Genomic DNA, 60,948 nt, shown 5'->3' on the forward strand with positions numbered 1-60,948 from the left:
ACCAGCACCAGAACAAGAGGACACAGCCTCAAGCTGAGCCAGGGGAAGTTTAGGCTTGATTTTAGAAGGAAGTTCTTCACAGACAGAGAGATTGCCCATTGGGATGGGCTGCCCAGGGAGGTGGTGGGGTCAGCAGCCCTGGAGGTGTTTAGGAAAGGTCTGGATGAGGCACTCAGTGCCATGGTCTGGTTGATCAGTTAAGGTTGGGTGAGTGGTTGGACTTGATCTTGGAGTCTCTTCCAACCTGGCTGATTCTGTGATCCTATGAGCTGGACACGATGATCTTGAGGGTCTCTTCCACCCTGGTTTATTCTATTCTATTCTATTCTATTCTATTCTATTCTATTCTATTCCTATTCCTATTCCTATTCCTATTCCTATTTCTATTCAATTTCTATTGCTGCAGCCCCCAACCCAACTCCCCATCCTCAGCTCCCACCCTCCCTCTGAGTGATGGGCATCTCCTTCATCAGTGGGAAAGGGAGATGGTTCCTAGGCCTTGTGCTCCAAACTGCTGCTGGTAGGGAAGGAACTGCTGCTCCAGGTGTTTGTAACTCAGTGTGTGGTAGAAAGCTGGGTTTGGGTTTATCCATCTGTGGTGAGTCCTCTTCAAAGCCACCCCTGTGAGAGGGCCAGAGGAGGCTGAGAGAGGTGCAGGGTGAGCACCAGGCATGGGAGAGGTCCCCAGAAAGAAAATCATTGATATCTGATTTTAACCCACTCATCAGGGAGTCTCTTCCTAGACTGGACTGCAAGTCCAGCTCCCAACAAGTCTCTGGTCACATTCAGCAGGTCCCACAGCCCAGCAGGTGCCATCAGCATCCCCAAGGATCTGTGAGGGTCAGAGCTCCTGTGTCTCTGTGTCCTCTCAGCTCTTTCTCTGTCCAAGAAATGGTTTGAGATGTCAATATTTGGTCTCTTTTCAGCTGGCTCCATTGAGGCTCCTGCTCTGCTGCCCCTGAGGTGTTGGTGTTTGTGCTGCAAGCAGAGCCAGAGGAAGGGATCTGAAGGGATCTGGTGGATGCCAGCCTCTGCCCTTCATAGAATCATTAAGGCTGAAAAAGATCTCTAAGACCATCAAGTCCAACCTTCTACCAACACCACCATGACCACTAAACCCTGTTCCCAGGTGCCACATCTACAAGGGATGGTGACTCCACCACCTCCCTGGGCAGCCTGTTCCAATGCCTGACCACTCCTGCAGGAAAGAAATTCTTCCTAATCTCCAACCTAAACCTCCCCTGGTGCAGCCTGAAGTCATTCCCTCTTGTCCTGTTGTTATGACTTGGGAGAAGAGACCAACACTTGGCCTCACTCCAGCTTCCTTCCAGGTAGTTGCAGAGGGCAATGAGGGCTCCCCTCAGCCTAAACAGCCCCAGCTCCCTCAGCTGCTCCTTCCCAGCCCTATTCTCCAGTCCCCTTCCCAGTTCTGTTGCCCTTTCCTGTACCCTTTCCAGCACCTCAATGTCCTCCTTGGAGTGAGATGCCCAAAAGTGGACAGAGGACTCGAGGGGTGGGCTCACCAGTGCTGAGCACAGGGGCACCATGCTTTTGCTTTGCACCTGCAGCAGTTTCTCTGCCTGTGCAGCCCAGCAGAGGTTAGCAGGCAGCCCAGGCTCCGATAAGGCAGGTGCCAAGGGACCTGACCCAGCTGGGCGCAGACTCCTTGGCACCAAGGGGGCCGAGAGCTCGGCCTCAGTGCTGCGGCAGCCTTGCAATTAGAACTTGCAGGTGCAGTCTTCTTGCCCTGGCCAGCAGCCTCGGTGGGGAGGGTAAAAATTGTTTCCAGGAGTCATTTGAGCTTCATTAGAAGGTTGAATTCCCTGAGGCTGTGCCGCTTAGGGGTTTTCTCTGCTTGCTTTGGGAATCACCAACCGAAGACGCTCGGAGCAGGGAAAGAAGTCGTCCGATGGGGGCAGTCCTCTGCCAGCTCTCATCCTTGTTGGGGTCCTGCTCCTGGGATGTTCTGTTGGCCTTCAGCTGGAGGTTTGTGTCTCTGGGAATCCCTTGGCTCTGATGCTGTACCTCACTTTTCCAACTCGCTGGGGTGCAAAGGGGATCAAGGGGACAAACCCAGCAGGAAGCCTTCGTGCCGGCTGCGGGGATGGAGAATAAACGGTGACTGTGTGGTGTGTAGCCATGACCACCAAGAGGAGAGCGGTATGCTCCTGCCTGCAGGCCCTTGGGCTCCCTGGGGGGAGCACAGGGAGATGGGCTGTGCCCTGGAGACTCAAGATCAGGCTCCAGCAAGTGTAGTTGCAAAGCCAGCTCAGTCTGAAGGCTGGGGAGCTCCTGGCCCCCAGCCCCATGGCCTGTAGCCCCCAGCGAGTTATCGATGGCTGGGGCCAGCTCCAGGCTGCCTGCCCGTGGCTGTGGAGGGATGGGCATCCCAAGGGCCCACTCAGGTCCTTGGCACCAGGCATGCTGACAGCAAAGGAAGCCAGAAAATCCCACCCCCAGCATCCTCCCTTCCTCCAGCATTCTCCTTCCCTCCCTCCAGCGTGGCTGGCGCGGCAGGTGAGCATGCCTGGACAGGCTGCCTGCTGCCTCTTCTTCTCCCTCCTGAAACAGAGAGAATTCATGGCCTTGGGGGGGAGGGAGGTGTGGGGAGGCACAGCCATAAAAGGGATTTAAAGAAGGTGTTTTTGGGTTTTGGTTTTCTTTTTGGCATGGCTCCTTGCCGTGCGAGGAAAGGCTTTCCCCAGGGGAGCTGCACCCAGGTGGAGCAGTCCAAGCCTCCCTGCCTGGCTCTGCCTCCTAGTGTCACTTGATCTACGTGGGTCACTTGGGTGATTTATAGCTTGGGAGAAGTATGATTCATGAAGTGGAGTGTGATAAGGATGGGGGGGAAGAAAGCAAAGCCACGTCAAGCCCAAGGAATGCAGCTGGTGCAGAGCCCAGCCTGGGGCTGGCAGAAGCCCTGGGAGGGTGGATCAGGCCTGAAAAGGGGCAACCTGTGCCTGAAGAAGCAGCTGGAAACTGCCATCCATGCTGTGGGAAAGCTTTGCCCGGGCTCTCCCCGACTTCTGAAGCCCTGAGCCATGGGATGGCTCCAGGCAAACTCCAGGTCAGCTGAGCTCTGTAACTGGAAATCATGTTGACAAGGGCTGGGAGTGCCAGGACGAGGGGCAATGGCTTTGAGCTGGAAGAGGGGAGATTGAGACTGGAGATGAGGAAGAAATTCTTGACAGTGAGGGTGGGGAGACACTGGCACAGGGTGCCCAGGGAGGTTGTGGATGCCCCCTCCCTGGAGGTGTTCAAGGCTAGACTGGATGAGGCCTTGAGTAACCAGGGCTAGTGTGAGGTGTCCCTGCTCGTGGCAGGGGGCTTGGAACTGGCTGATCTTTAAGGTCCCTTCCAACCCAACCCATTCTGTGATTTACAACCCAAAGAGTTGTGTTTGCCCAGTGCTGACTGTACTCCACAGACCCTTCTGGGGCTGTAACCATTCCCCAGACCACCACACCACTTGCCCAAGGAGAAAGAGCTGGCGTGGGCCTGGGAGCAATCCCAGCCCGTGGGGGGAGCAGCCCCCAGTGGATGCCACATCTTGCATGAGTGGTGAGCGAGGGAAGCACCATCCCTTTGTCCCCTCGCTCTGCCAGGCAGTGCCATGTGCCTGCTGGGTGTGTGGATGGAGAAAGCTGATGCTGTGCCAGGGCTTCATTAGGCACTGAGGCCGGTGGGGAAAGCCCTGACCCAGCAGCTGCCCTCGCATCCATTGACCCCTGCACAAACACAGCTCGACCTGGCAAACCTGGCCCCTCTATAAAGGCAGCAAAATGCAGTTATGAGGCCCCTGGGCTTGCAGAGTGACCTTTGGCTCCAGGAGGGGGGTGCTGGGTGCAAGCAGAGCTCTGCCCCTTGCTCTGCTCAGGGATAACCTCCTGCCAATAGTCAAACTCCTGTCTGGCAGCATGCCTGGGGAGCCCCTGTGTCCTGCACACCCCCAGGGCAAGTTCAGCTGCCAGGTGCCCTCAGAGGGTGTTACTCACAGCATTTTGCATTGGTAGGAAATTGCTCTGAGCTGGAAGGATTTCAAGAGGGGATTGGATGTGGCACTTGGTGCTGTGGTTTAGTCATGAGGTCTGTGGTGACAGGTTGGACTTGATGATCTTTGAGGTCTCTTCCAACCTTGGTGATTGATTCTGTGATTTTCACCCTGTCCTGTGTGGGCAGCATATGGGCAGAGTGCTGGCAGGGTGCAGGCAGGATTTGGGCACTGTGCTGTGAGAATACAGGCAGGGTGCAGGCAGAGTATGTGCAGGGCAAGGCAAGGAGTGGGCAGGCTCTGGGCAGGGTGTGGGCAAGGTGCAGGCAGAATACAGACAGGGAATGAGCAGTGTGCTGGCAAGGTGTAAGCAGAGTAGGGGCAGGGTGTGGGCAACATACAGGCAGGGTATAGGCTCATAGAATCAGCAAGGTTGGAAAAGACCTCAAAGATCATCAAGTCCAACCTGTCACCCAACACCTCATGACTACTAAACCATGGCTCCAAGTGCCACATCCAGTCCCATCTCCAGGGATGGGGACTCCACCACCTCCCTGGGCAGCACATCCCAATGGCTAACAACTCTCTCTGTGAAGAACTTTCTCCTCACCTCCAGCCTAAACCTCCCCTGGCACAGCTTGAGACTGTGGCCTCTTGTTCTGGTGCTGCTTGCCTGGGAGAAGAGACCAACCCCCTCCTGGCTACAACCTCCCTTCAGGGAGCTGGAGAGAGCAAGAAGGTCTCCCTTGAGCCTCCTCTTCTCCAGGCTAAGCAACCCCAGCTCCCTCAGCCTCTCCTCACAGGGCTGTGCTCCAGACCCCTCCCCAGCCTTGTTGCCCTTCTCTGGACACCTTCAAGTCTCTCAATGTCCTTCTTAAACTGAGGGGCCCAGAACTGGACACAGGACTCAAAGCGTGGCCTAACCAGTGCCGAGTGCAGGGACACAGTGACTTCCCTGCTCCTGCTGGCCACACTGTTCCTGATGCAGGCCAGAATGGACAGGTTATGGGCAGGATGCAGGCAGGGTATGGTGCAGGATATGGACAGGGTGCACACAGGGTATGGGGCAGGGCACAGGCAGGGTATGGACAGGCACCCAGGGTATGGGCAGGGCACACACAGGGTAGAGGCAGGCACATGGGTCGGGTGTGGCCTGCAGGGGGCTGGCAGGGCTGGGGCTCCCTCAGGTCTGCAGTCAATGAAGCCTGGCAGTGGCTCCAGCAGAGTCAATATTGACCGCTGGCAGCCTGGCGGGCAAGGGCACCAAGGACACAGAAAGCAGAACCAGCCCCACGCTCCCCTCCAGCACCAGCCTCAGCCACACCTTCCTTAACCCCAAATCAGAACCAAAGAGCTGTATTTATTGGGGCTTTTCTGGAGGACAAAGAGCTGGGAAAAGTCAGGGAGAAAGCAAGCTCCACCTTCTGCTCTGCTTCTTGTTTCTGACCCTTCTCTTCCTCCCCTCACCTGGCATCCGTTCATGCCCATCAGCATCTGTTGGCACACAGCATCATCCTCCATGCCCACTGCCTCTCCCCAGGCTCTCTGCAGGGGAGCATGGCTCGGGAGCTGGGCAGCGAGCAGCGTGGACATGGGAACCAGCAGCACTCCTGTGGTTCAGAAACTGGAAATAAAAGCTGAAGTGGTTTGAAGGCTCAGCCTCGAAAGGGGGAAGGTGGCTGAGGAGCCAAGGGGAACTAAAACCCACCAGGGGCGGAACAGGCGGAGGGGAGAAGGAGAAGTGAAAGCAGCTGCGATTACTGAGAGCCCTGCTGAGGAGCAGTGGGAGCTCTGTCTTGGGGGCTCTCACTTCCCTGTCTGGGCAGGTTTGCTGGCCTTGGGGCTGGTTCTCCTCCTCCTTTGTCTCTGCTCATACATTCTCCCCTGGACTGGGTGGGGTTAGTACCACCAGGGATGGGTGTGCTTGGAGTGGCTGTCAAAGCTGGGGACCACCAAACATCCCTCCAGTGGTGGGGTTGGTGCCACCAGAGGTGGGTGTCCCATCTGCCATGGGAGCTTGGAGTGGACTAAATCTGGGGACCACCAAACATCCCTCCAGTGGTGGGGTTGGTGCCACCAGAGGTGGGTGTCCCATCTGCCATGGGAGCTTGGAGTGGACTAAATCTGGGGACCACCAAACATCCCTCCAGTGATGGGGTTGGTGCCACCAGAGGTGGGTGTCCCATCTGCCATGGGAGCTTGGAGTGGACTAAATCTGGGGACCACCAAACATCCCTCCAGTGGAGGACTTTAAGGGTTATCCACTCCCTGCCAGAGATGCAGATGTGCCATCACTGAGGGGTGGGAGAGCTTCCAGCCTGGTGTCAAGCAGGAGTTCTCTTTCTCCCCCAATAAAAGGAGGTGAGGCATGGCCAAGCCCTGACCTGCTGGTGCTGTGGAGATGCTCTGGCATCGTGCTGGATGTGTGGAAAGTAAGCATTCAGCCAGGACAAGGAGCAATGTCCCCAGCTCCCCCTTAGCTGTCCTCGCTGCAGCCCTCACTCTTCAGTTTGGGCAAGGAAAGCCCACGGGTGGTTGGATTCGAGCCCATTTAGCAACCCTAATCAAAACAGTTGCATTCCCCTCCTCCACCAGCCCTGGAAAGCGTTGGGGCACCTCGGCTCTGACCTCATCTCGGGTGTCTGACTGCTTTCTGCCCCGCTGTCCTCTGCGGGACCCAAACCCGGGCTTAAAGTTAAGCCTGGGATTAGAGGCTGTGCTGAAGCCAGCTGAGGAGAGCCCTGAATCAGCAGAGCTGCTGCGTGGGGACGAGTGAGAGCGAACCAGGGGTCTGGCAGCTCATGGGGAGCTCAGTGGTGGCTACTGAAAGGAGGGAGCTGGCTGGAGGGGGTCAGTGCCCAGCTTTGTCCATCAGCTGAGCTGGAAGAGGCAGAAACTGGGGGGAAAACCTGCAGGGTGAACCTTCAGGATGGTGTCACCTCTCCCAGGGGGCTGAACTGAGTCCTCAGTGATGAGGATGCAGCCCTCCAGATGACTGGGGTTGTTTTCTCTCCTGGCTGCTGCATATTGCTGATTAAATACCCTCAGGGGCACCAGGACAAGCACTCTGGTGTGGATCAGAAGCCCTGAGCCTGGACCCTACCCCCCCATCTCCACCACGTGGCTACTGAGTATCACCTTTGGGTACCAGCTGGATAAATGGGGAGAGGGAGAGGGATGGGGAGAGGGAGAGGGATGGGGAGAGGGAGAGGGAGGGGGAGAGGGAGAGGGAGGGGGAGAGGGAGAGGGAGGGGGAGGGGGAGAGGGAGGGGGAGGGGGAGAGGGAGGGGGAGGGGGAGAGGGAGGGGGAGAGGGAGGGGGAGAGGGAGAGGGAGAGGGAGAGGGAGAGGGAGAGGGAGAGGGAGAGGGAGAGGGAGAGGGAGAGGGAGAGGGAGAGGGAGAGGGAGAGGGAGAGGGAGAGGGAGAGGGAGAGGGAGAGGGAGAGGGAGAGGGAGAGGTGATGGGGAGAGATAGTCCAGGATGGCTGAGCTGTGAAGCTGTGTGCCCACCTTGCCCTGCCTATAGGTGAGATTTGCCAAATGCCAACCTTTTCCTTGATGCCTCTCCTGACTCCTGTGCTACACAAGGGCTTCTGGCTCGCACTGTCCTGCCAGTGTGGGGCATGAAGGCCAAGCCGCCCTCAATCTGCAAGGCAGCGATAAGCATTCCCAAAACACAGGGCTTGGGAACAAACCAGCAACATTCTTCCCACACCCCCACTGGTTTTAGCCTGCTACAGGATTTCTGAAGGCCTGGATCTTGTCCTGCCATGGATGGATCCTCCCTGGGGATGTCTGCCCCTCGTTTCCAGCTTTGCTTTTCTCTTCCCGCTCCTCCTGGGTTCCTTTTGCTCCCTACAGTTCCCACTTCCCAGCCTTAGATCCCACAATTAACAGGTCAACACAGTCAGTCCCATTCCAGAGGCTGAGGATCTGAGACAAGGAGGGAGGCAGCAATTTGCTAGGCCCTGTTCCCTGAGGAGAAAAGGATGGAGGAGGGAAGGGGCTGGGGGCTTTCCCTCTGAGTTAAACCAAGACAAGAAATAGAGAAATATAACTCAGGGGGTGTGGGGAGTGGGGGAAAAGCCAGAAGAGTGAAAGCCACTCCCTGAACCTCAGCCACTTTCAGCCTGCGGGAGCTGGGCAGATAGATCCGTGGCATCGCTGGGTCAGTAGCTCTGGAGCTCTTCCAGGCCTGGCTAGTGTTTAAATAGAAAGGTTTATGTACCTGGGAAATTTATTTCATCTCTTAATTGGTTGGTTGTTGACACGACTCGGGAGCTCTTTGCTAATGTTTGCCCTGCTGGCTCACTCAGGTGCTGGCAATCCCAGCCTGGCCGGCGTGCTGGGGACAGCTGCCGGCGGGCTCCAGCTCCCCGCCTTCACCCCCTGCTTCCCCACCACACCTGCCCAGCCCTGCTCTGCAGGCATCACCAAAGCCTCCCACAGCCAGCATCCCACCAGACACTCACAGCTGGGATGGTCTGGATGAAGGTCCACCCCTCCAACCATCTCCCTTTCCTTCCCTCACAGGTGGGATGGTCTGGATGACAGTCCAGCCCTCCAACCGTCTCCCCTTCCTTCACAGGCAGGCTGATGGAAAACAGGAGCAGGGTGGTGGTGGAGATGGATGCCCCCTTAGCTGGGCTTTGGGGCTTCCCCTCTCCCCATCAGCCTGCCAGGCCCAGCAGGGGAGGAGGTGCAGAGCTCATGGTTATGGGTTTGGTTTCTCCCAAGAGCGTGGTGTGGTCTCAGCTCTCCGCTGCTTTCAATCTGCACCAAGCTTTGGAGGAAAATCATTTTTCTTCTTCTGCAGCTCTGGAGAAAAGGGCTTTGAAACCACCTGGGCTTCTCCTGCACCTCCTCCCCTGGTTTTATCTCACTGTTAATTTCTGCCTTCCCACTGGCTCCTGCCTTCCCGGGCATGCCCAGCCAGCAGGCGCCTGACAGCCGCGTAGGAGGAGGGCTGCGGTGTGAGCTGTCCTCGGGCTGCTTGGCACAGTGGCCGTCCCAAGGCTGCTGCTGTCCTCCACCTCGGCCTTGAGGGGCACTCACATGATGCAGGGGGAGCCTCTCTTCTTCCCCACCCCCGTGCTGGAGCCAGTGGATCCTTATCTCAGCCTGGCACATCTCCCTGGAGGGGCGAAGGGAAGCGATGTTCCCTGCCCGTGCCGATAAGGAGCAGCCACCCAGCCAGAGCGCTGGGGAGAGCTGGGAAGCAGCAGCCTGGGGGCGATGGGGAAGCCACAGATAAAGTGGAGAGGATCACACCCAAGATCACCTGGCTTTGGCAGGGGCTCCTTGAATTCAGGAAGGCCAAGGAGGGTGTTCCCAAGGCAGGCTTACCCCAAAGAACCTCCCAGCTCCTGTGGCTGATGGCCATCTCCCAGCGGGTGACTTGTCCTCCCCTCTGCTAGCCCGAGCCCACGCTCCCTGAACCCGTGTCACATGTGGCTGGCGCCACCACCTCCCTGGGCAGCACATCCCAATGACAAATGACTCTCTCTGGGAAGAACTTTCTCCTCACCTCCAGCCTAAACTTCCCCTGGTGCAGCTTGAGACTGTGTCCTCTTGTTCTGGTGCTGGTTACTAGAGAGAAGAGACCAACCCCCTCCTGGCTACAACCTCCCTTCAGGGAGTTGTAGAGAGCAATGAGGTCTCCCCTGAGCCTCCTCTTCTCCAGGCTAAGCAACCCCAGCTCCCTCAGCCTCTCCTCACAGGGCTGTGCTCAAGGCCTCTCCCCAGCCTTGTTGCCCTTCTCTGGACACCTTCAAGTCTCTCAATGTCCTTCTTAAACTGAGGGGCCTAGAACTGGACACAGCACTCAAGGTGTGACCTAATCAGTGCAGAGTCCAGGGGCACAATGACCTCCCTGCTCCTGCTGGCCACACTATTCCTGATGCAGGCCAGGATGCCCTTGGCCTTCTTGGCCACCTGGGCACACTGCTGGCTCATGTTTAGGTGGCTGTCAATCAGCTCCCCCAGGTCCCTCTCTGTTTGGCAGCTCTCAGCCACTCTGGCCACAGCAACTCCAGGCAGAGCTACAGGCTGGGGTCAAAGTGCAGCCCCTGGCCCTTGGACTTGTTGAATGCCATCCTGTTGGCCTCTGCCCATCTGTCCAGCCAGTCGAGGTCCCTCTGCAGAGCCCTTCTGCCCTCTGACTGACCAACCTCTGCTCCCAGCTTGGTGCCATCTGCAAATTTGCTGATGATGGACTCAATCCCCTCATCCAGATCATCAATGAAGATATTAAAGAGGCTGGGGCCCAGCACTGATCCCTGGGGGATGCAACTGGTGCCTGGCCTCCAGCTGGGTGTGGCACCATTCACCACCACTCCTGATATGACTCAACAAAGATAAAATCACCTGCTGCTTGTCCAGACAATAGCTGATGTGTGTTGGGCAGAGCCACTGGAAGGACTCTTGGAAGGTGCAAAGATAACATTGCTCACTGGGCCACAGCTGGCCTGACAACAATGGACAGAGGCCACCTTTGGGAGCATGCATAAGACAAGATAATCTCCACCCATCAAGTACCCCGGAAAGGGAGGATGGTGAGACAATGGATTCACCACCTGGCCCCTGATTGCCTGAGGGACAATACTTAGACACATACCTAAGGGCTAAAAACTGTATAAAAGACTTGAGCAACTACTGGCTCAGCAGAAGAAAAACAGAGAACCAAAACAGAGAAGGACAATGCTGCTGAGAAGGAAAACAGAGAGAATACCAGGAGAGGAAAAATGACAGAGACATCACCATGGAGCCTGGAAGAAGCAGACTGAACCGTCTCTCCGTGTCCTAAGATCCTCCTGCTGCAACTCATGGAGCTGAAGGGGATGCCCAGAGGACCACATCCATCCATCCGTCCATCCATTCATCCATCCTTCTTTCCATCCATCCATCCATCCATCCATCCATCCATCCATCCTTCCTTCCTTCCTTCCATCCATCCGTCCATCCATTCATCCATCCTTCTTTCCATCCATCCATCCATCCATCCATCCATCCATCCATCCATCCTTCCTTCCTTCCTTCCATCCATCCATCCTCCCATCCTTCCTTCTATCCATCTTTCCATCCTTCCTTCCTTCCTTCCTTCCTTCCTTCCTTCCTTCCTTCCTTCCTTCCATCTATGCATCCATCCTTCCTTCCTTCCTTCCTTCCTTCCTTCCTTCCTTCCTTCCTTCCTTCCTTCCTTCCTTCCTTCCTCCCATCCATCTTTCCATCCTTCCATCCATCCATCCATCCATCCATCCATCCATCCATCCATCCATCCATTCATCCATCCATCCCTTGGCTTATCTTCTTCTTTGTGTCATTTCTCTGTTTGGCAGCTCTCAGCCACTCTGACCCCAGCCTGTAGCTCTGCCTGGGGTTGCTGTGGCCAAAGTGCAGCCCCTGGCCCTTGGACTTGTTGAATGCCATCCTGTTGGCCTCTGCCCATCTGTCCAGTCGGTCGAGGTCCCTCTGCAGAGCCCTTCCATCCTCTAACTGACCAACATCTGCTCCCAACTTGGTGTCATCTCTTCTCCAGCCAAAGCCTCAGCACCCTTTCTCTACAGACCCAACATCTCCTGCAGCACCTTTCCTCCACAGACTCAAACTGTCTTGGGGTGGGGGGTGGTGTGAGGGGTGTGGTAATATAATTCCTTTCCTCTTCTCCCTCTCTTTTCTCTCTCACTCTCTATTTTCTCTCTCTCCCTTTCTGATCCATCCCCTTTATTTATGTAATCAAGAGTCTAGCTGTTGATGTTTTGGCCTGGTTTGTGCCTCTCAGTTCACAACATGGGAATATTCCAAAGAACTGAGGCTCTTTCCCTCTCCAGACTGAGACAAACCCCCCTGCCAAAAGCAGGATCACCTAGGGGAGTCTGCACAGGAATGCATCCAGATGGGGTTTGAAAGTCTCCAGAGAAGGAGACTTTCATCATTGCTTGGGGCTGAAAGATCCTGCTGGGGCTGTAAGGTCCCATGGAGCCCAAGGTGGGCTCCTGAGAGGGAAATCACCATCTGGAGAGCAGATGGGACCATGCCCTGACCACAGCTCTTCTGCTAGTGCTGAGCTTTGAAGGGGCAGTGCTGGGTTTTGTGACTGTGGAGAACAGGGAGAGCTCACCCAGCATTTCTCTGGGCTGGGATTTACCTGCTCCAGTGGCCAACTGATGAAGGTTCTGGAAAACCTAGGACCTGCTGTGTCTGGCACCAGGCTTCTCCAAGTGGCATAAACAAAGCCCAGCCCACTAACTGCCTGCCTGAGGACCAAACCTGGGCATTTGGGTTTGTTAACATCTGCTCCATGCAGGTTCCCCAAGTGGGTTTGCAGCATAAAAAGGATCAAAGGATTTGTGCAGGTGATGCACAATGGCACAGAGAGACAATAGAATCACAGAACTGTTAGGGACCCCAAGGATCATCCAGTTGCAACCCTCCTGCCATGGGCAGGGACATCTCATACTAGATCAAGCTGCTCACAGCCACATCCAGCCTGGCCTTCAAAACCTCCAGGCATGAGGCTTCCATCACCTCCCTGGGCAACCTGTGCCAGTGTCTCACCACCCTCATGGGGAAGAACCTCCTAACATGCAATCTGAATCTCCCCATTTCTAGCTTGGCTCCATCCCCCCCCAGTCCTATCACTCCCTGACACCCTCAAAAGTTCCTCCCCAGCTTTCCTGTAGCCCCCTTCAGATCCTGGAAGGCCACAGGAAGGTCTCCTTGGAGCCTTCTCTTCTCCAGACTGAACAGCCCCAACTCCCTCAGTCTGTCCTCACAGCAGAGCAGCTCCAGCCCTCTGCTCATCCTCCTGGCCCTTCTCTGGACACCTTCCAGCACCTCCAGAGCCTTTCTGTACTAGAAGCTCCAGAAGTGGACACAGTACTCCAGGTGGGGTCTCACCAGAGTGGAGCAGAGGGGCAGAATCACCTCCTTGCCCTGCTGGCCACACTTCTCTTGATGCAGGGGAAGAGATCCAGGGTCCTTGAGTGCTTTGAACTTGTGAAGCTCCCCTTGGTGATGGGAACACCACAGCAGGTTCCAGCTCTTACAGGTGCAATCACCTCGCTTGTCCTGCTGCAGGGCTGACTTAGCTGCCTCTCTGAGGACCCTGTGGGATGGTCTCCATGCTTCTGGCTGCTGGATGTGGCTGGGGAGAACAGGCAAAGCAGGAACAGCTCATAAGGAAACAAGAGGAGGAAGAGGAGATAATTGGGTGTCATCATGGGAGCTTCTCCAAGCCTCTGTGGCCCTGGTGAGGTTGGGTGCAGCCAGGCTAGCTTCCTGGGAAGTCCCTGGGGACTGTGGTGGCATGGAGGTCAGCTGCCAGCCCGGGCTGGGGAGTCCCTCAGCCCAGGGGCAGGTGTGGGGCCAGGGCCAAGCTGTGATTCCCTGAAGGCATCAGGTGGGAAGGGCTGATCCAGCTGCTGGAGATCAGATGGTAGCAGCCATCCCCAAGGAAGGGCTCAGCCAGCAGTAAGCCTCCTTGTAGCAGGCGTCCATGATCTGTAAGATGATGAGGACATGGAAACTGGAAGGGGGAGATGCAGGGCAGAGGGTCATAGCATCCCTAAGCCCTGAGCAGCCCTCTCTCTCTTCCCAGGCTGGTAAAAGCCACCCTGGCAGCAGCAGTGTGGCATATCCCAGCACCACCTCCTTTCTAGCCATCTTCACTGAGGGTCTTCTCACAGAAGCTCTGCTGGGAGAGACTGGAGACCAGCAGGTGAGCCCCAGAGACCCCATCCCAGTAACAGAGGGGTGCAAAAGTAGAGCTTGAACTTCAAAACAGTTGGCTGGAGCAACCTCCTCTCATGTAGCAGGGTAGAGAAGGTCTCCCAGCTTCAGCTTCAGGCCTGCATCCAGAAAGACCATGATGGGCACAGCCAAGAGCTTCACTCATTCATTAATCTTTCTTTTTGTTATCTTTCCAGGCACTTGGAATTGCTGTGAGGGAAGATTTGGAGGTGGTGCAGGGCTTGGCTGTGGTCTGCCAAAGAGATGCTCTCTTTTTATGGGCACCAAACACCTTGGCCTTGTCCTTCCTGCCTGGAAGAGCAAACTTCCCCCAGACTGTCCACCAGCCCTGGCAAAAGTGGTAATTTCATCACAAAACTAGGAAGGCTGGAGATGCAGAGCCCTGAGAGTGGAGGGCAGAGGCCAAGCTTGGCCTTCCCAGGTGTGTGATGTCCCTGTGCAGCTCCATCCCCAGCCAAGGGGGTTTTCCAGTGACCTGGATACTAGCAGGACATGCTCCATCCCTCCCACTGGTCCTGGCTCAGCCACCCTGGAGCCCTGTGGCACAGGAACCAGGTCAAGAGAGCATCCCTATGCCTGGAGGCATCTTCTCAGCCCTCACAAGAGCCTAAGGGGGTTCCCCACCTTCCTCTAATGAAGGAAATGCCCAGAGAGAAGCTTTGGGAAGCATCAAAGGACATGGGTACAAGTCCAGTGGGGAACTGGAATGGGTGATCCGAGGTGGTGGAGATGCTGCACCAAGCTGAGAGCAGCACCCAGGTCTTGGCTTCCTGATCTGCATGTGGAAATTAGGGGTTTCCCATAGCAGGAAGATAGGAATGCTCCTCTCTGTGAGGAGCAGCATCTCAGCTGGCTGGCCTTGTGCTCTCTGAATCACACTCTGGTTACCAGAAGGATCTTCAGGGCTTCATGCCTGGTCCTCTAAACCAACCATCTAACCACCCACCCATCCTTCCTTCCTTCCATCCATCCATTCATCCATCCTTTTATCCATCCATCCATCCTTCTATCCATCCATCCATCCTCCCATCCATCCTCCCATCCATCCATCCATCCATCCATCCATCCATCCATCCATCCATCCATCCATCCATCCATCCTCACATCCTTCCTTCCTTCCTTCCATCCACCCATCCATCCCTCCCTCCCTCCCTTGGCTTATCTGCTTCTTTGTGTCATTTGGGATGTATTACACATGCATTTGGGATGTATGGAGTAGGGCAGATTGACACTGGAGGTTAGGAAGATGTTCTTTGCAGTGAGGGTGGGGAGACACTGGAGCAGGTTGCCCAGGAGGGCTGTGGATGCCGTCTCCCTGGAGGTGTTCAAGGCTGGATGAGACCAGTGGGAGGTAGGAGACTAGTGGGAGGTGTCACTGCCCATGACAGAGGGGTTGGAACTGGATGATCTTTAAGGTCCCTTCCCACCCAACCCATTCTGTGGCTCTGTCATTTCTTGTTTCTCATGACACTTCTGAGGAGCAAAGCTCAGGCACTGCCCTCTCTCATGGGCTGTGCCCTACAGACCTCTCCAGAGAAGCCATTCTGGGCCACAGATGGATATAGTTGGGCTTTAATCGCTTTCTATGTCTTTTCTTGGATGGTCTGAGCTGCTCCTTCCAGGCTTCCCAGCCCTGGCAGCCTCCCCTGGTGAGGAGGTGCCCAGCCGAAGGCGCAGCCTCCGCTCGCCTCAGCCTGGGGGCAGGCAGGGACCTGGCGCTGGAGCATCAGCAGTAATTTTCCACCCGACTCCCTGCTGTGGAAATAGCATCCAAGCACGGAAAAAGCCTGGAAGGGAAGAAAGAAGACACTTAGCCAATACATCTTGGCCAGCTCCCAAGTCCAGGAACGGCTTCAGGTTCATCTCCAGCTCCCCAGCAGCTTGGCAGCTGCCTTGGCTCGGCGTGGGCTGTAGGCTCCCCGGGGCCGGCTCCCGCGGCACCCCCCTCCCTCTATCTGGGACGAGGCAGCTGGGCTTTGCAGAGCAGCTGTGGTGCCAAGCCCCCGAGGGCTGCTGCTCCAGCAGCCCCCTGTGGCCCACGGGTTCAGGAGATGAAAAGCAGGGCGGGGGGGTGGGGGTGGAAATGGCCTTTTAGTGGTGTTTGGGTGGCTTTGCTCTTCCTTCTCGCTGCAGAGCAAATGGCTTGGGGAGGAGGAGAAACGTGGCTCTGCTCACAGCCAAGGCCACGGGGAGGGCAAAGGGCCTGGGGACAGTGGGGATGTGGTGGTGGGAGGGAGGGAGTGAGTCCCTTTATGAGCCTCTAATTGCCCCAGCCCCCCCAAAAACCCCAACCCATCAGTACAGTGAGTGAAAGGAGGGGTTTATGAGGGTAATTGAGGCTCCAGCACACCAGGGTGGTAATTGTCCACCCAGGGCTCTGATGCTCCTGCTGCAATGTGGTCCCAGCCCAGGCAATAATTATAGAATCAATGAATTGCTTCAGTTGGAAGGGATCTTTAAGGTCATTGAGTCCAACCAACCAACAACCTAACACCACCATGGCCATTAGAGCATGTCCCAAAGTGCCATGTCCCCGTGTTTCTTGATCACCTTCAGGGGTGGTGACTCCCTCACCTCCCTGGGCAACCTGTTCCATGCCTGAAGAGGGTTCAGACCATTTCCCAGCCTCTGGTCACTAATCCAGCTTACCTTGCTCCATCAGGAGCCATCCCCACCTCCCATTGCCAGCAGCTGGAGATCATGAGATGTTCCCAGACAAGCATCCCCACACCCTGCATAGTCTGGGCAAACAAGAGAGGCTTCTCCAGCCCCCTGAACATCCCTTCCCCAGCAAACACCCTTGGAGAGCTGATGTCCTCTTCCCAGCCCTATGAAATGTTGGGCTGCCCTGCAGGGGGAGATGAAATAGGCTGGGAAGGAGGCCCCTCAGTTTAGGAAGGATATTGAGAGACTGGAAGGTGTCCAGAGAAGGGCAACAAGGCTGGGGAGAGGCCTTGAGCACAGCCCTGTGAGGAGAGGCTGAAGGAGCTGGGGTTGCTGGGGTTGCTTAGCCTGGAGAAGAGGAGGCTCAGGGGAGACCTTCTTGCTGTCTAGAACTCCCTGAAGGGAGGTTGTAGCCAGCTAGGGGTTGGTCTCTTCTCCCAGGCAAGCAGCACCATAATAAGAGGACACAGTCTCAAGCTGTGCCAGGGGAAGTTCAGGCTGGAGGTGAGGAGAAAGTTCTTCCCAGAGAGAGTCATTTGTCATTGGAATGTGCTGCCCAGGGAGGTGGTGGAGTCCCCATCCCTGGAGGTGTTCAAGAGGGGATTGGATGTGGCACTTGGAGCCATGGTTTAGTAGTCATGAGGTCTGTGGTGACAGGTTGGACTTGATGATCTTTGAGGCCTCTTCCAACCTTGGTGATTTGGTGATTCTGGGTGATTCTGTGATTCTCCATGTGATTAAGCTGCAGAGCCCTTTGCCATAGGACAGGGTGACACAGAGGGCTGAGGGTGGCTTCAAAAAGCACTTCCTGGAAGAGAAAGCCACCCATGACACAAGGAGCATCACCAGTTCACTCTGCTTGTGCTACAAGGAGTGCAGAAGTGACTTCACATCTGGAACACTGTGTCCAGTTCTGGGCCCCTCACTTCAAGAAGGACCTCAGGGAACTGCTTGAAAGAGTCCAGCACAGATGATGAAAGGAGTGGAACATCTCCCTTGTGGGGAGAGACTGAGGGAGTTTGGGCTCTTTAGATTGGAGAGGAGGAGCCTGAGGGGTGACCTCATTCCTGTTGATAAAGCTGTGCAGGGTGAGTGCCCAGAGGCTGGAGCCAGGCTCTGCTGGGTGATGCCCAATGCCAGCACAAGGGGAAGTGGTGGCAGTGAGGCAGAGGAAGTTCCATGGAAACAGGAGGGGTGACAGAACCCTGGAACAGGCTGCCCAGGGCGGGTTGTGGATATCTCCCTCTCTGGAGATAGTCAAGACCCAGCTGGGTGTGTTCCTGTGTGATCTGGTATAGGTGATCCTCCTCTGGCAGGGGGCAGGGACTGGATGAGCTTTTGAGGTCCCTTCCAGCCCCTAACATTCTGTGAGTCTGTGACTTCTGCTTGCTGAGCTCTGAGGTTTTCCCTTGTCATCTGCTCTGGCTGATGGTTGGGGAGCAAGAAAAGCCACTGGTGAGGTGGGTGGCACAGCTGCCCACTCATGCTTATCCCAGTTAGTCCCTGAGGACACACTGGCCAAGACTGGGCTAAGCTCTGGGTCAGGCCTTGCAGCCCTGAGCAGGGATGGGTCATGTTCTGCTGATGGAGATGAGGGAAAGAGGCTCTGCCCATTCCCAAGGTGGCCAGAGGGAGCTGGAGCCACCAGGACTTCACCTTGGTGGAGGAATGACTCAGTCACAGGAGCAACCACAAGGATCAGTTATCAGTGGAGAATATGTCTTGTGAGGGCATCAAAGCAGCTCCTTGTGTGCCAGAATGGAGCGGGAGGAGAAGACAAAGAGCTGCTGTGCTGGGCAAGGAGGGGTTTGTGGCCACCAGCCCCTAGCTGGGATGGTGCAGAAGGGAGTTGAAAGCCTCATATCCTTCCAGTGAAGAGCTTCTGCTCACCCTGTCAACCCAAGGGCTGGGTGAGCCAGGAGGGGAAGGTCTCACTTGCTGACAGCCCCACCAAAGTCAAGGCAGGGCCAGGCTACCTCTGCATTATTCACCTTGAAACTATGTGAGCAAACAGAGAAGGCTTCTCTTCCTGCTCCCACTTCTGCAGTTAAGCTGCAGGCTGGAGGAGACCAGCCCTAATCCATCCCAGCAGAGAAAGGGGATGGCCTTGCTCTCTCCTCTGGTGAGACCTGGAGCCAAACCACCCAGGAGAGGAGAAACTTGCAGCTCCAGGTAGTCTCCTGTGATATACCCCCCTGCCTGGAGCAACTTGAGGGGGTCCCACTGGAAAGGCAGCCCTCTCCCCCCACTTCTGATGGGTTTATCACCTCTGTGACACTCAGTTCTGGTCACTCAATGGCACCAATGCTCTGTGGCATGGAGGGGAGCAGAGCCCAGCTGAGATACTCAGCACCAGCCAGGAAGAAGAAGAGATGATCTCCGTGATAAAGAGACCTTTCTGCTAGGACAGCAAAAGCCTTTGTGCCCTGGGGATTTGGTGGACACCATCACAGCCATGGGTCCTGCTGGATGCTGCACCTTGACACTTTCCATCCTGGTCTTCAGGGCTTTCACAGCAGGTCTCAGGATGCCTCCAGACCTGTGGCTTGATGCTGCTAGCAGCAGCCAGGCTTGGCTCTTCTCTAGGAAACCTTCATCCATCTTGGTGTGCTGCCTTCCCCGAGGAGCTATCACCATCCCCAGTGCCCTGAAGGCAGCTAGGGAGATGAAGAACCTCCATGCTGGCCAGCAGAGGCCACCTCAGTTGTGCAGAGTCTTAGGAGCCCATGGAGAGAGCGATCAGGTGCCTGTTGTGGAGCTTGGTGATCTCCTTTCTCTTTGTGCCAGGCCTGGGACAACAGAGCCTTGCTTCCTGGTGAGGACATTTTGTGCCACTGCCTCAGGCTCTGGTCCAGGTAAAGGGCAGAGGCTCAGTTCCAACAGCTCCACGGAGAGGCCAGGCCCTTGGCCCACCCATCCCCTCCCAGCTCCTTTGAGAGCCCAGAAAGCCCAAGGGCCATGCAAGGCAGAGCTGTCCCCTTAGTCATGGCATCCAGCTGAGCTGTGGCACTTCCCAGGCAGCCAAACCACAAGTTTAGCAAGAACTGCAACCCCCAGATGCTCTTCAGAGGCCAACAGTTTCTCTTTGGGAGGGAGCCAGGCAGGCACACCACAGCCATGGGTGGAGGAGGAGAGTAGGAAGGTCCACGTGCTGCTGAGATTCAAACAGCAGTGACCTCAACCAGGGTGGAAAAAGAGAGGGGGGTGGAAAAAAAACAACATCAAACAACAAAAACCAAAGCAGAGATAAACAAAAGCTGAGAAAGAAACTGCAGCTTCCTCAGGCTGCACTCCTGCAAGGCTTGCCCAGAGTTACATCATGGTGCTCATTAGGCAGCAGGAGCTCCCAGCCCAGCCCAGGAGACAGCTGGCTCCAGCAGCACCCCCCCGGGACCCTTCCACCCCAGCCCCTGCCCAGGGGGCTACAGCCCAGCCAGCTCATGCAGGGCATGCCATGGGCACTGATCCTCACCTGATCCCTGGCACCTTTGTATGCACAGCACCCCATAGATCCTTCACAGCAACCCTACAGACCCCACAGCACCCCACAGATCCTCCACAGCACCCTACAGACTCCACAGCACCCCACAGATCCTCCACAGAACCCTACAGACCCCACAGCACCCCACAGATCCTCCACAGCACCCTACAGACTCCACAGCACCCCACAGATCCTCCACAGCACCCTACAGACTCCACAGCACCCCACAGATCCTCCACAGCACCCTACAGACCCCACAGACCCCACAGATCCTCCACAGCACCCTACACACCCCACAGCACCCCACAGATCCTCCACAGCACCCTACACACTCCACAGCACCCTACACACTCCACAGCACCCCATAGATCCTCCACAGCACCCCACAGATCTTCCACAGCACTTCATAGACCCCACAGCACCCCACAGATCCTCCACAGCACCCCACAGATCTTTCACAGCACTTCATAGACCCCACAGCACCCCACAGATCCTCCACAGCACCCCACAGATCCTCCACAGCACCTCATAGACCCCACAGCACCCCACAGATCCTCCACAGCAGTTGTCTCCTTCCCAAAGGCAGGGAGGTGGGCACCCAGTGCCCACGTCCTGCCCACCCGAAGGACAGGGAGTATGTCTGGAGCATCCCCGAGGCTGCCCCAGCCGCGGGACTTCCCGTGCTGGGAGCATCCAGACATACCGGGACTGTGTGAGTCCAGCTGCTGGCTTTCAGCACCACAGCCACAGCTTTTCAAGCCCACAGCATGATGCAAGAGCGGTTTTCCCTGCCTCGGGTTGGGTTTCATCAGCCCATGAGCCATTCCAAGAGGTGAGTGGTGGCTCAGCTGCTCCAGCCACCTCCCGGGACTCGCCTGGGAACATCCCAGTGGGACAGCTTGGGGCATGGCCTCAAATCAGGGCACTTGGCACCCTCAGCCTCTCACGGATGCAGCTGGGTTCCTGCCAGCCCTGCTCCGGGACGCCTCCCCTCCACCGAGAGCGCAGGGAGCTGTCAAGAGCCCTAACTCACAGCCTCCCCAACTGCCAAACGGTGGCTTTGGTTTTGCACTCGGGAAAGAAAAGAGTAAAGAAAGGCAGGGGTTGTCTTTCGCAGGATCCTAAACCAACCCCACTGCAAACTCCATCACCCAGGGAAAAGTGGCAGCAGCAGGACTGGGAGCCCTGGGAGCCGCTTGGCTTTGCCCTCCCCCTGCCCTCCCCGAGGGTTTTGCAGGGCAAAGCCTCCTGCAGGAGTTGCCTTCCTGGGAAACAAAAGAGAAAAGGAACACCAAGGCTTTCCCCCCCCCCTCCTTTCCCTAAGTGGAGGAACAGTGTGTGAGTGCAGAAGCAATAATTCAAGCAGGAACATGGAGAGCTTTCAGCTCCCAGACGCTAGCCGAGCCTCGGCCACTGGCTTTGTGCTGCTCATTCATCCACGGGCTCAGGGAGAACAGGATCTGTTTGCTTTTCAATGTCCCTTTGAGAGCAGCCTCCTGAGGAGCTGGTTCAGCAGAGAAGAAAGTCTCTTGGCCACCCTGTGTGGGGCAGAGGAGAAAAGGCACTTCCACGCTGCCATCGCCTAGGTGCTGCCCGTGGTTGGGGTGGGAAGGTGAGGTTTGATCTCCCTTGGGAAGGCAACTCTGCTGGTGCTGAGGGTTGGGTATCTCATTATCTCCAGGTAATTATCTGGAGCTAATGAGATATCTCATCCCTGGTTTGCTGGCTCTCATCTTTATTGCTTTCCTGGGGCAGTGAGTTGTGCAGGTTGGGGGGGTTTATGTGTTTGCTAATAACTGCAGGCCCTGCTGTGGTGTGAATCGAAGATGAAGCTGATGTGGTGTTGGGTGAGCAACCAGACCTGCCTGTTGCCTTATTTTCTACTAACTCATCCTAAAAAGGTCATCTGAGAAGAAGCAGCTCCAGAGCAAGGAGGGCTGGGAGAAGCCGTAAAGCTGTCCCCTGCCACCAACCAACCCTCACCCCAAGGTATTTCCTGACAAACCTCAGCCCTCTAACTTCCAGGACTGGGATGGACTCAGGACTGGGTGCCTCAGAGGATGCTCCTGTCGCCTCCCTGCACTGCCAGGGGCTTGGAGGGAGCTGGCAGCTCTCAAACCTTCAGCTTCATCTTGGCACTGAAAGAAATGTGCAGGAGGAGGAGGAGGAATCCTTGACCTCTCTCTCATCTCAGTGAATGTATTTTAATCTCAAATCCTCTGGAAGCTCTTGGGAGCCCTCCCTCATGGCCCTTCACCCTCCTCCCTCTGGCTCTCCTCTGTCCCTTCATCCCTGCTTTCTGTTGCTCACCAGTGTCATGTGAGACTCAGCCCCCTCTCCTCCAGCTGGGCCCAGCGCGGGGACCAGCCAAAGAGGAAATTAAGAAGGTCTATACAGCTCTCTTATTCCAATTACCTCAATAATTAGAGCCTGATCAAGGACATTCCTGCCCCCAAGGATGTCTCCAAGGCAAGAGCTGATAACGAGGCTGGGAAGTCCCAGGGTGTGGTGGGATGGGCTTAAAGCCACCTCTTGTCCTCATGGACAAAGTGATGGGTGCCAGCGTCCCAGATTCCCTGCAGTACCCAGGGGACTGACCCTCATCCCATGCAGGATGTTCTGCAGATGCAGAAGAGGATCCCATCCTCATCCATCCCCCCCAAAAATGTAGAATCATAGAATGCTTTGGGTTGGAAGGGACCTCCAAAGGTCACCCAGCCCAAGCCCCTCTGCAGTCAGCAGGGACATCCTCAACTAGATCAGGTTGCCCAGAGCCCTGTTGAGCCTCACCTTGAATATCTCCAGGGATGGGGCCTCAACCACCTCCCTGGGCAACCTGTTCCAGTGCTCCACCACCCTCATGGTAAGACCCCAAAGTGGGAGAGGCTGTGCAGCTGCACAGCCCCAAATATCCCCATCACCATCTGCTCCTGATAGGAAGGAAAGCTGTCCCTGGGCAACGGCGAGCTGCTGGGGGCAGAGACCCCAGCTGGGTGCAAACCACCTTCTCACACTTGCTTCTGTTGACACCAGGTAGAAATCAAAGAAACTTCCAGGAAACCTCCTCGAGCTCTTGAAGAAACCAGGGACAAGGGCTGCTGAGGCCCTAAAAGGGTGGAGAGCTCCTCTGCAGCCCCCACCACAGCTGCTTCCTGGCGTTGGAGGCACAAAACAGTGGAAAAGCACAGAGCTCCAGATTGCTGATAAGCACCTGGTGACCAGAGCAGGCACGGAGGCTGGGTGGAGGTCCAGTGGTCTGTGTTGCCATGGCGCTGGTGAGGAATGGGGGTCGAGGTGGAGGCTGTGAGGTGCTGTTCTTCCACTTATCACCCCCAAGACTGCTGACCAGAGGAGCTGCACCAAGGTTAAGAAATGTGCTGTGCAAGTGATAAAAGGAGGAACGGTTTGACCACAGGGAAGCAGGGCTTGACCACAGCCCCACCCACACGCTCTGCACAGCAGGAGATAAGGAGGCATGAATAGTGCCCTGATTTTGTTCCTCACTGAGGAGGGGGGATGAGAATTCCACGCCACACAGCGGGGACAGAGCAGGGGGTTTGTACTCCTCACCACCCCCTTGAAAAAGGGACACCTTTTGGTAAGATCTGAGACCTCAGCTACCCGGAGAGCCTCCCCAGGAGATGGAGCTGGTGCTTGCAGCTGGATTTTAGGGCTTTATCGTGCCCCTCATGAAGGCACCTGCGAAGACATTGATCCAGCAGGAATCTCTTCTTCTCCTTTTGAGCTTGGTTTGGAGAATATGGGGGTTGTTAGACGATTTGAGGGGGTGGGAGGGATTTTCTCATCACCACATAAGCATCTGATCCCACTCCAAAGCCTGCCCAGGTACAAGGAGCAAGCCTGAGGCCTTCTCAGAAGGATGATGGATTTAGAAACTCGGGAGCTGTGGCCTTTGTGGGTGGTGGCTGACCTTTAAATCTCACCTCTCCTTGTCACCAAGAGCTCTCCACATACCAGAGCGCAACTTTCTGGGAGACAAAAAAAGAAGAGGGAAAAGGAAGATGCCCCTGGACCACTTTGCCATGGGAAGAGGAGGCAGGCAGGGATCTGGTCCCATGCTGCATCAGGGATCTGGGTACCCCCCAGCCAGCCCCCAGCCACCCTTCCCCATCCCTTGGCCTGCATTATTTTGGATCCTGCACTCCTAAAGTGACTTCACTCTTCCTGAGGGGCACAGATAGCACCAAGACAAATTGGGGAGCTCAGGCTGAAACAAGAAGTGACCCTTTTGGGAGAGCAGCAGTGACCTGAACTCCAAACACTGCCTGGAGGAGGGAGTCTTGATGGCCAGGCTCCCACCCTGAGCACCCTCATCCCTGCACCTGCAAGAAGTGAACCCCAGAAGTGGGAGACCCATGGGCATCTGGGGACGTGTCTGGGCTGGAGGCAGCAGCAATCTGAAGGCAGCAGGTTTCCTGAGTGCGGGGAGGGAGCCCAAGCCTGGCAAACCACAGATTGAATCGTCCAGGCGATAAACCCAAAGATAGACCCCGGCGCTGCCGAGGCTGAGAAGCCTCAGCAGAGAATGGAAAACCACAGGGACAAAATATGACTGATTCAAACCATCACCTACCCTGGGCTCACATCAGCCCCATAAGGCTGCAGGGGCTGCTCCCTATCAGCCAGGTCCTTGGCTTCCCACCAGGTGCTTGCCCACCACGGAGGGTGCAGATGGTTGGGGGGACAAAGAGCTTCATCCATGCCCGGGGTGCATGTTATAGTTTCTGAATTTATTGGCCGGAAATATGATAAAATATTAATATTATTTATTAAATATATATTAAAAAATGTTTTCCCGCGCCAATTCATCCAGGTTCGTTTGCCCAGTGGATAACAAGTTAATTACACACGGTAGCAGGCTAATAAACAGTAGATTAACAGTCTAGAGCAATCAGAACTTGGAATACAGAGGAACAAACTGCAATCTCCCTGCGCACGCCGGGAGCTAAACAGCGCTGCTGCCTCGGGGGGGCACAGACGAACCACCGTCGGGTTCACAACGGAGCAAGCTAAGAAAGAGGTAACAAGCCATAAACCTCAGAAATGACCAGGTAAAACGGCGAATTTGACTCACGAACCGCCGGGCAGTATCCACAGATTTAGACGAAACGAGAGGGCAGGCTGCTGCGGGGAAGGCCCAACTTTACACCGCGAAACAAAGAAGCTAATTGCTCTGAAGATAGGATCGAGTAGGGTGCTTGTCGCCTCCTTGAATCCCATTAACGAACGGGGGAGAGAGGGGACAGAGTTGCAAGCTCTGAGCACAGCGAGCGAGCGAGGTACGAGCGAGCGAGCATAGGAGGCATCACAGTATCACCAAGGTTGGAAGAGACCTCAAAAATCATCAAGTCACCACAGACCTCATGACTAGACCATGGCACCAAGTGCCACGTCCAATCCCCTCTTGAACCCCTCCAGGGACGGTGACGCCACCACCTCTCTGGGCAGCACATCCCAATGACGAACGACTCTCTCGGTGAAGAACTTTCTCCTAACCTCGAGCCTAAACCTCCCCTGGTGCAGCTTGAGACTGTGAGGTCTTGCTCTACAAGTTCCCTTTCCCAAAACGGAAGGGCCCAACGGCACATCGGCCATTCAAACCCCGCCAATCGATTGGCGAGTGACCTGCAGACGCCTGCTCTCATGGCAGCTGACACCTGCGGTCGCCGCTCTGAAACGTGCGGCTCGGCCTCCGGCTTCCACTCCCCTCCAGGCAGCCTTAGCGGCGCCTGCCCATTAGGCTCCTCGACCTCAATCCGGACCCTGTAACAGAGAGGGAGGAGAAACGGGCAGTGGCTCAAAACAGATCTGACTGACTTGCTAATGCCTAATCCAGGACAGTGCATTGGAGCTGGCAATCACAGAATAGTCAGGGTTGGAAGGGACCTCAAGGATCAACCAGTTCCAACCCCTCTGACATGGGCAGGGACACCTCACACTAGATCAAGTTGCTCAGAGCCACATCCAGCCTGGCCTTCAAAAGCTCCAGGGTTGAGGCTTCCACCACCTCCCTGGGCAACCTGTGCCAGGCTCTCACCACCCTCATGGGAAAGAACTTCCTAACCTCTAATCTAACTCTCCCCTCCTCTACCTTGGATCCATTCCCCCAGTCCTTTCACTCCCTGACACCCTAAAGAAGTCCCTCCCCAGCTTTCCTGTAGCTCCCTTCAGATATTGGAAAGCCACAAGAAGGTCTCCTTGGAGCCTTTTCTTCTCCAGACTGAAGAACTCAAACTCCCTCAGTCTGTCTCCATAGCAGAGCAGCTCTAGCCTTCTGCTCATCCTCCTGGCTCTTCTCCGGACACCTTCCAGCACCTCCAGATCTTTCCTGTAATAGGGGCTCCAGAACTGGATGCAGTACTCTAGGTGGGGTCTCACCAGAGTGGAGTAGAGGGGGAGAATCACTTCCTTGACCCTGCTGGCCACACTTCTCTTGATGCAGCCCGGGACACCATTGGCTTTCTTGGCTGCCTTTCCCCAGAAGCCATTTTCTCAAGTGCTTCTGTCTAAGAAAATGTTTAAAAGTTCAAAATAATAATAATAAACAAAAATAAGGCAAAGCAGAAGAGTGATGCCTTTTGAGGCTGCTGTCTACTGTGCTCATGGTGCTGGCAGGTTTGGTGCCTCAGCAAGGAGCAGGTTTGTTGTGGTTCGGCTGATTTTAGTTGCTAATGAAGAGATGAATCACGCAGGAAGTCAAGAGAGAGAGAAGGAAACTCACAGCAAACAAGAGAAGAGAGCAGGTGTTTGAGAAGGGGACAGGTAGAAGCTCCCCCTCCTCTCTGCTCTAGACTCTGAGCTATTTCAAGAAGAGAATATGTGGGAAATAATAATGTCCCTTGTTTGGGAACAAGTCATGGCAAAAGCCAGAAACATGCCCTAGAAATTAGAGGAGGCTGCTGTGAAACCCTTGTGCCCCCATGTCACAGCATGGAGCGGTCTTTTGAGGAGGAAAAGGCCATCACAAACTTGATCATAGGGAGTTAGTGACTTTGAAGGGTGATGGAGCCCTAGAGCAGGCTGCCCAGAGAGGTGGTGGAGTCTCCATCTCTGGAGCCATTCAAAACTCAGCTGGATGCCTTTCTGTGCAACCTGTTCTAGGTGCTTTAGCGGTGGGGTTGGACTAGATGATCTCCAGAGGTCCTTTCCAAACCCCACCTTGCTGAGATTCTGTGATTACAGAAATCACAGACTAAAAACAGATAAAACTGGGGGAAAAAGCCCCAAAACTCCATCAGACCAAAAACTGTGGAGAAGCTTTGGGTGAGGTTTTTATTTTCTTGTAAGAGTTGAGCTGAATAACTGTCAGCATGTCCAGAGAATGGCCACGAGGATGAGCAGAGGGTTTGGAGCACCTCTCCTATGAGGGCATGCTGAGAGAGTTGGGGCTGTTCAGTCTGGAGAAGAGAAGGCTCTGAAAAGGCCTTCTTGTGGCCTTCCAGGATCTGAAGGGGGCTACAAGAAAGCTGGGGAGGGACTTTTGAAGGTGTCAGGGAGTGATAGGACTGGGGGGAATGGAACAAAACTAGAAATGGGGAGATTCAGATTGGATGTTAAGAAGAAGTTCTTCCCCATGCAAGTGGTGAGAGCCTGGCACAGGTTGCCCAGGGAAGTGGTGGAAGCCTCATCCCTGGAGGTGTTGAAGGCCAGGCTGGATGTGGCTCTGCCCATGCCAGGGTGTTTGGAACTGAATGATCCTTGAGGTCCCTTCCAGCCCTGGCAATTCTATGATTCTGTGAGAACTGGCAGTGGAGAAGTCTCCAAGAAGGGATGAGGAAGAAGGACTCTGGCATGGAGTTAAGCTAATGTTGAGCTTAACCATCTTGAGCTTCAAGGGCTTCTCCACCAAGTGGAGCAAATTGCAGCTCGATGCAGTGAGGGAAAAAACCGAACGCTGGTGTTTTTATTGTGACCATAACTCCACCTAATGAGCTTTCCCATCCTCCCATGTGCTGGTTTTAATCCATAATCACTCATAGATATTGCCCATTAATATATAACCGCTAATAATTGGGTGTAATTGTTACATAATGGTGTTACAATCAGACCAAAGAACACCCATCACGGCGGCGCGTGATCGATGAGCTCCAGACAAAGCAATCAGTGTGTAAACACCAGAGCTAAGGGACTGGAAACCCACAGCTGGCTCCTCCCAGCTCCTTATTTTCTTGGCTGCTGCCACCAAACTGCTATAAAGTAAACCAAGCTCGAAGGGGGAAATAATGGTTGGGAGGAGAATTCAAACGTTGGCTTCTTGGGCTTTGTTCAGTAAGGACCTTAATCACCTCTATCAATAATCAGGCACATTCCTAAACCCTGCACTGAACTGGGGCCAAAAGGAGTGTGAGCAGCTTTGGACACCTTGGTGACCTGAAATCATGGACTCATTAAGGTTGGAAAAGATCTCCAAGATCATCAAGCCCAACCATTAATAACCCACAGAGCCCAATCCCCGTCAACAACCACTGTGTTGAGTTTACCTCTAGTAAATGTAAAGCTCATTCCCTTGGGGAAGCTCCAAGGGAACGGTTTTCCTCCCCTGTCTCCTGCCACCTGCCATCTGATGAAGCTTGGAGGTTTGGGTTTCCAGTAAATCCAGGCTCAGATGACAGTGTTTGAGGCACCTGCATGCTGCCCAACTTGGGCTGTGCTGTGAGAAAAGACTATTTGAAAAGTAGAAATCTTTGTTTCTCCTTTAGAAATCGTAGAATCATGGAAAGGGTTGGGTTGGAAGGGACCTTAGAGATCATCTAGTTCCAATCCCGCTGCCATGGGTAGGGACACCTCCCTCTAGAGCAGGTTGCTCAAAGCCTCCATCCATCCTGGTCTTAAATACTTCCAGGGATGAGGCTTCCACAATTTCTCTGGGCAACCTGTTCCAGTGTCTCCCCACCCTCACTGGAAAGAATTTCTTCCTAATTTCCAGTCTCAATCTTCTCTCTTCCAGCTCAAAGCCATTTCCCCTCATCCTGTCACTACAAGGCCTTGTCAAAAGTCCCTCCTCAGATTTCTTGTAGGCCCCCTTCAGATACTGGAAGGCCACAATAAGGTTTCCCTGGAGCCTTCTCTTCTCCAGGCTGAACAGCCCCAACTCACAGTCTGTCCCCACAGGGGAGGTTCTCCAGCCCACTGATTGTCTTTGAAGCCTCCTCTGGACCCACTCCAACAGTTCAATGTCCTTCTGTTGGGTGCTCCAGAACTGGATGCAGTAATACAGGTGAGGTTTTGCAAGAGCAGAGTAGAAAGGCAGAATCGTCCAGTTCCAACCCCCTGCCATGAGCAGGGACACCTCCCACTAGACCAGGTTGCTCAAAGCCCCATCCAGCCTGGTCTTCAATACTTCCAGGGATGAGGCTTCCACAACTTCTCTGGGCAACCTGTTCCAGTGTCTCCCCACCCTCATCATAAAGAACTTCCTACTAATGTTCAACTTAAATCTCCCCTACTCTAGGTCAAGCCATTGCCCCTTGTCCTACCACCACAGGCCCTTATAAAAAATCCTTCTTTCCCTCTCCCAGTGGGAGCCAAGCCTATGCCAAAGCTTCACTCCGTGGCCTTGGGCAAAGCAATTAATCTGGACACAGCATCTATGTCACTGGGTTAATGGCAGAGAAAGGCCTTTGAAGAGGGTTAATGATTAGTTGGGAATGTTTGCATGGCCCTCTTCAGACAGGGCTCCTCCGATAAACTCCACACAGCAATGCCAGCAGAGATACTCTGGGCTTGACCCTTAGTGCTGCTGGGGGCTCTCCTGGCCAGGGCAGGGGAATCCCTAGAGCTGCTTTTCTTTGGGGTGGGGAGAAACCATCCCCAGCCTACCCAGACTGTCAGTGGTCCCTCAGCTTGCCTCTGTGCCTGCGTAGAAGATGGGAAATCCATGGTGTGAGCATGGACAGACTCAAGCCTGGGCAAGTCCTGGCCACTAAACCCAGCAGGCTCAGTGTTGGGGGGACATCCCTTGGCCAAGGGTCCTCTTAAACAAGGGCTACCCACAATGCAAGGGACTGCCCGCTGTGGGGCTCCCCTTAATGGGGGGCTCTCCTTAATGGGGGTTCTCTGTAATGGGAGCTGCTCCCTAATGGGGACTGCCTGCAATGGAGGCTGCCCTTAATGGGAGTTCCTTCATAATGGGGACTACCTGCAACAGGGGTTCCCCTTAATGGGGGTTCCTCCCTAACGGGGACTGTCTGTAATGGAGGCTCCCCTTAATGGGGACTCCCCGCAGCACAGGCTCCCCATACAGTGCCTCCTCCATAACGGAGAGCTTTCTGCAACGGGGATCTTTCTCCAGCGAGGACTCCCCTCTGGGGAGTTTCCCGTAACAGGGAGGGTCCCGCTCCGAGCACGCCGGGCAGAGCCCCGACCAGCTCAGAGCACATGTGGCGGAGCTAGGCTGTTCCACCCCGTCCCATCCCGTCCCGTCCCATCCCGTCCCCTCCTCCGGCCGGCCCACACGCACACCCAGCTCTTCCTCCTCCTCCTCCTCCTCCCTCCTCCTCCCACTTCCTCCGCACAATGCGGGCTGCCGGCCGAGTGGGGCAGCGGCTGCGGCACCCCCCTCGCCGCCGAGACCCGTAGAGATGCTCCGGGGAAGGCTTCGCGCAGCCGCCGCAGGTGAGTGCGGGGCTGGATGCGGCCCCGGTGGGCTGGGGTGGCAGGGGACACGGGGACACGGAGACGCATCGGAGCCGGGGGAATGCGGAGCGGCAGCAGGGGCTCCCGTGGCGGCAGCGTGGGGCGGGGGACGGGACGGGACACCCTTTTGCCGCGCCGTCCCCTTGCTTTTGAGCTTCCCTGGAGGGGTTAAGATGCCTGAGGGTTTCCCACCATCCCCCCAAACTTTCCTGGACCCTCTGTCAGGGCTCTCCGCAGATCGTCTGTTTCTGGTTGGAATAGCTGGGCTGCAGGCTGCGTGTCCAGGGATTTTCCCCATTTATGGACACCCGGGCTGCGCAACGTGTGCGCCGGCAGCCGGAGCCCGCCCCGGGCTGCCTTGTGATCGCGATCGCGATAGTACCGCCGACACCAGGGCTGTGCGGTCGGGACAGGAGGACAAGCCCGTGGCCAGGTCCGTGCCTCGTGGTCGGCCAGGAGTGGTGGGTCGTGCCCTGGAGCACCCCCGTGGCCCTGCCTGGGCTTGGCCAACCTGGGTGGGACATGAGCTGGGTGGCTGCGGGCTGGCTCGGTGCCTTCGTAGCTGGGTGTCCGGAGGGAGGGCGAGGGAGGGTGGTGTCGAGCCCCTAAATACTGCGATGTGGCTCTGGAGGCAGCGGTTCTGCCCTTTTGGTGGCTGCTGGCTGCTTCATGCCGGTTCTTTGCTAGCAGTGGGCATTGCTGGGGGTGTTTGAGGAGTAGCAACCTGATTTACAAGACGAGCAGTGGCTTGTGTAGGTGTTCCGTCAGGGTACTATACTGAAAAGAAGCTGGCTAGGGCTGAGGGAAAGATCCAGGTGGGATTTTGCCCACCTGGGAAAAGCTTGGGAGTTGCAAACTTCTGTAAAAAGGGGTAAAGTGTGAAAAGAGGGGAGCTGAGACTGCCGAGACTGCTTGTTTGCTCCCCAGAATGATCTTGGCGGGGAGGGAAAACCTGGCTAGCGATCACGTCCAAACCCACTGAGAAGAGGGGGATCCAAACCCACCGAGGAGATGGGGAAGGTGACCTCGGCAGGCACCCAAAGTCTCCGTGATTGTGAAACCAGTATTGCAGCCGGACAGGAAACCGCTTTCTTACTGGGAGACAAGTCCACCGTGGCTTTTGGGGTGACGTGGAGAAAGGCCCCCTCCCTTACCAGCACCCCTGGGAGGGTGGCTGGAGATGGCCAATGCCAGCGGGCTTAGGAGATGAAGGGTTCTATTTCTTGATTCCTGGGGGCTGGCTGGGAGTTGGCGGATGGCTCTTGGCATCACGTGGCGACGGAAGGAGGCGGGAGGGCCACGGTGAGAAGCTTCTGCTCCTTCCCGCCGCCCGCCCGCCTTAGGGCATGGCAGCCCCGGGCAGGAAATGCCAGGGAGCCCTGCGCCGTGCCCGACCCTGCCGGTGACAGCGGACACGGCCGCGCTTGTTCGAAGCCGGTGGAGGGGAAAAAACAAAAATATCAAAAAAGAGAAGAAAGAGCCATCCCTGGCAGCCTCCCCAGGCCGGGGAGGTGGCGCAAGGGCCCTTCCCCGTGACCTTTCGACACGCCGAGCGCGGCGGATAGATAAAGCCGAGCGCGGCCCGGGAGCGCTTATCGAGCAGGTTTCGCTGCACGCAGCGGGCTGGCACGTGCTCCTTCCCACTCGGTTTGACTTTTGCCCCCTTCCTTCCCCCGCCAAACAGCCCTCTCCCAAACCAAAACAACCACCCGGGAGGAAGATAGCCAAGTTCCCCAGAACGGGAACGAAAGAGGGCTTGTGTTTAACACGCGCATGCACGCACACCCCGGCTGTGAGGTTTGGGTATGGCAAACGCTGGCCACACGTCTTAGTGTTGTGTCCCCCCCCAACACACCCCGATTCCCGAATGGTCCTCTCCTCCCTGCAGCCCCCAGCTCCAGCAGCTCTCCTGGGGCTGGGGAAAAGGATGGTGGGTGTCACTGTTCCAACCGCAAGGGGATAGCCCCAGAGGGAAGGGGGAGGTGGTGACAGCAGAGCTGTTTTCTTGGTGCAGGTGTGGGGATGGTACCAGCCAGGGTTTATTTCAGAGAAAGAGGGAGCCCATTAGTGCCCTCACCCTAATGAGCCTAATGAGCTCACCCCCTATCAGACAGCAGAGAATCCACGTGTCTGGCTCTGGCACCTGCTATGCGATGCCTTGCCCTGTTCTGCAGGCTGGAAATTGGAGCTGGCCACCTGCTGCCCCCTGAGTCAGTTGGGTTTTCCCAAGAGGAAGGGTCTCCTCCTAACAGAATCTGAGGGTTTTCCTGCCTCCATTGCCCAAGAGGGGTCTGCACTGCTGGGGTTCAGGTGACGTGGCAAGGAGAGGGTTGCGTTGGCACTGCCGACGTGCCCAGCAGTGTGACCGGGTCATGGGGTGACAGCAGGGCCACTTGCACAACATCCCTGCCACTGTGGGTTTTGTAAATCAGTGCCTTTCAGGGAAAGAGAAAAAAGCAGCAGGGAAATCTCAGAAGTCACAAGATCCTGGGTTTCTGTCCCAGCTTGTCCACCCTGAGCACTGCCACTGCTTGGAAGGGAACCCATGATGACATCTCCCTCCCACGCAACATCTCCTGGGGAGACACATTTAAACACCACCCTCCTGAGAGATCACTCTGGGGCCACTGGGAAGGAAAATAACCCAGTTTGAGCCTCCCCCACCATGGCTTCACACCCTCCCAGTCAGGGTGCAAGGAACCCCATGCAGCGCTACAGGCTGGGGTCGGAGTGGCTGGAGAACTGTCAAACAGAAAGGGATCTGGGGGTACTGATTGACAGCTGGCTGAACATGAGCCAGCAGTGTGCCCAGGGGGCCAAGAAAGCAAATGCCATCCTGGCCTGCATCAAGAATAGTGTGGCCAGCACGAGCAGGGAAGTCATTCTGCCTGTGTACTCAGCACTGATTGGGCCACACCTTGAGTCTTGTGTCCAGTTTTGGGGCCCTCAATTTAAGAAGGACATTGAGAGACTTGAAGGTGTCCAGAGAAGGGCAACGAGGCTGGGGAGGGGTCTGGAGCACAGCCCTGTGAGGAGAGGCTGAGGGAGCTGGAGTTGCTTAAGCTGGAGAAAAGGAAGCTCAGGGAAGACCTTCTTCTTCTCTACAACTACCTGAAAAGTGGCTGTAGCCAGGAGGGGGTTGGTCTCTTTTCCCAGGCAGGAATACAGCACCAGAACAAGAGGACACAGGCTCAAGCTGTGCCAGGGGAAGTTTAGACTGGAGGTGAGGAGAAAGTTCTTCCCTGAGAGAGTTGTTAGCCATTGGGATGTGCTGCCCAGGGAGGTGGTGGAGTCACCATCCCTGGAAATGTTGAAGGAGGGGATTGGATGTGGCACTTGGTGCCATGGTCTAGTAGTCATGAGGTCTTGGGTGACAGGTTGGACTTGATGATCTTTAAGGTCTCTTCCAACCTAATTGATTCTATGATTCTAAAGCTCAAGGCTCATTTTGGAGGGGCCATGTGGCAACATGTAGCTGACTTCTCCTGGGCATGGTCCCCCAGAAGATCTCAGCCAGCATGTGGTGGTGGAGGAGCCTGCAGCTTCTGAGGGTGCCAGCAGGGAGCTGAGCTTCCTTCTTAACCAGAGTGAGACAGTGACCCTCCAGAGAGGTTTTCAGAGGAGTCCAGGGAAGCTGGTGGCCCTGTGACCTCTCTCCCTGTCCATCAGTGGTCTGGCAGGGAGAGCTGGCAGGGTGCAGCATGTAGTGTGCCAGGGTAGACTGTGTGTGGCTCAGCTGGCAGACTCCAGCCGTGCTGCAGAGCAGAGCCATCACACTCGGGTCCCTGAGCTACCCTTGCCAAGTCTCCCCAGATATCTGCTCCATTTCCCCTTCTGTGGACAAGGCTTTTATCTTATCTCTGCACTCTTCCTCCATTTCCTTCTTTGCTTCTCTGCTAACTCTTGCCACAGAAAAAAAAAGCATGGGTGTGTGAAGAACAGACAGAAGATCCTACTGCAGGAAGCCCATCCATGATCCTGGGGGATACCAGAGCATACTTGGGACATGCTGGATGACATGTGGCCATGCTAGGAGGGTGCTGGGTGATGTTTGGCCATGCTAAGGAGATGCTGGGTGGTGTCTAGCTGTGCTTGGGACATGCTGGGTGAGGTTTGGCCATGCTAGGGAGGGGCTGGATGAGATTTGGCTGTGTTAGGGAGATGCTGGGTGATGATAGGCCATAGTCCAATGATACTGAGGTGGGTCTTGGGGCTTGCTTGGGTGATGTGCATGATGATAAGGTGACGCCAGACGATGCTGGGGGGATACTGCATGAAGGTCCAGTGATGCTCTTGACACTCTAGCAAGGCTCAGGTTTCTCAGTGGGATGGTCAGGAGATGCTGAGCAATACTGGGAGGCTGCTGGGTGATGACAGGAGACACTGGGGGATCCAGTGATGCTCAGGGGATGCAGGGTGATTCCCGGGAAGGCTGGGTGATGCTGGGACGGTGGTATGCCAGCTCCACCTGCTGGCGTGCACTGCCTGACACCGGAGGCCACCACCCGGGGCCTCAGTCAAGCAGCAGCAGCCACCCAAAATCAGAAGATCCAATAATGGAGAGGGTCTCCCTGATCTGCAGGCTGCTGTGTTGGAGGGAAAAGCTTCAAATCAGCCTGAAAGGTGAAACTGGGAGGATTTTGGGGCCTCACCATTCTGTGCTGGCTCTTCACCTGAGCTGACCCTGCTGCCTGCTACAGATGCCCATTGAGGCTTGGAATCCAAAGTGGCCAGCGTTTTTCAGGGCTTTTCCAAGGAGACAGCCACAGAAGTGCTCAGCCAACCTCCCAGATTTGGGCTCCCACCCTGGCTTGGGCAGGGCTACCCCGGCCACCACCCAGGGAGGGGAGCACCTGACCACATCCCTGGCTTCTGTTCTGGGTGTCAGATGTTGCTTCTCAGTTGGGGTGAGTTGGTTTTTAAGATCTCTGCCAGGTGCTGGGAAGATGGCAAGAGGGAAACAAGACCCTTGGCAGAGACTGCCTGTGAGAAGAGCAGAGCTTTCCATGACTATCCTCCTGGGTCCTTTGGTCCTTCCAGTGTGATGTTGCCAAACATCACAAATGAGTAAGAACCACAGAATCATTCAGGTTGAAAAAGACCTCTAAGAACATTGAGTCCAACCATCAACCCAACACCACTGTGCCCACTAAACCATGTCTTGAAGTGCCATGTCTACAGACAACAAAACCAAGCTGGAATTACCCTGTTCCAGATTAAAGCTTGTGCTGACTGAGTCCATCCTCCTGAGGAGTTGCTCTGGGTGTCCCTGGCAGCTTCTTGAGCATCCTGTGCTGAGCCCCTAGTTCCTCAGGGATGCTGCCCAACACAGAATCATAGAATTGTTTTGGTTGGAAAAGCCCTCCAAGATCATGGACTCCAACCACTGACCTACCACCACATCCCTAAGTGCCATGTCCACACATTGCTTGAACACCTCCAGGGATAGTCACCACTCATGCAGGAAAGAATTTTTTCCTGCTGTCCAACCTAAACCTCCCCTGGTGCAACTCAAGGGCATTTCCTCTTGTCCTAATGTGTGTGAAGCTGCACAGGAGAAGCTGCATGTGAAAGCCAAGTGGCTTTCTCCTGCTGCTGTGTGGGTAGGGTGAGTTCTGGGCAGCTCTTAGTGGACCCTGTCACTCCACGCTCTTCCACCACGGGCTGAGTGTTTGCCATGGGGACTTTGCTCATGGCTTATTTTCTCTGTCTCTCCCACTCAGGAAGGCCAGCTCGCCTCACCTATTGCATGCCCTGGTCAGGACACCATCAGCAACATATAAATGGCCTCAAAAAGGCACTTGGAGCCTCTGGACCCTGTGGTTTTCAACAAGCTACCTCGGCTGGAGACGGAGCCCACCACCACCTTCTCTGCCAGCCTCTGCAAGTCCAGCCCCGTGCCCAACCCTGGCTCCGAAAGCTATTTCAACTACAAGGGCTCTTACTTTGCCTGCCCAGTGCAGAGCCCCGAGCAGCCCCCAGCGCGCTGGAGCCCGGCCCCCACCTACCTGCACTATGGCCCCGGTGCCAGCAGCCAGCCCGTGCCAGCTGAGGGGCCACTGCTGGGCTGCCTGCTCTACCGACCTGAGAGCCTGGGCACCGAGAAGGGCAAGGACAACCTGGTGAGGGAGCTGCTGCTGGCCAGGGAGAAGTGGAGCAGCCCTTCACCAGCCCCGGCTCACCCCTTCCCGATGAAGACTCCAGTGGCAGTCAACAAGGCGACCCCCCTGGCTGTCCCCAAGCCGGTGTACAGAGCGCCCCCCGCCTGCTTCATGGACCCCAGGATGGCTCTGCTGCTGGGACCCCGGGCTGAAAGCCTGCAGCAGAGACCCGGGGATGCGGACTGGCCCCCGCCTGCTGCCACCCCTGCTAGCCACCCTCTCCACCCCGGCGAGCCCCGCAGTGCCGCTGGGATGCACAAGAAGGGTCCCCACTCTGAGCCTGCCCTACCACCGCTGCACCCCAGCCTGGCGCTGCCCACCAAGGTGGGCTCCCCTGTCACCTTCTCCACCTACTGCACCGCCTTTGAGAAATACAGGGGCCCCCCTGGCACCCCCTTCCTGGAAGCCAGCTGCCCCACTGCCCACAGCCAGAAGAAGGTCCCTGAGGTGCCCAGCCTCAGCCCAGACCCCTGGGCCAAACTCCGGCCACCCAGCCCAGTCTACCGAGAGAGGCCACCTATGTGCTACCCCCTCACCCACTACCCACTGCCCATCCAGAAAGCTGCCTTCCTCTACCACCCTCTGGCTCCCACCATGGAGGCACCACCCAGTGCTCTACCCGGTTCCTGCAATGGCTTTGGCTTTGCAGGAAGGGGGGAGCCCATTCCTGGCTCTCACCTTAAGCCCCAGACCTCGAGGAGCTGCTACTTCCCCAGCCCCTTGGACACCTATGCGGCGCAGACCGTGGGCCCGGACTCCAGGGCATCGCCTCCCACCAAGCCAGTGGCACCACCAAGGGATGGCGAGCCGCCACAGCCAGCTGGCTACCTGCCAAGCCCCAGCTTTGCCTTCAGCCCTGGTGACAGGGCCAGGTTGGGCACCTCCTTGGCCGGCACAGAGGCAGGCTGCGAGCGGCACTGGGCGGAAAGCCCCCAGCGAGGGGCGGTGATGAGGGACGATGGTGCTGTCCAACCCACCCCCACCCCAGAGAAGGTGTCCAGGAGCTCTGCTGGGCTCACAGAGATGTTTCCCAGCCATGGGGAGCAGGAGCCTCCTTACCCTGGAAGGAGGAGGACGACCAGCCCGGCTCCCCAGGAGAGCCCCCGTGGAGGACCACCAGCTCCCATTGTTGTCGGGAAGGGAGATGCCTGCAAGGCCAAGGATGCAGACAAGGAGCCTGTCCCACCATCTCCATCAGCTTCCTCCCCAGAGAGGCTGAAAAACCCAAGGGACAGGAAGATTTCTCCTTCCTCCCCACCCATGCCAGTGATCAACAATGTCTTCAGCCTGGCATCTTACCGAGACTACCTGGAGGGGACTGAGGTCTCAGTCCAGGTCCCCTTCTGCAGGGAACATCTGTGGGGGGATACCCCACCCCAAAACACAGGGTGCAGCCAGGAGCCTGCTGTCCTCAGAGACAACTCAGTGACGTCCAACCTGCTGCCCATGGCCCTGGCAGGTGGCCGGGAGCTGAAGATGGGCAGCAGCATGGTCCAGAGCCAAGGGGAAAGCTCTTACAGAGGGGTCCTCAAAAAGCCAAAGTTTGTGCCTCCAGACCCAGGGTCTCAGGAGGGCAGCCCCCATGGGCTGGGGAGCGGGGAGCCAGCCCCTGAAGACGTGGTGCTGGACCTCAGTTTGAAGAAGAAAATGGTGAAGGCCAGGGAGACCCAGGGACCCACCAGCCATGCAAGGAGGACACTGGACAGGGAGGAGGAGGAGGAGGAGAAGGAGGGTCCAGTGGGGAAGGAGATGGTGGGAGAAGGGACCAAACCCCAGGTTCTGCCCTTGCTGCTGGAGGTGGTCTCTGGGGACAAGAGCAACTTCCAGAGCTCTGCCACCTTCATGTTCAAAAAATTCAAGATCCTGCGCCCCTCCCAGCCCAGCTCCATGCCCTCCCAGCCCAGCTGCATGCCCTCCCAGCCCAGCTCCATGCCCTCCCAGCCGGCTGGCAGCCCCCCCACGCCCCAGCCCAGCCTGCTGCTACTGCCAGCCCCCTCCAGCAGCATCCCCACCCCACCGCCGTGGACCCCCCCGGCCTCCCCGCTGGCCAGCAGCCCCTCAGCCCCCCAGCCCAGCAGCTTGGTGCTGCGGGGTGCTGGGCTGGACCTGCAGCAGCCCCTGCTGCCCGAAGGCCCCCGCCTGCCGCGGGAGGAGGGCATCTTGCTGCCCGGGCAGTGCCACGGCCCCAGCTGCCAGACCCCTGCCGGCCAGTATTTCACCACCGTGCACACCTGGCTCTGCGACATCATCTCCTGCTCCGTGTCCAGGTCCTCCCCGGAGCTCCTGCAGGAGTGGCTGAAGAAGGCAGAGCCGGAGGAGGAGCTCGGAGAGGTGCCCAAACCCTCCCCCAAGCCCAAGAATGGCTCCAGGATGCCCGAAGCTCAGAAGCCCACCAAAGGCAAGGAGATCTGGCTGGCTTTCCAGGACGTGGCCACCCTCCTCCCCAACCTGCTCTCTCAGCTGGAGACCTTCATGTTTGCTCGCAAGTGTCCTTTCCCCCACGTCATCCGGGCAGGGGCTGTCTTCATCCCCATCCACGTGGTGAAGGAGAAGCTCTTCCCCAAGCTGCCTGGGGCCTGTGTTGACCAAGTGCTGCAGGAGCACAAGGTGGAGCTGCGCCCCACCACCCTCTCCGAGGAGAAGCACTTGAGGGACCTGGAGCTGAAGAGCTGCACCTCGCGCATGCTGAAGCTCCTGGCGGTCAAGCAGCTCCCTGACATCTACCCAGACCTGCTGAACCTCCACTGGCACAACTCCATCAAGCAGCAGCTCAGTAGGTAGCCTGGTGGCAACCAGGGGGTCCTTGGGGCTCTTGTGGGAAGCTCCAGCTACATCTGCCTGCCAGATGCTGCCCTTTGGTGGGAGCATCCAGCACTTGTGTGGTCTCTCAGCATCCTTCTCCTACCAAGGGTCCTACAGGGCAGAAGATTTAGCTTTTCTCTGTGGTTTGTGGAAGGAGAAAGCTTGAGCTGGGCTGTGGTGGTGGAGCTGATGGGTTTGTCCCTGCCTGCCTGGGTGAGAAGAGTCGTCCTGGGGCACATCAAGGGAGTGTTGGTCACTTCCAGGCCACCTCTCCCCATCCCAGAGCAATAGGGAGGGCAGTGTGCACGCTCTGTGCCTGCCCCACACCCTTCCCTGGCAAAAGGACATCCTTTTGCTGCTGCTCAAGGTGATGGCCAGCAGCTTGGATTTGCTACAGGTCCAAGGTCAGAGGGTGAGCAGCACCCCTCCAAGTGGGCAAGTGTTCTGGTGGCCGTGTTTGTGTGGATTGGATGGGGTTTGTAGGCAGCATCATGAGGGTGTTTGTGTCTTTGAGTGTGTTTGCCATGCTGATGGGGATCTTGGGTTGGCTGGGGAGGAGCACACAAGTTGCTCTGCTACCTGGGCTGGAGGGGATGATTGAGGTTGGGGAGGTGAAGACCCTGCTGGCCCTAACCCCTCTGTTCTCTCCCAGGTAGCCCTGGCCTGGAGGCACTGAAAGCTGATGGCAAAGCAATTGCCATGGAGAGCATGAAGTAAAAGGAGGCACAGAAGAAGGTGTCATGGGCAACAGCTGAGCCACCTGCTCTGGAGAACAGGAAAGAGAAGGTTCCCCTTTGTCCCCAGAGTGGGGTCTCTTCCTGGCAGTGACATGGATGCCAAAGTGAAGCAGGTGATCAGCAGCAAACCTGCAGGGAGGTGCTCCCACCAGCAGGGCAGGCGGGATGGCTACCCATCCTCCTGGGATGGTGGTGCTCAGAGACCACTGGCACCATGGGGATCCTCAAAGGATGGTGTTCAGGGTGGAGAACACGCTCCAGAGCTGTGAGCAGGGATAGCTGGTGTGATACCCTGCCCCACGGGGATGGGCTCAAGGCCCTTACAGCAGCTGGAGCTGTGCCTCTGGTGATGCATCGGCTTTGAGGACATCTGCCACCTCCATCCATGACTGGGAGGGCAAGGCTGGGGTTCCAACGAAGCTGAAGGGCTGGAGCAGCATTTTCCTGCAAGAGGAACATGGAAAAGGCCACAGCACAGTTGCCAGCCCTGGGGAAAGGCTGGCTGCTGCAGGGATGATTGACCACCACTCCTCCTCTCTCCCAGCAAGCCTCCCTCCCTCCCTCCTGGGTTTTCATCTTTCAAGTCCTACCGAGATTTCACTCGAGGTTAGAGGTCAAGGGAAACTTCTGTAGTCACAGGATGGGTTTTGCTGATGTTTTGCATGAAGACATTGTAAAAATATGATGGATTCACCTTCACAAGCAGCTGCTGCCTTCAGGGTATGTGGGGGGCTTTGTGAAAACAGAGTAATTTATACTTTTTCTCTTGTTGTTGTTATTTAAACTCATGGCTTCACCCAATTTGCTCTGCTGGACCAAGGTGGTGGGAGCCAGGCTGGTGGGGCTCTCGTAGCTGAAAAAGGCTGTGAGGAAAGTGTAAAGACTGCCAAAGAAAACCACATCCCCACCCAGATCCCAGCTGGCCCAAAGGGAGATGAACATTTATGGATGACCTTTGTGGAGCTGTGGAGACCTCGGCAGGAGGAGATCCTGCATGATCTCCAGAGGTCCCTTCCAACCCCTAACATTCTGTGATGCGATCCTTTCCATGCCATGGGCACATGGCTGTCTCAGGAGGGATCCACTGCATCCCATGGGCATTGAAGGAGTGATCCCAGCAGCCAGGAACGGACAGACGGACTCCCCCTTGGCTGGCGTGCAGCAGCAGCAGGACGCAGCAGAGGCCTTACAAACTCAGCACTCAGGGGTTTGTCCAGCTGATTCAGGGCGTGGAGGAACAAAATGAGGATTGTTGTGATGGGTTCTTTTATTTCACTACAGGAAATATTTATTTTAAACTAAGAGAAGGGGGGATGGGGGGGGGCAGGGAAGCAAGCAACCAACCGGCCAAAATCAACCACCCCCAACCCTACCCCCAGCCCATGGAAATTTTGCAGCCCCAAAGCGTGTTTGCCAGCCTGGGGAGGCAGCTGGTGCTGCTGGCCTGTGGGTTTGGGGTTTTATTTTTTTTGTGAGTGCCTTTCTGGTTTTCCCCTGGGATGTAGTGGGCATGGTGGGGACAGGGAAGGGGGAAGAGATGCTGCTGCAGGGGGCAGCCTTTGTGGAGGGCAGCGTGTGGGGTTCGGAGCTGTACGGCAGGGGCTGGGGAGGGAAGCTGCCCTCACTCTATTTAAATGTTTTTGTAAGGGTTCAGAGTTTTAAGAGGTGCCTTTCCTGATTAAAAAAACAAAACAAAAGAAAACAAAAAGGGTTGGCTTGTTTCCAGATGTGCTGTGCTTTGGGCTCTGCTTGCCACTGTGGACATCAAAGGAGCTTTTTTTCTCGGGAGGGGCCCCAAACCATCACCTGACATCCCCCAGCCAGCTGGGCACACCAAGCCACAGGTCTGGCCCCTGCCATCCAAAGCACTCGCTTACTTCTCACCCAATTCTCCCTGCCACAAGCCCTGAGTGATATGCCCAGCCCCTCTGCCCCATCAAAGCCAGCATTCAACCCATCTTGGGGGTGCAGGGAGCCCTGAAGGTCACCCCTTTGTAAAGGAACACATCCTAGCAGCCTTCAGCCCTTGCCCTGGGGGGAGGAGGGTGGTGATGAAGGTGTCTGTGCATCAGGAGCGGGTCAGGAGAACTATGGGGGTGCATCACCAATCCCCCAGCACTCTTCTGCCTGCTGCTGGGGTGCTGCACCCCAAGGCTGATTGAGAGGAACCCCACCCAAGACACACTGCCACAGGCTTAATGAGGAACAGAGGGAAGCTGGGACCCCTCCAGCCAGGAACAAGCTTCACCTGGGGGCTGCTAATGAGTTTGGATGTTAACTGGGAGCAGCTGGAATGCACCCACAGCCCCCTGGGAAATGAGATAAAAGGGCAGGGCTGGGCTGGGGCTTGGTGTCCTCTTCTCCTTGTGTGTTGCCAGGTAAGGAGTGCTGGTGGGGTGGAAGGGTTTGCCGTTCTTGCTGGGGTCATCTGAGGTAAGCTGGGTCTTGTGGGAAGGGGCTGAGGTAATGGCTGAGTCCCAAGCCTTGCACCAGGAGCCTACCTGGGTCCTCCTCTGAAAGGTACAGAGGCTTGGCACATTTTTTTCTGAGCTGGAGAAACTGTTCAGCTTTGCAGGAGACCTACAGAGGTGCTCTGACTTGGAGCCTCCTGGCTTTGGTGGAGGTGATGCTCTGGGGAGGGGTCAGCCACTGTCACTGGGGTGAGACAGGAAGAGGAAGCTTGGAGGTTGCCAGTCTGAGGTTTGTGATGTCTCTGGGGCTTGGAGGGGCCCAGCCTGAAGCTCCTGTTGTTCTTCTTCACAGTTAGGTTCCCCCTATGGCTTCTCCCAGGCAGAGCCGAGGACTAGGACCACCAAACCCCACAGATGATGTTGCCCTACAGCCAGCAGTGCTCCATGGCCAGAGAGAAGAGACTGTGGCTGTGACCCTATGCCTTGCTGCCCCTGTGGCCACCACTGCCAGCAGGTGGTGGTGCAAAGCCTTCCTGGTGCTGGCCATCTGCCTGTCTGCCACTGCTTTCCTGCTGGGCCCTCTGGCTGCCCTGCCCCAGGCCTCCCTGGATTCTCCAGCCCCTTTCCATGCTTGGTTAGGCTCAGCAGCCTCCCAGCCAGGGACAGGGGATGGTCTGGTGGCAACACAGGAGAAGGTGCCCAGGGAACCTGCTGTGAAGCAGCGTGGGACAGGGCATGGTCTGCTGGCAACACAGGAGAAGGTGCCCAGGGAACCAGCTGTACAGCAGCATGGGAAAGTGCTGACAGGTGCTGTGGATGTCCCAGGCTCCTTGCCAAGGGGAGATGACGTGACTCATGGCACAGATGTGGAGGGATGGAGCCTGGGGATGCCGACTGCAAGCTCTGCCTCTCCCTTGCCAGCTTGGACCTCACCACAGCAGCATCCTGGTTCTGGGTATGGGGAAGGGCTCAGGATGGGCACAGCAGGGGCTGTGACAGAGTGGCTTGGCACAGAGGTGTCTGCTACCTCAGCTAGGCTCCTCCAGACCATGGGTGGCCCCAGTTCTGACTCTCAGCACCCCCTTGCTCTGGGAACCCTCCATAGTACAGGACCAGGCTCACATGATGCCACATGGGTACCAGCAGTGACCTCAGCCCATGGCCTTGGGCAGCCAGTGGGCACAGCAGAGCCCCACAGCTCAGGGACTCATGTCCCAACACCTGAAGGGACACTGGCAGGAACTCTCTCCCAGAGCCACAGTACAATGGATCAACCCAGAGGTGACCAGGTGCTGGCCCCTGGGTCATTTCCAGACCATCAGATTGTGCCCAGTAGAGCAGATCTCAGCTCAGCTGTGAGCTCAAAGCCTCCTGCTGTAGTCACAGCCAGGGATGTACCTTCATGGAGCAGAGCTGTGACAGCAGCACAGGCTGCCAGCAGTGTGCCAGCACCTCATCAAGCCACAGCCACTGACTTCTCTGATGCCCAGCATGGAGCTCCAGTTGCCAGAGCCACAAAGAGGAGCCACAATGAGCAGAAAAATGAGGTGAGACCAAACCCTGGCCAGCCTGACCTTGGTAGAGGTGAGGACCACACTGCTGCTCCTCACCTGGTACCCCTTCCAGGGTTGTCTTCAGCTCTGCCAAAAGAAGGGACATCCAGCTCTACCAAAATGCATCCTGGCACTGACTGGGTACCCTCTAATGTCACACTTGAGATGCCTTGGGACACATGGCCTGCTGGCACCTTCCTGCATGGTGAAGCTGCTCTGCTGGTGGACACAGTCTCGGCCAAGGTCTCAGGAAATGAGTCTGGGCTTCTGGCCACTGTCTTGGCATCACCTTCTAGTACTGTGGTGGCTCATGATGTCACCCCTCCACCAGTCCTGGCTCCCATCCCTCCTCCAGAAGTGGCTGGGGGCCCTGCTATCACCTCAGGGGTGGCAAGAGAGTCTTCTCCCTCTGCACAGCAGACTCTGCCAACATCTACTGAAGCCCACCGTGCCCCTGCTTGGACCAGAGTCCTTGGCACATCAAGTCCAACTGGGGTGAGCTTGGCAGCCCCTGATGCCATCCCAGAGCCTGGAGTGACCCAAGTCCCCTGTGAGGATGGAGCTGGTGTGGTGGCTTCTCAAGAAGACCCAAGGAGCTGCTCCTCTCAAAGAGCTGGGGGTGTGACACATGGCTTCCCCTTGGGGTCACCTACCCAGAGGCCGCTTGTGCATCAAGGTCCCTTCCTGACAGCATCCGAGTGGGGACCTGCTGCAGGGCAAGACCAGGCCACAAAGGAGGCAGAGAGAAGCATGCAGCCAGGAGAAGCTGGGCACAGTGAGCCCAGAACAGCATCAGCAGGACCCACTGCTGCTCCAGCAGGGCCTTCGGAGTCCATCTATGCCAGCCCAGGCTCTGTGCCTCCTCCCAGCTCCAAGAACCCTGCTCTGGAGTGCTGCTCTGAGGCTGTGCACCACACCAGCACCACAAGCTTGCCATCTCCACCCTACCTGCTGCCTTCCACTGGAGCTGTGAGTGCAGCTGTACCAGCAGCAGTCACCCTGGATGCCCAGTCTATGGCCAGGCCCTCTGCCACCTCTCACCACCCCTCAACAGCCACACAACATCTCTATTCAGCTTCAAGAGAGGCCTTCACCAGAGCTGGTCTGATGACAAAGGGCAAATCTGGCTCCTCAAGGGTGAAGCCCTCTGTGCTCCACCCTGCTGTGGTCCCTGCCCGGCTTCTGCCCACACATGTGCTGCCCTTCCAGTTCAGGCTGCTGGGCATTGCTTACTCCAAAGCACTGAGCAACCCAGCTTCAGAGAGCTACAGGAAGCTGGAGGAAGATGTGAGGCTGATGGTGAGTGCAACAGCTGCTGGGTGCAGGGGAGGGAGCTGGTGCAGCAGGTTCTGCTTGGGGTGAGGAGCATGCAGGCTACATCAGCCCTGGCTTGGTCTAGCACCCACCTAGGCATGCTGGAGATGTGTAAATCACTGGCACTGCTCTGCCAGAGATGGACTGGGATGTGTAGTTTGAGGTTGGGCTGGACTTCCTTCAGCCCTGGTAGCTAATGGGGCCATTGCTCAAGGTGGTGGTAGGGGGTGGTCCCTTCTGGGTGCTGTTCCTAGGCTGATGGGAGCCCTGGGTATGCTATGGCCATCCCTAGAGGCCTGGCTGGGGTACCAGCATGTCCTGGCCTGGGCAGACTGAGCTGGCTCCTCTGCACTACTTGCACATCTCCTGAAACATTCACATGATGGTGCTTGTAAAAGCTTTTCCACTCACAGCTCCTCCTTTTCTTCCAGCTAAACCAAATGCTGTCCATTTATGAGACCTTCCTGCAGGCACATATCCTCAAGTTCAGGTGAGTGTGCAGCAACAGAGGGAGAAGGCTGGGTTTGGCTTGGAGAGAAGGGTTTGCCCAGCAAAATGCCCTAGGCAGAGGCTGTGCTCCCTCCTCAGGGTCACCACCCTGAGGGACCCCTGGCTGAAGGTGTCAGGAGGTGTGGATAAAGCCACCTGAGAGCTCTCTTTGGGTAGGGTGCTAAGATAGGGGGGGGTGATGGGGTTCCAAGCTGCTTCCCAAGGGGAAGGTGAGCTGCCCATCATCTCCTCTCCTTCCCAGGAATGGCTCAGTGGTGGTGCAAGGGGAGGCTGTGTTCCGGGGGGACGCTCCTGCTCCCACCAGCTCCCACCTCATCCGCACCATCCTCGCGGAGGAGAGCAAGGGAGGAAGCAGCTTCCGCTGGCGCCTGGAGCCGCAGTCTGTGCAGTCCAACGGTAAGCCATGGAGGTCTCCCCACAGCACAGCTGTTAAGTGCCCTCCCCAGACCTCTATCAAAACTAAAGCTGTCCTGCTTGGACTTCAAGCTCTGCCTTTGTTTGAGCATCCCCTCTCCTGAGCTGCACCAAACCCTGGAGACTGCACCTGCAGCTCCTCTGGTCCGGTGCTGCTGCTGAACACTGTGGCTTCCCCTCCTTGACCTGCTTCTCCCTGGGTCCTGCAAGGTGCTACATCCCAAGCCCTTCCCACCACAAGTTACTCATCTTCACTCAGCTGCCCTGCTGGTTTCTGCTTTTGGGATGTGGCAGAGGATGAACTCTGGGCTGTCTGATATCTCCCAAGGAAGGTGGAGGAACAGCCATGGGCATAACTATCTTCTGAACTTTTAGGCTTCAGCCTGGAGAACCTGGACCCAGAGAAGCTGTCCATCTCTCTCACTGTCTTCCAGCTTGGGAGGAATAAGACAGTCACCCTGGAGAAGCTGGTTGGTGAGGTATGACAAGCCTTGGTGGCCCTTGCAAAGGATGATGCTGGGGAGAAGAGGCTCAGGCTGCCCCATGGTGAGATAAGCTGCCCTAAGGCAGGGGCAGGCTGTGAGCTGTTGTCTCCTTTTAGGTGGTATGGTCTCTCAGTGCCTACTATGAAGTGAGGAATTTCACTGTTCTCCAGCTCAGGTAAATCTCTTTAAGTAACCTTCACCACCTCTTGTGCACTCAGCAGCTAAGTAGCCATGCTGCAAAGATGGAGAGGTTAGATTTAAGGATCTTGAAGGCCTTTTCTGATCTAAACAAATCTGAGAGGATGAGCTGTGCTGCACTAGGATACCTGGGAGGGTGATGTGCAGCTGGTGGCACCCTTTCCTGGGCTTGAGTAGTCCTGAGCTGCTGAAAAGACCAGGAAAGGTCTGCTTAGTCAGCCTGGTCCCAGCTCTCCTGCCTTGCTTAGAGTCCTTCTCTCTCCTCAGAAACATCAATGGGGAGCTGAAGATCACTGGAGACCTCTACCTTGACACTATTGTCCATGCTGATCTTGCAGAGGTTCTGCAAGCCTTGACAGCTCTTGCAGCCTGCTCTGTGGACCTGACCTCCCTCTCAGTGGAAGGTAAGGACAGGAGCTATGTGTGATAGGCCTAGCTCACTGCCACATCTGCTCCCCTAACATTCCTGTTTTGCCTCTTCAGGAGCCAAGCTTGACCTGCAGGTTTACCCAGTCTCCTTCCTCATCACCAACAGACACTTCAATGAGAACCTTCTGGATCCACTTGATCCAGAGCACCAGGAGCTCACCAGAAGCCTTGGTGATGTGGTAGGCATGGCTGGTGGGAGGGAGCCAGGCACTGAGGAATGGAGGCTGAGGACCACTGGAGGAAGAGGAAGTGCTTCAGAGTTGTCCAAACCAGACCCTCACCTCTAATGCTGTTGATACTTGATGGACAGCACTGAGGCTTTAGTGGCAGGATGTTATCTCTGATGGTGCTTCAGTGCTTTGGGCCACCACAATGCAGCCAGGCACTTGGAGGGACTGCAGGACTGCAGCTGCCCTGTGTCCCTGCTGTAGTGGCTGTCCCTAGCTCCATCAGGGCTGTGAAAGTTGGTGGTCTGGCTGGGTGAAACACCTCAAAAGCTGAGCAAAACTTCTCTTCCAGGTGGCAAGTGTCTTGAGAAGGGACCACAAGAGCTTCCTGCAAGTGGTGATAAGAGGATTTCTGTGAGTGGGAGCAGAGGGTCTGCTGGGGCAGCAGGGAGGGACAGGGGGGGATACAGAGCCAGGGAGGCCTGGCTGCAGATATCAACAAACAGGTGGTGGCTCTCAGGTGCAGAGTCCCAGCCACAGAAGGGTTTACAGCAGGTACCTGAGGTCAAGCATTTGTCTATTGCCTCAGGAGTGGCTTGCTGAACCCTCAGGGGTGTTTCTTCCATGTGTCCCAGCTCATAGCCCAGCATGTGGCTGTGGGACTGGCAGCTGCTAGAACTCTCCACCCTGTCCACAGGCCTGGCTCCTTGATCTGCCATGGGGATGTGGTCTTCCAGAACCCTGCTCCAACCAGCCTACAGGTTTTGGAGGCACTTGTGCTCTCAGTTGGACCTGACAAGGCTTTGGATGGTTCAGACTTCCAGGTGGATCCATACTCTCTTGCTGTTGGAGGTGAGCTGCTTTTTGGGGTCTGGTTACACAATCTTCAGGTTGTGGCTGCCTGCATGTGGAGTAGAGTAGATCCATATGCCTTACGCAAAGGGAGTGAGATGTCTTGGCTGGTGAGGTGACCAGCTTGAGATGGTTACTTTGACAGTACAGTTCTAGAAACAACCATAGCCTCCCCCTCTGCCCAGCCTGGGGGGATTGGAAACATGCTGACCTGCTGCAGGGTGGTGTAGAAAGGGGGAGAAGGGGTTGTCTGGGAAGGGCAGGGAGGCTGTCAAAGATGTCAGTGGTGGAAGTGGGTGGCTGGCTGCTACCTGTGGGGGTATAGATTTGTGTCCTACAGACTTGGCTAACTGTTGTGCTCTCTCACAGAGGACACCCTGGAGCCCCCCCAGCCCCAACCAGGCTTTCCAGAGTATGGTGTGGCCATCATAGTTGTGTGTGGCCTCTGCATCATTGCTGCTCCCATTGCTATCTTGCTGGTAAGGTGACATCTATCTGCTGGGGCAAAGAAGCCCTGATCCCTGTGTGAGGGGGGAGCACAGAGCAGCGCACTGGGGTGGGGTCAGGCCTGGCTGCTGCAGTGTCCATGCTTTCCTCTCTAGTATCTGAGAGCCAGGAGGCTTAGTCGGTGGGACAGACCAGCCCTGTGGGACAGAAGGAATGCTGAAGCAGGGACTCAGACCATGGAAATGGAAAACAGAGGATTCTGGGCATTCTCTGAGCAGGCAAGTGGTCTTCAGTCCTTGGAACTCATTTCTGTTCCCTTGGAGCTGGAGCTTTGAGGCACAGTCAGTGTTTCTGCAGCTCACAGGTCCCTCTTGTACCTGGTAATGATCCTGGGCAATGCAAGGAGCTGGAGACCTGCATGGGAGGTGGGGACAGTGACTTCTTTCACCCACAGATACCTGAGGATGTCCATGCACATGGTCAAGAGGACTCTGTCCTGTGAGAAGATAGAGCTGCTGGAGTGAGGAACCAGAGAGGAGTTTTGGGGAGAGACCTGATCAGAAGATGCTCATTGAGCTGCATCTGTTAAGTGCTCCTGGAGGAGGAGGAATAACTTTGTATGGTAAACTTTTAATAAACTTTCTAGACTGACAAACCCAGCAGTGAGTGGCCTCTGCTTCTGCTCTGTGGGTGGCATTGAGCTCTCATACTTGGGAGGGTATTAATAAGCTGACCTTGGTCGTCTTTTGGTTGCATGGTTTAGTTGATTAGGTGGTGTTGGATGATAGGTTGGACATGATGATCTTGAAGGTCTCTTCCAACCTGGTTTTGTTCTATTTTGTTCTCTAGCTCTTGACTAGCTTCTTGCTAGTGCTAGGAGGTGTGAAAGGCATCCCTTTGTAGCCTGGGCTTGCTCCACTGGGTGCTTTCCTTCAGCCCACCAGGGAGAGCACCTTACAATGGGGTTCTTCCTGCTGTCTCCTTCACTACCCTCTCCAGTCATCCTCAAACTGCTTTTAGGGTGCTAGGTCCTGCTTTTGTACCCCGTAAGGCTTGATCTGGTGGTAACCCAAGGTGGTGCCAACAGGCATGTGCTGAACTCTGGCTCCTTTCCAGAGAGGAGAGGGACTAAAAACCAGCCCTTCACTCTGCTTTGCAAAATAAGGAACCCACTCTGTGCTCCTTAACTTCCCCCTGCTCCTGCCTGAAAATGATCCATAGGCAGGGAGTCCCTCAGCAAGGGCAGGTTGGGGACTTTCTACATCCTCAAACCTTGTAAATTGAAGCTTGGGGCCATGAAGCTGTTGCTTGTCAGCTCCAAGCTGTAGGGCTGCCTGTGTGGAACTTCTAGGAGAGGGGGTGAGTCAGGTCTGAGGTCACCTACCCCCAGCATGAGTAAAGAACAAAGTGCAACCTTGAAGGTCCACCAGCTTGGTTCTGCTGCACTAAAGAGGTGGAAAAGAAGCCATTCTCTAGAAAGCTCTTCAAGTGTAGGTTTTCCAGGTGTGATGCTCACCTGAAGGCACAGGCTCAAGGAGCAGCTGACCAAGAGGAAATCCCAACTTGGGGAGAAATAGCAGCAGCTTGGTGAGGAGGGAGGACTGGAAACATGACCTAGAGGTGCCAAAACCCCCCACATCTATCATACTGCTCTCTAGTCTTGTGGTTTTTTGACAAGTAGAACACCTGTGTTTGGATACCTGTAGGATTGTGACACACTTTGAGGCACTCTTCATGTGTGGGACTCCTGCCCTGCTGTGGGGAAGAGCCAAAGGACAGAGGTGGTAAAAATCAGTCTGTTCTGTTGCCTCTCAGCCAAGGGTTTGGGGTAGATCTTGCAACCTCCATCATCCCTAAAGAGGCTGAATGAGTGAGTCAGCCTGGAAGAATGAACTGGAATGATGAAAAACAAAGCAGGGAAAAGTCAAAAATACCTGATGCAACCCATCCTCATCCTGTCTTTTCTAGATGCAAGTGCAGGTTGCTGGGGTTGAAGCACCAGGCTCTGGCTGCTGCCTGGGTCTGTGGCAGCCACCGCCTTGCTGATTGATTCCTTTGAACCTTACAGCAAATGTGAGGTCCCACCAGCAGCATTGCCACTGCCTGGTTCAGGCCCCAGTCCCATGCTGAGACTAAACTAGGTTTGAGTGTTTGGTAGGACAGGTTGCCACCCCCATGTTGCTCAAGACAATTAGGGGCTCTGAACTCTTCAGCCAAAGCAGTGTCTAGGTTTAGGGTTAAAATGTTCTTTTAAGGGGCACACTTGAACAATTGAGGGACTTGTACTCAGTGTGTCCTTGACAGCTGAAAAAGTGTTAGTTAACAACAGTCAGATTCTGGGCTTGAAAATACTGTCTTAGACTAAACTAGTCTCAGTGCCTGAAAGAAACCTTTGCCAAGGGTTTGTAGTGCTGTTGAGAAATGTTAACATTAGAAATGTTTTGTGAGACTGTGAAACCAGAACACTTAGTTATTTATCATTGTTTTAGAACTCTCTGCACTTAGCTTTGAAGTACTTGGTATGGACTGTAACTTCTCTGTATTCTATGATATGGCAACTTCTAATGCCAGATAAGGAATTGTGCTTAGAAATGAGAATCTCAAGAAGTTCAGGTACTCCTCTGGACTGTATTTTGAAGACACCTAACCGATCATCTTAAAAGTTACTGCTGAGAATGAGAACTTTTGGATACAACTCATTATCATAAAACTGCATAAATGCTGCTTAAAATTGGTGGTTCAGTGGAACAGTGCTTTGGACACTAGTCCCCTGTTCCCTGGTGCCAGAATAAAGCACCTGTGCATTATCCTGTGGGTTTGGTGTGATCTGTCTACTTACAGTGCTAGGATGAGGGGCAGTGGCTGTGAGCTGGAAGAGGAGACTAGGAAAAAATTCTTGTTGGGGGGGGAAGACACTGGAACAGGTTGCCTGGGGAGATGTTACATGTGCTCCTTTCCTAGAGGTGTTCAAGGCTGAGGCCTTGAGCAGCCTGGGTGTGTGGGAAGTGTCCTCCACTGTAGCAGGTGTGTTAGAAGCAGACGTTCTTTAAGGGTCCAGGAAAGAGCTACAACATAGAGCTAGGGACTAGAACATCTGCCTTGTGAAGAAAAGGTGAGGGCTTTGGGCTTTTTACCCAAGAGAAGAGTGATGGGGATCTTCTCAATACTGATAAGTACTTCTAGGGTAGGTGGCAGGAGCAGGGGACTAGTCTTTTTTTATTTTCTTTTTTAGCACTAGGACAATCACAGGATATTAGGAGTTGGAAGGGCCCTCTAGAGCTGGAGTCCAAACCCCCCCTGCTAGAGCAGGACCATAGCATCTAACACAGATTGCACAGGAATTCAGGAGTAAAGACTGAAGCAGAGAAGGCATTCAGCACCTCTGTCTTCTCTGCGTCCTCAGTTATCAGACTTGAACAGAAGTTGAGAGTGGTGAAGCCCTGGCACAGGCTACCCCCAGAGGTGGTGGAATCTCCTCTGGAACCAGTCCATACCCTCCTGGAAGCTGTCGTGCTCCTGGACTAGATTTTCTGCAGAGGTCTCTTCCACCTTCTACGATTCAGTAATTGTTATTTTTGGCTTATTGTACACCGGAGCCCTGGGGCCCTTCACGCTGGGTGCTGCCCCTGTAGCCGGCGGCTAGGCGCCGCACGAACCTCCGCGACCCTCCCAGGTACAGGCACTCTCGCCCTGCCACCCCCCGGCTCGGTCCGCGTCTGCCCGCACCGCCTCCTGCAGGTGCCGCTGCAGCGCCGGAGGCAGAGCGGAGCCTGGGCCTTCATGCGTGCTCCGTGCGGATTCTGGCTCCGCCAATCACAGCCCGGCTCGCCCGTCCTGGCCCAATCCAGCCACCCTCACCAGCTCCGTCCCACCCAATCAGGGCCAGAATCCTCGGTCCGCCGCTTCCCCGCCCGGCTTCTGCCGCTCGTCGCACTCGGGCCGCGTTCCCGCCGCCGCGGCTCCGCCGGCAGCTCTCCGAAGGCGGTGACACAAGGGGGGATGGAGCTTCCCCGCGCCTTCGGCCGAGCCGCGCTCTCAGAGCGCCGGCGGCGGAATCGGGGCCTGCGGAGAAGAGAAGCTTGGCGGGGCGGAGCGGGCCCGGACAGGGACGAGCCTGCTAAGCCGGACGGGGCTAAACGGAGATAGGCGGAGCGCGGCCGGGGTCAGGGATTAGCGGAGCTGCTGGAGCCTCGACCCTGCCCGGCAGAAGGTGCGCGCGGGTAGGAATCCGGCCTCAGCGAGAACTCATGCCCGGGGCGGAGCTTCCTGGCTAGGCCGCCCAGCCCAGCCCCTTCCCTCTCCCACAGGCGCGCGGCCCGGCCCCTTCCCGCTTTTTCCCTTCTCCGGTCCTAGAGATGCCTTTTCTGAGGACCCTCACCAAACCCAGCCGCCTCCCCCTGGGAGGAAGAGGACAGCGGGTGGAGTAGTAACACAGAGGCTCCCTGTGCTGGAAGTGGGGCAGGCGCGGAACTGGACCGGTAAAGAGAACCACAACGCGCGGCCAGCCCGCACCCACAGACGCCGACGGCGGCGCCGAAGTCACCAGAGGGAGCAGAGGGGAGGGGCGGGGCGGGGCGGCCCACCACGCTGAATGGGCAGAGCAGAAGCGGCGGCTCCCGGCTCAGCCAATGAGGGGCTTTCCTGGAAGGGAGCAAGGCGGGCGCGCGCAGCCCCGCCCCCCATAGCGCCTATTTAAGCGCGAGGGACGGTGGCGCCTGGCGCCAGTGTGGACTGCCGCGGAGTGAAGACGTCGAAGGAGGGAGGTGGTGCTGCCCTGTTAGCGGAGGCGCGCTGGTGAGCTGCGGGGGAAGGGCCCTGATTTGCCCGGCCTGAGGCACTGTCCGTGCTGTGCCGCCTTAGCTGCTCTCACAAAGCCGGCAGCGCCGGGCCTGCAGAAGGCGCTGTCCATCTCTCCCTCCCGTTTGTTCCTCCAGCACCGAGTAGCAGCTGAGGCCCACAGGGTGCGGTGGGCCATGTCCAGGATGTGGGATCCTGAGCGGCGCTGGAGCCGCAGGGGAGGGGGGGAAGGGCGAATCAAGGCATTCCCTGGGCAGTGGGGCTGCAGTGTGCTGATAGACAAATAAGCCAGGAGTTTAGTAATGAAATTAATGTAATTAAATTTTCTTTTGTATCATTTTGAGTTTAGTTGTTTTCTTTTTATTGTTGTTTACTATTTATGTTACTTATATCCTATTCATTAAGGTCAATATGTGACAGTAGTGATCTGGAAAGCAGCTTTTTGTGGGTTACTCTGTGGGTGCTGCCCTACCTCCCCCAGCTCAGTTCCTCTACTGTTTCAAGCACTCCCTTCCTAGGGCCTTGACCTGGGGGTAGGTTCACTTCCCCAGCCCTATCACAGCCTTGGGGGTTACAGGCCCTCCAATGGGGACCAGGAGCCACATTTGGGGGAGAACAACCCAGCTCAGCCCCTGTCCCCTATACTTAGAGCTGCATTTCAAAGCTAAGGGAGCCCTGGGGCTGAGAGTAGGATTGGGGTTCAAGGCCTTTAAGGATGGGGAACCAGAGGCCAAGCAACCCTTCCCACTGAAAAAATGCCCCTCATGGGGGACGCTGAGTGACTTACTTATGACCTTGCCAACAGCTCCACTGCTGCCAAGAGAACCAGAGTTCCCAGGAGAAAATAGGGAGATGTGGAGCTGAAAAAAAGAACACAAGGCAGGAGATGAAGAAGAGCCATGATCAAGCTGGAGAGGAGGTAAAGGTTGCAGGGCTGAAGGGGGAAAATAAGTATGGGGCAAGAGGAGCAACACAGACATGGACCTGACAAAAATACTATAGGGAAACAGCTGAAATGCATAATGTAGGGCTGGAGCTGAAATCACTCAGAGGTAGAATAAAGATTGTAGGGCTGGAGCTGAAATCACTCAGAGGTGCAATAAAGATTGTAGGGCTGGAGCTGAAATCACTCAGAGGTAGAATAAAGATTGTAGGGCTGGAGTTGAAATCACCCAGAGCTGAAATGAAGATTGTAAGGCTGGAGCTGAAATCACCTAGAGCTGAAATGAAGATTGTACTGCTGCAGGTAAAATCACTCAGAGGTGGAATAAAGATTGTAGGGCTGGAGATGAAATCACTCAGAGGTGGAATAAAGATTGTAGGGCTGGAGATGAAATCACTCAGAGGTGGAATAAAGATTGTAGGGCTGGAGCTCAACTCAAAACTGGTGGGACTGGGGCTTAAAAACTACAGGGCTGGATCTGAAATCTCTTAGAGCTGAAATCACTCAGAGCTGGAATAAAGGTTGTAGGGCTGGAGCTGAAATCACTTAGGTGGAATAAAGATTATAGGGCTAGAGCTTAAATCAATCAGAGCTGAAATGAAGATTGTAAGGCTGGAGCTGAAATCACCTAGAGCTGAAATGAAGATTGTACTGCTGCAGCTAAAATCACTCAGAGGTGGAATAAAGATTGTAGGGCTGGAGATGAAATCACTCAGAGGTGGAATAAAGGTTGAAGGGCTGGAGTTGAAATCACTCAGAGGTGGAATAAAGATTGTAGGGCTGGAGCTGAAATCACTCAGAGGTGGAATAAAGGTTGTAGGGCTGGAGCTGAAATCACTCAGAGGTGGAATAAAGATTGTAGGGCTGGAGCTGAAATCACTCAGAGGTGGAATAAAGGTTGTAGGGCTGGAGCTGAAATCACCCAGAGCTGAAATGAAGATTGTAAAGCTGGAGCTGAAATCACCTAGAGCTGAAATGAAGATTGTACTGCTGCAGCTAAAATCACTCAGAGGTGGAATAAAGATTGTAGGGCTGGAGTTGAAATCATTCAGAGGGGGAATAAAGATTGTAGGGCTAGAGCTGAAATCACTCAGAGCTGGAATAAAGGTTGTAGGGCTGGAGCTCAACTGAAAACTGGTGGGACTGGGGCTTAAATAAAAAGTACATGGCTAGAGCTGAAATCTCTTAGAGCTGATATCACTCAGAGGTGGAATAAAGATTGTAGGGCTGCAGCTGAAATCACCCAGAGCTGAAATGAAGATTGTACTGCAGCAGCTAAAATCACTCAGAGGTGGAATAAAGATTGTAGGGCTGGAGCTGAAATCACTCAGAGCTGGAATAAAGGTTGTAGGGCTGGAGCTGAAATGACTCAGAGGTGGAACAAAGATTGTAGGGCTGGTGCTCACCTCAAAACTGGTGGGACTGGGGCGTAAAAACTACAGGGCTGGATCTGAAATCTCTTAGAGCTGAAATCACGCAGAGCTGCAATAAAGGTTGTAGGGCTGGAGTGGAAATCACTCAGATGGAATAAAGATTGTAGAGCTGGAGCTGAAATCACTCAGAGGTGGAATAAAGATTGTAGGGCTGGAGCTGAAATCAGAGGTGGAATAAAGATTGAAGGACTGGAGTTGAAATCAGAGGTGGAATAAAGATTGTAGGGCTGGTGCTCAACTCAAAAAAGGTGGGACTGGGGCTTAAAAACTACAGGGCTGGATCTGAAATATCTTAGAGCTGAAATCACTCAGAGCTGGAATAAAGATTGTAGGGCTAGAGCTCAAATCACTCAGCTGAAATGAAGATTGTAAAGCTGGAGCTGAAATCACCTAGAGCTGAAATGAAGATTGTACTGCTGCAGGTAAAATCACTCAGAGGTGGAATAAAGATTGCAGGGCTGGAGCTGAAATCAGAGGTGGAATAAAGATTGAAGGGCTCGAGTTGAAATCAGAGGTGGAATAAAGATTGTAGAGCTGGAGCTGAAATCACTCAGAGCTGGAATAAGGGTTGTAGGCCTGGAGTTGAAATCACTCAGAGCTGAAATGAAGATTGTAAGGCTGGAGCTGAAATCACCTAGAGCTGAAATGAAGATTGTACTGCTGCAGCTAAAATCACTCAGAGGTGGAATAAAGATTGTAGGGCTGGAGATGAAATCACTCAGAGGTGCAATAAAGATTGAAGGGCTGGAGCTGAAATCACTCAGAGGTGGAATAAGGATTGTAGGGCTAGAGCTCAAATTACTCAGAGCTGAAATGAAGATTGTAAGGCTGGAGCTGAAATCAACTAGAGCTGAAATGAAGATTGTACTGCTGCAGGTAAAATCACTCAGACGTGGAATAAAGATGTAGGGCTGGAGCTGAAATCAGAGGTGGAATAAAGATTGTAGGGCTGGTGCTCAACTCAAAACTGGTGGGACTGGGGCTTAAAAACTACAGGGCTGGATCTCAAATCTCTTAGATCTGAAATCACTCAGAAGTGGAATAAAGATTGTAGGGCTGGAGCTGAAATGACTCAGAGGTGGAATAAAGATTGTAGGGCTGGAGCTGAAATCACTCAGAGGTGGAATAAAGGTTGTAGGGCTGGAGCTGAAATCACTCAGAGCTGAAATGAAGATTGTAAGGCTGGAGCTGAAATCACCTAGAGCTGAAATGAAGATTGTACTGCTGCAGGTAAAATCACTCAGGTGGAATAAAGATTGAAGGGCTGGAGCTGAAATCACTCAGAGGTGGAACAAAGATTGAAGGGCTGGAGTTGATATCACTCAGAGGTGGAATAAAGATTGAAGGGCTGGAGCTGAAATCAGAGGTGGAATAAAGATTGTAGGGCTGGTGCTCAACTCAAAACTGGTGGTACTGGGGCTTAAATAAAAACTACAGGGCTGGATCTGAAATCTCTTAGAGCTGAAATCACTCAGAAGTGGAATAAAGGTTGTAGGGCTGGAGCTGAAATCACTCAGAGGTGGAATAAAGATTTTAGGGCTGGAGCTGAAATGACTCAGAGGTGGAATAAAGATTGAAGGGCTGGAGTTGAAATCACTCAGAGGTGGAATAAAGATTGTAGGGCTGGAGCTGAAATCACCCAGGTGGAATAAAGATTGTAGGGCTGGAGCTGAAATCACCCAGAGCTGAAATGAAGATTGTAAGGCTGGAGCTGAAATCACCTAGAGCTGAAATGAAGATTGTACTGCTGCAGCTGAAATCACTCAGAGGTGGAATAAAGATTGTAGGGCTGGAGCTGAAATGACTCAGAGGTGGAATAAAGATTGTAGGGCTGGAGCTGAAATCACTCAGAGGTGCAATAAAGATTGTAGGGCTGGAGCTGAAATCACTCAGAGGTAGAATAAAGATTGTAGGGCTGGAGCTGAAATCACCCAGAGCTGAAATGAAGATTGTACTGCTGCAGCTAAAATCACTCAGAGGTGGAATAAAGATTGTAGGGCTGGAGATGAAATCACTCAGAGGTGGAATAAAGGTTGAAGGGCTGGAGTTGAAATCACTCAGAGGTGGAATAAAGATTGTAGGGCTGGAGCTCAACTCAAAACTGGTGGGACTGGGGCTTAAAAACTACAGGGCTGGATCTGAAATCTCTTAGAGCTGAAATCACTCAGAGCTGGAATAAAGGTTGTAGGGCTGGAGTTGAAATCACTTAGGTGGAATAAAGATTATAGGGCTAGAGCTCAAATCAATCAGAGCTGAAATGAAGATTGTAAGGCTGGAGCTGAAATCACCTAGAGCTGAAATGAAGATTGTACTGCTGCAGCTAAAATCACTCAGCGGTGGAATAAAGATTGTAGGGCTGGAGATGAAATCAATCAGAGGTGGAATAAAGATTGTAGGGCTGGAGATGAAATCACTCAGAGGTGGAATAAAGGTTGAAGGGCTGGAGTTGAAATCACTCAGAGGTGGAATAAAGATTGTAGGGCTGGAGCTGAAATCACTCAGGTGGAATAAAGGTTGTAGGGCTGGAGCTGAAATCACTCAGAGGTGGAATAAAGATTGTAGGGCTGGAGCTGAAATCACTCAGAGGTGGAATAAAGGTTGTAGGGCTGGAGCTGAAATCACCCAGAGCTGAAATGAAGATTGTAAAGCTGGAGCTGAAATCACCTAGAGCTGAAATGAAGATTGTACTGCTGCAGCTAAAATCACTCAGAGGTGGAATAAAGATTGTAGGGCTGGAGTTGAAATCATTCAGAGGGGGAATAAAGATTGTAGGGCTAGAGCTGAAATCACTCAGAGCTGGAATAAAGGTTGTAGGGCTGGAGCTGAAATGACTCAGAGGTGGAACAAAGATTGTAGGGCTGGTGCTCACCTCAAAACTGGTGGGACTGGGGCGTAAAAACTACAGGGCTGGATCTGAAATCTCTTAGAGCTGAAATCACGCAGAGCTGCAATAAAGGTTGTAGGGCTGGAGTGGAAATCACTCAGATGGAATAAAGATTGTAGAGCTGGAGCTGAAATCACTCAGAGGTGGAATAAAGATTGTAGGGCTGGAGCTGAAATCAGAGGTGGAATAAAGATTGAAGGACTGGAGTTGAAATCAGAGGTGGAATAAAGATTGTAGGGCTGGTGCTCAACTCAAAAAAGGTGGGACTGGGGCTTAAAAACTACAGGGCTGGATCTGAAATATCTTAGAGCTGAAATCACTCAGAGCTGGAATAAAGATTGTAAAGCTGGAGCTGAAATCACCTAGAGCTGAAATGAAGATTGTACTGCTGCAGGTAAAATCACTCAGAGGTGGAATAAAGATTGCAGGGCTGGAGCTGAAATCAGAGGTGGAATAAAGATTGAAGGGCTCGAGTTGAAATCAGAGGTGGAATAAAGATTGTAGAGCTGGAGCTGAAATCACTCAGAGCTGGAATAAGGGTTGTAGGGCTGGAGTTGAAATCACTCAGAGCTGAAATGAAGATTGTAAGGCTGGAGCTGAAATCACCTAGAGCTGAAATGAAGATTGTACTGCTGCAGGTAAAATCACTCAGACGTGGAATAAAGATGTAGGGCTGGAGCTGAAATCAGAGGTGGAATAAAGATTGAAGGACTGGAGTTGAAATCAGAGGTGGAATAAAGATTGTAGGGCTGGTGCTCAACTCAAAAAAGGTGGGACTGGGGCTTAAAAACTACAGGGCTGGATCTGAAATATCTTAGAGCTGAAATCACTCAGAGCTGGAATAAAGATTGTAGGGCTAGAGCTCAAATCACTCAGAGCTGAAATGAAGATTGTAAAGCTGGAGCTGAAATCACCTAGAGCTGAAATGAAGATTGTACTGCTGCAGCTAAAATCACTCAGAGGTGGAATAAAGATTGCAGGGCTGGAGCTGAAATCAGAGGTGGAATAAAGATTGAAGGGCTCGAGTTGAAATCAGAGGTGGAATAAAGATTGTAGAGCTGGAGCTGAAATCACTCAGAGCTGGAATAAGGGTTGTAGGGCTGGAGTTGAAATCACTCAGAGCTGAAATGAAGATTGTAAGGCTGGAGCTGAAATCACCTAGAGCTGAAATGAAGATTGTACTGCTGCAGCTAAAATCACTCAGACGTGGAATAAAGATGTAGGGCTGGAGCTGAAATCAGAGGTGGAATAAAGATTGTAGAGCTGGTGCTCAACTCAAAACTGGTGGGACTGGGGCTTAAAAACTACAGGGCTGGATCTCAAATCTCTTAGATCTGAAATCACTCAGAAGTGGAATAAAGATTGTAGGGCTGGAGCTGAAATCACTCAGAGCTGAAATGAAGATTGTAAGGCTGGAGCTGAAATCACTCAGCTGAAATGAAGATTGTAAGGCTGGAGCTGAAATCACTCAGCTGAAATGAAGATTGTAAGGCTGGAGCTGAAATCACCTAGAGCTGAAATGAAGATTGTACTGCTGCAGGTAAAATCACTCAGAGGTGGAATAAAGATTGTAGGGCTGGAGTTGAAATCACTCAGAGGGGGAATAAAGATTGTAGGGCTGGAGCTGAAATCACTCAGAGGGGGAATAAAGATTGTAGGGCTGGAGCTCAACTCAAAACTGGTGGGACTGGGGTGTAAATAAAATGTACAGGGCTAGAGCTGAAATCTCTTAGATCTGAAATCATTCAGAGGTGGAATAAAGGTTGTAGGGCTGGAGCTGAAATCACTCAGAGCTGAAATGAAGATTGTAAGGCTGGAGCTGAAATCACCTAGAGCTGAAATGAAGATTGTACTGCTGCAGCTAAAATCA

General features: G+C 54.8%; 1 protein-coding gene across 1 annotated transcript; it reads left to right on the forward strand.

The window, feature by feature from the left end:
- Positions 1-30,434: 30,434 nt before the first annotated feature.
- Positions 30,435-53,167, forward strand: C17H15orf39 (chromosome 17 C15orf39 homolog). Its single transcript, XM_054168786.1, has 14 exons — positions 30,435-30,520; positions 36,265-39,475; positions 40,157-40,217; positions 41,316-41,448; positions 45,415-45,504; positions 45,951-46,009; positions 46,271-46,425; positions 46,819-46,922; positions 47,045-47,103; positions 47,394-47,530; positions 47,610-47,747; positions 48,944-49,058; positions 49,476-49,541; positions 52,654-53,167. Exons 2-14 carry the CDS (start codon positions 36,325-36,327, stop codon positions 53,165-53,167), a joined length of 4,782 nt encoding a protein of 1,593 aa, XP_054024761.1. The 5' UTR covers positions 30,435-30,520; positions 36,265-36,324.
- The last annotated feature ends 7,781 nt before the right edge of the window (positions 53,168-60,948 follow it).

Source organism: Dryobates pubescens, chromosome 17 (genome assembly GCF_014839835.1).
Source record: "Dryobates pubescens isolate bDryPub1 chromosome 17, bDryPub1.pri, whole genome shotgun sequence".
NCBI lineage: Eukaryota > Metazoa > Chordata > Aves > Piciformes > Picidae > Dryobates > Dryobates pubescens.

Excerpts from the sequence above, each read along its gene's own strand:
- C17H15orf39 (XM_054168786.1), top strand. The coding sequence starts at position 36,325 with ATGGCCTCAAAAAGGCACTTGGAGCCTCTGGACCCTGTGGTTTTCAAC. Across the intron at positions 45,505-45,950 it reads AGGAAGATGTGAGGCTGATG|CTAAACCAAATGCTGTCCAT; the intron begins GTGAGTGCAACA and ends CTTTTCTTCCAG. Across the intron at positions 47,104-47,393 it reads TTCACTGTTCTCCAGCTCAG|AAACATCAATGGGGAGCTGA; the intron begins GTAAATCTCTTT and ends CTCTCTCCTCAG.